Source organism: Daphnia magna, linkage group LG3, assembly GCF_020631705.1.
Source record: "Daphnia magna isolate NIES linkage group LG3, ASM2063170v1.1, whole genome shotgun sequence".
In the NCBI taxonomy this organism is placed as follows: domain Eukaryota; kingdom Metazoa; phylum Arthropoda; class Branchiopoda; order Diplostraca; family Daphniidae; genus Daphnia; species Daphnia magna.
Window position 1 is genome coordinate 10,704,276 of NC_059184.1, and position 72,089 is coordinate 10,776,364.

Below are 72,089 nucleotides of genomic sequence, written 5' to 3' on the forward strand. Positions count from 1 at the left end.
AGAGCAGATCGTTGCGTCTACGTAAAAAGAACAAAGGAAGAAATCAGCTATATTCTAGTACATGTTGATGACGCATGGACTAGCAGTACAAGAAAACAAACACTTGTAAATGTGAGAAATACTATCGGCGAAGAATATTTATTTAAAATTGTTCCTCCAACTAGATACATTGGAATTAACATAACGATGGACAGACCAAACAAAAGATATTTCTTGTCGCAAGAACATCAAGTTAATAAGATATTGACAAGATTTAACATAAAAGATATTTTTCCAAGAGCTATACCAGCTAACCCAAAAGTTAAACTCTCGGCGTATGCTCAAAATCAACAGAGCGAGGGAAAGCGAAATTTCAGTTTTCGTGAAGCAGTTGGCGCTCTATTGTATTTAGCCTTGCAAACACGACCAGACATCGCATATGCAGTTTGCCAAGTGGCAAGGTTTGGTCAAGATCCACAAAGCGAACATTGGAGAGCACTCGATCAGATCCTTGGATATTTAAAAGCCACAAAAGATTACGGAATTAGGATTGTAGGAGAGAAAGCGGGACTTCACGGATATACCGATGCTGATTTTGCAGGCGACGTCGACGATAGAAAATCCACATCAGGCAGCATCTTCTTTCTCAATGGTGGACCAGTCGCTTGGGCTAGTAAGAAACAACCATGCACTTCTCTCTCTACTACCGAAGCAGAGTATATTTCAGCGTGCCAAGGAACAAAGACAGCTGTATGGCTCGGCTATCTACTTGAAGATTTAACTGGAGAGGAAATAACAGAAGTGTCGATGTTTTGTGATAACGAAGGAGCAGTTAGATTGGTTTACAACCCGGAATTTCATCAAAGAACAAAACACATCAAACTCAAGTGGCACTGGATTAGAGAGCAAGTAAATGAAGATAAAATAGTTGTTAAATTTGTAGGTACTGATGATCAACTAGCAGATATTTTTACTAAGGCTCTGGCTGGTCAAAAATTCTTGAGTATGAGGAAAAGGATTGGAGTTGGAAAAGTATCTGATCTTCCGTGTTTGAGTTTTAGGGAAAGTGTTGAGGAAAATCTCAACCATGGAACACATTAAGTAAGAGGTTTTATTAATAGGTGTCGCTATTGATCAACTGTCATAGTTGTCGTCTGCAGATCTCTTCTAGTGTAGATCACTTCTCTTTCTTTTTCATCATCATCCTGGTAACAACTGCTCTCCTGTATCTGTGTCTCGTGTTAATCTGTTCTGATATTGTTCTATGTGTGAACATGAACCAATAAAAGTATGAGTAAGGATTAATATGTTATGTTGTGTATTATTTATTCTAACAATAAGTATATTTGATTCTGTTTACATGTAGAAGTGTAAACTCATAATATCACAGTGTATTCACATTGAATTCAAGAATATTTGATTCTGTTTACATGTAGAAGTGTAAACTCATAATATCACAGTGTATTCACATTGAATACAAGGATATTTGTTCCTGTTTACATATAGAAGGAAAAACTTATGGTATTACAGTGTATTCACATTAAATACAAGTATATTTGATTCTATTTACATGTAGAAGTGTAAACTCATAATATAACAGTATATTCCGCTGAATACAAGGTAACTTGATTCTGTTTACATGTAGAAGTATAAACTCATAATATCACAGTGTATTCACATTGAAAACAAGTATATTTTATTCTGTTTGGATGTAGAAGTGTTAACCCATAATATCGCAGTGTATTCACATTGAATACAAGTATATTTGATCCTGTTTACATATAGAAGTAAAAACTCATGGTATCACAGTGCATTCACATTGAATACAAGTATATTTGATTCTGGTTACATATAGAAGTAAAAACTCATGGTATCACAGTGCATTCACATTGAATACAAGTATATTTGATTGTATGTACATGTAGAAATGTAATCTCATAATATCACAGTGTTTTCACATGGAATACAAGTATATTTGATCTTGCATACATATAGAAGTAAAATTGAATGCAAGTATATTTGATTCTGTTTACATGTAGAAGTGTAAACTCATAATATCACAGTGTATTCACATTGAATACAAAGATATTTGATCCTGTTTACATTTAGAAGTAAAAACTCATGGTATCAAAGTGTATTCACATTGAATACAAGTATATTTGATTCTTTTTACTTGTAGAAGTGTAAACTCATAATTTCAGAGTGCATTCACATTGAATACAAGTATATTTGATCCTGTTTAGATATAGAAGTCAAAACTCATAAAATTACACTGTATTCACATTGAATACAATTATATTTGATTCTGTTTACATGTAGAAGTGTAAACTCATAATGTCACAGTGTATTCACATTGAATACAAGGATATTTGATCCTGTTTACATATAGAAGTGAAAACTCGTGAAATCACAGTGTATTCACATTGAATACAAGTATATCTGATTCTGTTTACATGTAGAAGTGTAAACTCATAATATTACAGTGTATTCACATTGAATACAAGGATATTTGATCCTGTTTACATTTAGAAGTAAAAACTCATGGTATCACAGTGTATTCACATTCAAATCAAGTATATTTGATTCTATCTACATGTAGAAGTGTAAGCTCAGAATATAACTGTGTATTCATATTCAATACAAGGATATTTGATCCTGTTTACATTTAGAAGTAAAAACTCATGGTATCACAGTGTATTCACATAGAATACAAGTATATTTTATTCTGTTTACATGGAGAAGTGTAAACTCATACTATCACAGTGTATTCATATTGAATACAAGAATATTTGATCCTGTTGACATATCGAAGTTAAAACTCATGGTATCACAGTGTATTAACATTGAATACAAGTATGTTTGATCCTCTTTACATATAGAAGTAAAAACTCATGTTATCACAGTGTATTCAAATTGAATAAAAGTACATTTGATTCTGTTTACATGTAGAAGTGTAAACTAATAATATCACTGTGTATTCACATTGATTACAAGTATATTTGATTCTATTTACATGTAGAAGTGTAAACTCATAATATCACAGTGTATTCACATTGAATACAAGTTTATTTGATTCTGTTTACTTATAGAAGTAAAAAGCCATTGTATCACAGTGTATTCACATTTAATAAAAGTATATTTGTTCCTGTTTACATATATTAATAAAAACTCATGGTATCACAGTGTGTTCACATTGAATACAAGTATATGTGATTCTGTTTACATGTTGAAGTGTATACTTATAATATCACAGTGTATTCACATTGAATACAAGTATACTTGATCCTGTTTACATATAGAAGTAAAAACGCATGGTATCACAGTGTATTCACATTGAATACAAGTATATTTGATTCTCTTTACATGTAGAAGTGTAAACTCATAATATCACAGTGTATTCACATTGAATACAAGTATATTTGATCCTGTTTACATAAAGAAGTAAAAACTCATGGGATCACAGTGAATTCACAATGAATACAAGTATATTTGATTCTGTTTACATCTAGAATTCTAAACTCATAATATCACAGGGTATCCACATTGAATACAAGGATATTTGATCCTGTTTACATAAAGAAGTAAAAACTCATGGGATCAGAGTGAATTCACATTGAATACAAGTATATTTGATTCTGTTTACATCTAGAATTGTAAACTCATAATATCACAGGGTATCCACATTGAATACAAGGATATTTGATCCTGTTTACATAAAGAAGTAAAAACTCATGGTATCACAGTGTATTCACATTGAATACAAGTATATTTGATTCTATTTACATTAAGAAGTGTAAACTCATAATATAACAGTATATTCACATTGAATACAAGTATATTTGATTCTGTTTACATTTAGAAGTGTAAACTCATAATATCACAGTATATTCACATTGAATACAAGTATATTTGAATCTGTTTACATGTAGAAGTATAAAATCATAATATCACAGTGCATCCAGAATGAATACAAGTATATTTGATTCGGTTTACATATAGAAGTAAAAACTCATAGTATCACAGTGTATTCACATTGAATACAAGTATATTTAATCCTGTTTACATATAAAAGTATAATCACATAATATCACAGTGTATTTACATTGAATACAAGTATATTTGATTCTGTTTACTTATAGAAGTAAAAACTCATTGTATCACAGTGTATTGACATTGAATACAAATATATTTGATCCTGTTTACATATAGAAGTAAAAACTCATGGTATCACAGTGTATTCACATTTAATAAAAGTATATTTGATCCTGTTTACATATATTAGTAAAAACTCATGGTATCACAGTGTGTTCACATTGAATACAAGTATATTTGATTCTGTTTACATGTAGAAGTGTAAACTCATAATATCACAGTGTATTCACATTGAATACAAGGATACTTGATTCTGTTTACATATAGAAGTAAAAACTCAATGATAACAGTGTATTCACATCGAATACAAGTATATTTGATTCTGTTTACATGTAGAAGTGTAAACTCATAAGATCACAATGCATTCACTTTGAATTCAAGTAAATTTGATCATGTTTAAATATACAAATAAAAACTCATGGTATCACAGTGTATTCACGTTGAATACTGTTGTGTTCCCGTCACAGTGTTGTCGAGCTGCCCGCCAGTCGGCGCAGAGTGCGTTCGAGGCGCCGGCATGTGAGGTCGACCGAGAGCAGTCTCGCTTACGCTTTCGTGTGTTAAGGACCTATGTCTCATGCGCGGCTTAAATACAATTTTGTTCGTATTTGCGAACTCATAGATACACAACATGGCGCAGTTGGACTTATCGTAACGCCCTTTACTTTCTCAGCGTTGTATTTTGTGGCTTATTTGGGGTATCGATGTATACACACCGTCAGTGCTCGCCCGCTCATCCCCTCTCCTCATCAGTGGCTTGGTGGCGGCCATCTTGGCGGTCCTTGTTCTCGATATCCATAGTTGTAACTGGTGAGTTACACTCATTTTCATCGGTTAGTGTGTCCCAGTGTCTTGCGTGCATATTTCGTGGCTCAATTTCCCTATTTGAGTGGGAAAATTTTATGTCCGTGGTGGTCGCAACGTCCGAGGGTTCACTATTGCCGTGGTTGGCTGTGCTTCATTGGTGAACACGTGCAGTACCGACTTTCTCCAATCAGTGAGCATCGAGGCGAGTGTTTATATATATATGACCAGCCACCAGCATAACCTGCGCTCATCCAGTCGTAAACGGTCATCATTCATCCCACCATAGGCGTCCCGCTCTGAACAACCGGTCAGCATGGCGACGGCGGATGACGCAATGGACGCCGCCGCCGCTGCGGCAGCAGCTGTAGCGGCCACAAATTCCCGCATGGACGCCATGGAGCAAAATCAAATCACGATGACCACCCAGCTGGCCGGCATCGCTCAGCAGCTCCAGGTGTTGCTCGCTGGCGCCGGGGGCGCTGGTGGAAGTGGTAGCAGCGGTGGCGCTGGTGGTAGCAGCAGCAGCGGGGGCGGTAGCGGCCTCAGCGGTGGCGTTGGCGGAAGCGGAAGCAGCGGTGGCGTGGGTACTGTTCCACACCCAGCGGCTGTAACTACATCTCAGCGACGCCGTATTGATCCCTCGTGCCTGGACAAATTGCCTGGCGACGCTTCCCTCTCCCAGCTTCGTTCGTGGACAAATCGATGGAATGATTTCAGCCAATTGAACCAGCTCAGCGTGTACCCGGTCAACGAGCAGATGGCCGCCTTTCGGATGGTCCTGGACCCAGCAATGCACCAGGTCGTCGAGGTGGCGCTCGGCATATCTCTGACGTCAGTGGTGACCCCGGCCGACGTCCTCGACCAGATAAAGGATTATATCCGGTCAAAATGCAACATAGCTCTGGACAGAGTGGCCTTTGAGGAATGCAAACAAGGTACGACGGAGACCTTTGATGAATTTTACATTCGGCTCAAGAACCTCGCGGAAGCTGCCAACCTATGTATCGCGTGCTTGGACGAGAGAATGGCAACGCGCATAATGGCAGGTATCCAGGACGCTGAAACAAAGCGACGTCTGTTGGCCATCAGCCCGTTTCCTACGTCCCAGCAGACCATCAACATATGCCGTAGCAAGGAGTTGGCACGGGCGAATGAGAGGTCTTTGAGTGGCCCAGCGTAAGTAGCCAAGATACAACTCAAGCACCAACGGCAGTTTCGGCAATCAGAAGTCAACAAGTGTGGATTGTGCGGCCGCCCGACCCAACATTCGGATGAACCGTGCCCGGCAATCGGGAAGCAGTGCAACAATTGTGGAAATGAGAACCATTTTGCCCCATGTTGTCCAATGAGGCCAAGATCGAGCGCTGGTCACCGTACGGGTGGAAGCGGCAGCAGTGGTGGCCCTGGTGGTAGCGGTAGCAGCGGTGGCACTGGCAGCAATCGTTCCCGCGTCAACATGAAGCGTGTGGTGGTTGGCAACGTAAGCAGTTGCCGACGTCGACGACCAGCACCTACCATTCCGATGCAAATTTGCGAGCCATCTGGCAAAGTGATAGCGACCATACAGGAAACGACGCCAGATAGTGGAGCAGAAGCTACCGTTGGTGGCATGGAGGTGCTGCGCCAGTTGGGACTATCGGAGCATGACCTCTCACACTGCCCGTTCGATCTTGTGATGGCTGACAAATCGACCCCTCTTCTTGTAGTGGGTGAAAAGGAATTTTGCGTCAAGTACGAAGGAGGGACGGCAGCCGTAACTATTTTATTCAGCCCGGATGTAGAGGGATTTCTCGTAGCCTGGCATGATTGCAAGGCTTTGGGAATCCTTCACGAAGATTATCCGAAACCAGTCCGGAAGACGGCTACGGGTATTTCAATTAAATCCCTTGCGTCAACCGTTAAACCTGAAAACCCTTGTGGTTTTATAGGCCCCATCCCGTCGCACCCCACCTTAGACGATGTCAAGCGGATCGAGGAGGCCATTGCAGACGGTTACGCCGACGTGTTCGACCAATCGGGTGTTCTAAAGTGCATGGAAGGCCCAGAAATGACAATTGAACTCAAGGACGACGCCGAGCCGTACCACGTCAACGGGGCCCGACCAATACCTTTCGCCGATCGACCGGAAGTGAAGCGCTTGCTGGATGAATACGTGGGCAAAGGTATTATGATGCCGGTAACCGAGGCCTCAGAATGGGCGGCCCCCTTATTAGTTACTCGTAAAGCGGACGGGTCTTTGCGTTTATGCGTGGATCACACCAAGCTGAATCGTCATGTCCGCCGACCAACGCACCCGACCCGCACGCCGCGGAACGCCGTCGCCGAAATCACTGGAGACGCCAGATTTTTCACAACTTTCCATGAAGCCAATGGGTATTTCCAGATTCCCCTTCACCCGTCATCCCAACATCTAACCATATTCATGACGCCATGGGGCAGATATAAATTCCTCAGGGCATCCATGGGGCTTTGCAGCTCCAGTGACGAGTATAACCGGCGCGCTGACGTCGCCTTCCAGAGCGTCCCTAATACCGTCAGGGTCGTCGACGACCTTCTCCGCTTTGATCCCGCGTTTCCGGAACACATCGCTGGAGTCTGCGCCGTGTTGTCGGCCGCTAGGAAGGCCGGCATCACCTTCAGCCGAAATAAATTCTGCTTTGCCAAGCAGCAACTCCAGTGGGTCGGATACCAGATACGGCCAGGTGGCATCACGGTTGATCCTGGTAAGCTGCGGGCAATTTCTGATTTTCCCCGCCCAACTAACATCACTGAACTCCGTTCCTTCATGGGTCTAGTTGAACAGCTCGCCGGGTTCTCCACTTCGGTCGCCGCAGCCAAGGCGCCTCTCCGCCACTTGTTGAGTGTCAGAACACCTTTCGAATGGACCAACGACCACGACACAGCTTTTGCCGCGGTCAAGCAGGCGCTGTTAGCGCCGCCCATCTTGGCCCAGTTTGATCCATCGCTGGAAACGTCTCTTCAGGTGGATGCATCGCGGAAACACGGCATGGGATACGCCCTCTTACAGCTACACGGGTCTATATGGAAACTGGTCGACGCCAACTCCCGATGGTGTACCGACACAGAGTCCCGCTACGCCATCGTGGAGCCGGAACTGGCTGCCGTCGAGTGGGCCATGAGGAAATGCAAATTATACCTACTCGGCCTGCCCATGTTTCGTCTGATCGTTGATCATCAGGCCCTTGTCACCATTCTAGATAAGTACACCCAAAGGAACGCCTCTCGCCTTTCATGTTTACAACAGAGTGGCGCAAGGGCCGCGATCATGCAATTCCGGACGCTCTATCCCGTGCACCTGTGCACGACCCCGGTTCAGACGATGAAGCCGACAACACAGACGTCCACTCCTTCGCGCAACGGATCATCGTACGACAAGTCAACATTATGCAGCGGGAAGACGAGGAACCAGAGCCCATCGAAGACCCCCCACACTTACCAGATCCTCTACTAGATGACCTCAGGGCCGTAGCTTCAACGGACACCGATTACTCAGCGCTCATCACCGCAATTTCTGAGGGTTTCACCACCAAGAGGGAGCGTACAGCCCAATGCGTCCGGCAATATTGGAATATCCGGACGGAACTGTCCGTGGAGGATGGCCTCGTCTTGTTCGGTCGGCGGATCGTTATCCCTAAACCAACCCGCCGCGACTTACTACGGAAATTGCATGCGGCTCATCAAGGTATAGTGCGCATGAAGCGTCGCGCTCGACAAACCGTATTCTGGCCTGGGATTTCAAACGACATCACCATGTTAGTGGAGAGCTGCGATTCATGCCAACAGCGACTTCCAGCCCAACAACAGGAGCCTCTAATGTGGGACCCCCTACCCTCGCGTGTATTCGAGGATGTTTCGGTCGACCTTTTCCAGTCTGGTCCTCTTCATTTCCTCGTCTATGCGGACCGCCTGTCCGGATGGCCAATCGTGCACCAGTGGCGCCATGATCCGTCTGCTCGCGAAGTGACCCAAGCAATAATCGAAAATTTTGTGGATCTGGGTGTTCCGGTTCGCCTGCGGTCGGATAACGGCCCACAATTCGACTCTAATCTCTTTCAGTCGAAGCTACGTCAGTGGGGTGTTCAATGGGGGAATTCAACGCCCCATTATCCACAGAGCAACGGACACGCGGAGGCGGCGGTCGCCGCCATGAAGGAGCTCGTGACAAAAATTTCAACTAGCGGCGATCTGTTTTCCGACGAATTCTCTCGCGGGATGCTTGAATTCCGGAACACCCCAAGGGAGAACGGCGTGTCGCCAGCAGAAATGGTCTTCGGCCATCAGTTGAGGTTCATCATTCCGGCTCATCGGACGTCATACGCCGCACGATGGCAGGCCGTCATGGAAGGGAGGGACCGCCAGGCAGAAATCGACGCATCCGTCAAGTTCCGGTACGACAAACACGCACGCCCTCTGGCCCCACTTCTTTTGGGCACCCACGTACGGATTTGGAACCCCAAGCTGAAGCTGTTGGACAAGGTGGGAGTCATTGTCAGCGTCGGGCGCTATCGCTCCTACCGCGTCAAATTCGCAAGCGGCCTTATGGCGGAACCGCCGTTTCTTACGCCCAATGATCGCCGCCACGCCAGCCAATGATGACAAAGCCGAGGACAAAGGCCATCGGGAGACAGGTGCCAGCACCGCGGATCGAGGTGGAAAGGAGAGTGACAGCGCATCCATCGCGCACGTCCCAGGAAAACCACCGACAGCGGCCAGCCCGCACCTCGGCGCAGCGGCCGAATTCCAAAGCGTAAAGTTACGTTTGATATGTAATTGTAATGCCCGACTTGCCCAAGTACCCTTCCCGCCTCATTACCATCCCCTGTATTAAGTGTGTTAAGCCGTTACTCACATTTTCTCAATGACATAACGTCTTGGGGAGAGTTGTTGTGTTCCCGTCACAGTGTTGTCGAGCTGCCCGCCAGTCGGCGCAGAGTGCGTTCGAGGCGCCGGCATGTGAGGTCGACCGAGGGCAGTCTCGCTTACGCTTTCGTGTGTTAAGGACCTACGTCTCATGCGCGGCTTAAATACAATTGTGTTCGTATTTGAGAACTCACAGATACACAACAAATACAAGTGTATTTGATTCTATTTACATGTAGAAGTGTAAACTCATAATATCACAGTGTATTCACATTGAATACAAGTATATTTGATTCTGTTTAAATGTAGAAGTGTAAACTCATAATATCACAGTGTATTCACATTGAATACAGGTATATTTGATCTTGTTTACATATAGAAGTAAAAACTCGTGGTATCACAGTGTATTCACATTGAAAACAAGTATATTTGATTCTGTTTAAATGTAGAAGCGTAAACTTATAATATCACAGTGTATTCACATTGAACACAAGTATATTTGATTTTATTTACATGTAGAAGTGAAAACAAATATTATCACAGTGCATTCAAATTGAATACAAGAATATTTGATTCTGTTTACAAGTAGAAGTGTAAACTCATAAAATCACAGTGTATTGACATTGAATACAAGAATATTTGATTCTGTTTGCATGTAGAAGTGTAACTCTTAATATCACAGTGTATTCACATTTAATACAAGTATACTTGATCCTGTTTACATATAGAAATAAAAACTCATGGTATCACAGTGTTTTCACATTAAATACAAGTATATTTGATTCTGTTTACAAGAAGAAATGTAAACTCTTAAAGTCGCAGTGTATTCACATTGAATACAAGTACATTTGATTCTATTTACATGTAAAAGTGTAAACTCATAATATCGCAGTGTATTCACATTGAATACCATGTATATTTAATTCTGTTCAGATGTAGAAGTGTTAACTCATAATATCGCAGTGTTTTCACATTGAATACAAGTATATTTGATCCTGTTAACATGTAAAAGTGTAAACTAATAATATTACTGTGTATTCACATGGAAAACAAGTATATTTGAATCTGTTTACATGTAGAAGTGAAAACTCATAATATCACAGTGTATTCACATTGAATTCAAGTATATTTGATCCTGTTTACATATAGAAGTAAAAACTCATGGGATCACAGTGAATTCACATTGAATACAGGTATATTTGATTCTGTTTACATGTAGAATTGTAAACTCATAATATCACAGTGTATCCACATTGAATACATGGATATTTGATCCTGTTTACATATAGAAGTAAAAACTCGTGGTATCACAGTGTATTCACATTGAATACAAGTATATTTGATTCTATTTACATGTAGAAGCGTAAACTCATAATATCACAGTGTATTCACATTGAACACAAGTATATTTGATTTTATTTACATGTAGAAGTGAAAACAAATATTATCACAGTGCATTCACATTGAATACAAGAATATTTGATTCTGTTTACAAGTAGAAGTGTAAACTCATAAAATAACAGTGTATTGACATTGAATACAAGAATATTTCATTCTGTTTGCATGTCGAAGTGTAACTCTTAATATCACAGTGTATTCACATTTAATACAAGTATACTTGATCCTGTTTACATATAGAAATAAAAACTCATGGTATCACAGTGTTTTCACATTGAATACAAGTATATTTGATTCTGTTTACAAGAAGAAATGTAAACTCTTAAAGTCGCAGTGTATTCACATTGAATACAAGTACATTTGATTCTATTTACATGTAAAAGTGTAAACTCATAATATCGCAGTGTATTCACATTGAATACCATGTATATTTAATTCTGTTCAGATGTAGAAGTGTTAACTCATAATATCGCAGTGTTTTCACATTGAATACAAGTATATTTGATCCTGTTAACATGTAAAAGTGTAAACTAATAATATTACTGTGTATTCACATGGAAAACAAGTATATTTGAATCTGTTTACATGTAGAAGTGAAAACTCATAATATCACAGTGTATTCACATTGAATTCAAGTATATTTGATCCTGTTTACATATAGAAGTAAAAACTCATGGGATCACAGTGAATTCACATTGAATACAGGTATATTTGATTCTGTTTACATGTAGAATTGTAAACTCATAATATCACAGTGTATCCACATTGAATACATGGATATTTGATCCTGTTTACATATAGAAGTAAAAACTCATGGTATCACAGTGTATTCACATTGAATACAAGTATATTTGATTCTATTTACATTTAGAAGTTTAAACTTATAATATAACAGTATATTCTCACTGAATACAAGTTTACTTGATTCTGTTTACATGTAGAGGTGTAAACTCATAATATTACAGTGTATTCACATTGAATACAAGTATATTTGATTCTGTTTACATGTAGAATTGTAAACTCATAATATCACAGTGTAAGCACGTTGAATACAAGTATATTTGATTCTATTTACATGTAGAAGTGTAAACTCATAATATCACAGTATATTCACATTGAATACAAGTATATTTGATTCTGTATTCATGTAGAAGTATAAAATCATAATATCACAGTGTATTCAGATTGAATACAAGTATATTTGATTCGGTTTACATATAGAAGTAAAAACTCATAGTATCACAGTGTATTCATATTGAATACAAGTATATTTAATCCTGTTTACATATTGAAGTATAATCACATAATATCACAGTGTATTCACATTGAATACAAGTATATTTGAATCTGTTTACATGTAGAAGTGAAAACTCATAATATAACAGTGTATTCACATTGAATACAAGTTTATTTGATCCTGTTTACATGTAGAAGTAAAAACTCATGGGATCACAGTGAATTCACATTGAATACAAGTATATTTGATTCTGTTTACATGTAGAATTGTAAACTCATAAAATCACAGTGTATCCACATTGAATACAAGGATATTTGATCCTGTTTACATATAGAAGTAAAACCTCATGATATCACAGTGTATTCAAATTGAATGCAAGTATATTTGATTCTATTTCCATTTAAAAGTGTAAACTCATAATATAACAGTATAGTCTCACTGAATACAAGTTTACGTGATTCTGTTTACATGTAGAAGTGTAAACTCATAATATTACAGTGTATTCACATTGAATATAAGTATATTTGATTCAGTTTACATGTAGAATTGTAAACTAATAATATCACAGTGTATTCACATTGAATACAAGTATATTTTATTCTGTTTAGATGTAGAAGTGTAAACTCATAATATCGCAGTGTATTCACATTTAATACAAGTATATTTGATCCATTTTACATGTAGAAGTGTAAACTCATAAAATTACAGTGTATTCACATTGAATACAAGTATATTTGATTCTGTTTACATGTAGAAGTAAAAACTCATGGTATCACAGTGAATTCACATTGAATACAAGTATATTTGATTCTGTTTACATGTAGAAGTGTAAACTCATGATATAACAGTGTATTCACATTGAATACAAGGATATTTGATCCTGTTTACATATAGAAGTAAAAACTCATGGTATCATAGTGTATTCAAATTGAATACAAGTATATTTGATTCTATTGACATGTAAAAGTGTCAACTCAAAATATAACTGTGTATTCATATTCAATACAAGGATATTTTATCCTGTTTACATTTAGAAGTAAAAACTCATGGTATCACAGTGTATTCACATAGAATACAAGTATATTTTATTCTGTTTACATGGAGAAGTGTAAACTCATAATATCACAGTGTATTCACCACACACATCATTCTGTTTACATGTAGAGGTAAAATTTCATAGTATCACCGTGTATTCACATTGAATAAAAGTATATTTGATTCTGTTTACATGTAGAAGTGAAAACTAATAATATCACAGTGTATTCACATTGAATACAAGGATATTTGATCCTGTTTACATATAGAAGTAAAAATTATGGTATCTCAGTGTATTCACATTAAATACAAGTATATTTGATTATATTTACATGTAGAAATGTAAACTCATAATACCACAGAGTATTCATAATGAATACAAGTATATTTGATTCTGTTTACATGTAGAAAGGTAAACTCATAATATCACTGTGTATTCACTTTGAATAAAAGGATATTTGATCCTGTTTAAATATAGAAGTAGAAATTCATAATATCAAAGTGTATTCACATTCAATACAAGTATATTTGATTATATTAACATGTAGAAGTGTAAAATCATAATATCACAGTGTATTCACATTGAATACAAGTATATTTGATTCTGTTTACATGTAGAAATGTAAACTCATCATATCACATTGTATTCACATTGAATACAACGATGTTTGATCCTGTTTACATATAGAATTAAAAACTCATAAAATCACAGTGTATTCACATTAAATACAAGTATATTTGATCCTGTTTACAAATTGAAGTAAAAACTCATGGTATCACAGTGTATTCACATTGAATATAAGTATATTTGATTCTGTTTACAAGTAGAAGTGTAAACTCATAATATCACAGTTATTCACTTTGAATACAAGGATATTTGAACCTGTTTCCATTTAGAAGTAAAAACTCATGATATCACAGTGTATTCACATTGAATACAAGTATTTTTGATTCTGTTTACATGTAGAAAGGTAAACTCATAACATCATTGTGTATTCACATTGAATATTACGATATTTGAACCTGTTTACATATAGAAGTAAAATCTCATAAAATCACAGTGTATTCACATTAAATACAAGTATATTTGATCCTGTTTACACATAGAAGTAAAAACTCGTGGTATCACAGTGTATTCCCATTGAATAGAAGTATATTTGATCTTTTTATACGTAGAAGTGTAAACTTATAATATCACAGTGTATTCACATTGAATACAAATATATTTGATCCTGTTTACATATAGAAGTAAAATCTCATGGTATCACAGTGTATTCACATTGAATATAAGTATATTTGATTCTGTTTACATGTAGAAGTGTAAACTCATAATATCACAGTGTATTTACTTTGAATACAAGGATATTTGAACCTGTTTACATTTAGAAGTAAAAAATCATGGTATCACAGTGTATTCACATTGAATAAAAGAATATTAATTCTGTTTACATGTAGAAGTGTAAACTCATAATATCACAGTGTATTCACATTGAATACAAGGATATTTGATCCTGTTTATATATAGAAGTAAAAACTCATGGTATCACAGTATATTCACATTGAATACAAGTATATTTGATTCTGTTAACATGTAGAAGTGTAAACTCATAATTTCACAGTGTTTTCACATTGAATACAAAGATATTTGATCCTGTTTACAGATAGAAGTAAAAACTCATGGTATCACAGTGTATTCACATTACATACAAGTATATTTGATTCTATTTACATGTAGAAGTGTAAACTCAAAATATCACAGTGTATTCACATTGAATACAAGTATATTTGATCCTGTTTAAACATAGAAGTAAAAATTCATAATATCACAGTGTATTCACATTCAATACAAGTATATTTGATTCAATTTACATGTAGAAGTGTTAACTAATAATATCACAGTGTATTCACATTGAATACAAGTATATTTGATTCTGTTTACGTGTAGAAAGGTAAACTCATAATATCACTGTATATTTATTTGAATACAAGGATATTTGATCCTGTTTACATATTATACCAGAAGTAAAAACTCATGGTATCACAGTTTATTCACATTAAATACAAGTATATTTGATTCTATTTACATGCAGAAGTGTAAACTCATAACATAACAGTGTATTCACATTGAATACAAGAGTATTTAATCCTGTTTACCAATAGAAGTAAAAACTCACGGGATCACAGTGTATTCACATTGAATACAAGTATATTTGATTCTGTTTACATGTTGAAGGTAAACTCATAATATCACAGTGTATTCATTTTCAATACAAGTATATTTGATCCTGTTTTCATATAGAAGTAAAAACTCGTGGTATCACAGTTTATTCACATTGAATACAAGTATATTTGATTCTGTTCACATGTAGAAGTGTAAACTCATAATATCACAGTAAATTCATATTGAATACAAGTATATTTAATTGTGTTCACATGTAGAAGTGTTAACTCATAATACCACAGTATATTCACATTGAATAGAAGTATATTTGATTCTGTTTACATGTAGAGTTGTAAAGTCATAATATCACAGTATATTCATCTTGAATACAAGTATATTTGATTCTGTTTAAATGTAGAAGTAAAAACTCATGATATCACACTGTATTCACATAGAATAAAAGTATATTTGATTCTGTTTACATGTAGAAGCGTAAATCCATAATATCACAGTGTATTCACATTGAATACAAGGAAATTTGATCCTGTTTACCTATAGAAGTAAAAACTCATGGTATCACAATGTATTTACATTGAATACAGGTATATTTGATTCTATTTACATGTAGAAGGGTAAACTCATAATATCACAGTGTATTCACATTGAATACAAGTATATTTGATTCTATTTACATGTAGAAGTGTAAACTAATAATATCACAGTGTATTCACATTGAATACAAGTATATTTGATTCTGTTTACATGTAGAAAGGTAAACTCATAATATCACTGTGTATTCACTTTGAATACAAGTATATTGGATTCCTTTTACAGTTAGAAGTGTAAACTTATAATTTCACAGTGTATTCAGATTAAATACAAGTATATTTGTTCCTGTTTAAATATAGAAGTAAAAACTCATAATACCACAGTGTATTCACATTCAATAAGGGTATATTTGATTCTATTTACATGTAGAAGTGTAAACTTATAATATCACAGTGTATTCACATTGAATACAAATATATTTGATTCTGTTTACCTGTAGAAGTGTAAACTCATAATACCACAGTGTATTAACATTGAAAACAAGTATATTTGATCCTCTTTACATATAGAAGTAAACACTTATGGTATCACAATGTATTCACATTGAATAAAAGTATATTTGATTCTTTTTACATATAGAAGTAAACAGTCATGGAATAACAGTGTATTCACATTGAATACAAGTATATTTGATTCTTTTTAATTGTAGAATTGTAAACTCATAATATCACAGTGTGTTCACATTGAATACAAGTATATTTGATCTTGTTTAAATATAGAAGTAAAAGCTCATAATATCACAGTGTATTCACATTCAATTCAAGTATATTTGATTCTATTTACATGTAGAAGTATAAACTAATAATACCACAGTGTATTCACATTAAATACAAGTATATTTGATTCTGTTTACATGTAGAAGTAAAAACTCATAATACCACAGTGTATTCACATTGAATACTTGTATATTTGATCCTTTTTACTTATAGAAGTAAAAACTCATGGTATCACAGTGTAAACACAATGAATAAAAGTATATTTGATTCTGTTTACATGTAGAAGTTTAAACTCATAATATCACAGTGTATTCATATTGAATACAAGTATATTTTATTCTGTTTACATGAAGAAGTGTAAACTCATAATATCACAGTGTATTGACATTGAAAACAAGTATATTTGATTCTGTTTACATATAGAAAGGTAAACTCATAATATCACAGTGTATTCACATTGAAAACAAGTATATTTGATTCTGTTTACATTTAGAAAGATAAACTCATAATATCACTGTGTATTCAATTTGAATACAAGGATATTTGATCCTGTTTACAGTAAGAAGTAAAACTCATAATATCACAGTGTATTCACATTGAATACAAGTATGTTTGATTCTCTTCACATGTAGAAAAGTAAACTCATAATATCACAGTGTATTCACATTGAATACAAGTATATTTGATCCTGATTACATATAGAAGTAAAAACTTATGGTATCACAGTGTATTCACTTTTAATACAAGCATGTTTGATTCTCATTACATGTAGAAGTGTAAACTCATAATATCACAGTGTCTAAACATTGAATACAAGTATATTTGATCATGTTTACATAAAGAAGTAAAAACGCATGGTATCACAGTGTATTCACATTCAATATAAGTATGTTTGATCCTGTTTACATATAGAAGTAAAAACTCGTGGTATCACAGTGTATTCACATTGAATACAAGTATATTTGATCGTTTTAACATATAGAAGTAAAAACTCATGGTATCACAGTATACTCACATGGAATACAAGTATCTTTGATTCTGTTTACATATAGAAGTAAAAACTCATGATATTACAGTGTATTCACATTGAATACAATTATATTTGATTCTGTTTACGTATACAAGTAAAAACTCATAATATCACAGTGTATTCATATTGAATACATGTATATTTGATTCTGTTTACATGTAGAAGTAAAAACTCATAATATCACAGTGTATTCACATGGAATACAAGTATATTGGATGCTGTTTACATGTGGAAGTGTAAACTCATTATATCACAGTGTATTTACATTGAATACAATTATAGTGGATCCTGTTTACGTATAGAATTAAAAACTCGTAGCATCACAGTGAATCCATATTGAATACTAGCATATTTGATACTGTTTACATATAGAAGTAAAAACTCATGGTATCACAGTGTATTTACATTAAATACAAGTATATTTGATTCTGTTTACATGTAGAAGTCTAAACTCATAATATCACAGTGTATTAACAATGAATACAAGTATATTTGATCCTGTTGACGTTTAGAAAAAAACTCATGGTATCACAGTGTATTCACATTGAATACAAGAATATTTGATTCTGTTTACATGTCGAAGTATAAACTCATAATATCACAGTGTATTCACATTGAAAAATAGTATATTTGACCCTGTTTACATATAGAAGTAAAAACTCCTGGTTTCACAGTGTATTCACATTGAATACAAGTATATTTGATTCTGTTTACATGTAGAAGTATAAACTCGTAATATCACAGTGTATTCACATTGAATACAAAGATATTTGATTTTTTTTACTTGTAGAAGTATAAATTCATTATATCACAGTGTATTCCCATTGAATAATAGTATTTTTGCTCCTGTATACATATAGAAGTAAAAACTCATGGTATCACTGTGTATTCACATTGAATACAAGTATATCTGATCCTTTTTAAATGTAGAAATAGAAACCCATATTATCACAGTGTATTCACATTGAAAACAAGTATATTTGATCCTGTTACATGTAGAAGTATAAACTCATAATATCACAGTGTATTCACATTGAATACAAGTATATTTGAACTTGTTTACATGTAGAAATTGAAACTTATATTATCACAGTCTATTCACATTGATTACAAGTATATTTGACCCTGTTTACATATAGAAGTAAAAACTCGTGGTATCATAGTGTTTTCATATTGAATACAAGTATATTTGATTCTGTTTACATGTAGAAGTATAAACTCATATTATCACAGTGTATTCACATTTACTACAAGTATATTTCATCCTGTTTACATGTAGAATTATAAACTCATGGTATCACAGTGTATTCACATTGAATACAAGTATATTTGATCCTGTTTAAATGTAGAAATAGAAATCAATATTATCACAGTGTATTCACATTGAATACAAGTATATTTGATCCTGTTTACATTTAGAAGTAAAATCTCATGGTATCACAGTGTATTCGCATTGAATAATAGTATATTTGATCCTGTTTACATATAGAAAACACTCATGGTATCACAGTGTATTCTTATTGAATACAAGTATATTTGATTATGTTTCTATGTAGAAGTATAAACTCATAATATCACAGTGTATTCACATTGAATACAAGTATTTTTTATTCTGTTTACATGTAGAAGTATAAACTCATAATATGATAGTGTATTTACGTTGAATACAAGAATATTTTATCCTGTTTACATATAAAAGTAAAAACTCGTTGTATCACTGGGTATTAAAATTGAATACAAGTATATTTGATTCTGTTTACATGTAGAAGAATAAACTCATAATATCATTTTGTATTCACATTTAATACAAGTATATTTGATTCCGTTTACATGTAGAAGTATAAACTCATATTATCACAGTGTATTCACATTGAAAACAAGTATATTTGATCCTGTTTACATATAGAAGTAAAAATTCATGGTATCACAGTGTATTCACATTGAATACAGGTATATTTGGGTTATCGATACGCACTGACTTTACACTGTAGGTAATTTTTGATGCTCTGTATTGTTTTACGGGCACGTTAAATCAAACTGACATTTAATTATTACAATCCTGTTACGTGGAAAAACGATTGACGTGACTGTAACAGGCGAATTCCCGTGTGTAATTAACGCCGCCAAACGTGTTCTTCCCTTGTCGTTACGTCGTTTGCGTTCCCCTGCCTCCGTTCTCGCCTATGGCACAATACCGATAGCGACAAAGCCTCTTCTAGCTATTTCGGAGTTGTAGGATTCGGAACATAGCCGGCTCTGCGTTCGTAAGCGGACGCACCATCCGTATCCCAAGACTCCAACAAGCAGAGTTTCACAGCCGGGCGGTGAAGTTTGGTAGCCGAACGAACGTGAACGATTGAGGAACGGACTACGCCATCTGGGCCGGAAAACACCTTGACGACACGAGCGATTGGCCATTCTCCACGGGTTGTATCTGGCTCGATAACGATCACGATGTCGCCAACGTTGAGATTCTTTTGTCCATGTAGCCATTTTCGTCGTTCCGTAAGGCTAGGAAGATACTATCTCATCTAACGTCTCCAGAAACAATCAGTTAGATACTGAGCAATGCGGTACTTCCTTTTGGTCGTCATATTGTTTTCGTCGAACAGATCAAAAGGTATGTACGGATTTTCGTGTCCCTGGAGAAGATAATTTGGCGTAATGGGTTCAGGATCCGCCGGGTTTACACTTACATACGTTAACGGGCGACCGTTGAGAAGTTTCTCCACCTGAATTAGCGTGGTGACTAAGGTATCGTCAGTCAGAGTTTGCTCGTTGAGTACGAATTTTAAGGCACGTTTTGACGATTGAACTAGACGTTCCCAGGTTCCACCAAAATGTGGCGCGGAAGGTGGGTTGAAACTCCAAGTCACCGTTCTTCGTTTTCGCCCATCTTGAATGGCTAGCTGTTCTATCCGATGGAGACACTCGTAAAATTCATGCACAGCTCCAACAAAATTCGTGCCATTATCGCTGTGATAATGTTTCGGAGTTGTACGGCGATCTTCGAAGCGACTGATGCAGTTGATGAAGGAGGAAGTGTCAAGAGAATATGACATTTCCAGGTGCACGGCTCTTGATGACATGCAAGTAAACAAACAGGCCCAGCGTTTTACCTTCCGTCTGAATATCGTTACGTTGTACGGGCCAAAGAAATCCACTCCGGTGTGTGTAAAGGCGGGGTAGAAAGGCTTCAGACGGTAACCGGGAAGAGCGGCCATCATTGGGCAAAGTGCCTTTGCGTAGTGTTGCTTTCAAACACTTGTTTATAATTCTTCTCATCGGTTTTCGTCCGCGTTGAACCCAGTAGAGTTTACGTAATTCGTGAAAGGTTCTCTCTGTAGTGGAGTGTACGAACTCGAGGTGGAAACTATAAATCAGCAATTCTGTGATTTTTTCGTCGGCTGGGAGTATGATCGGATGGCGAGCCTCCGGTGGGGCTGGAGCATTTTCAATACGTCCTCCGACTCGTAAAACTCCTTGATGGTCGACGAATGGCGTTAACGTGATTAGGCTTGAACAAGGGTCGAGCTGCTTTACCTTCTTTATATTTCTGTAATCTTCAGGAAAGTCAGACATCTGGGCGCGCCTAAATAATTCCGCTTCCGCATTCTTGACCTCGGTTTCCGATAGTTTGCCGAAATCACGATTGGTTTTTTCTTTCCGAGCGTTATTAATGAAACGTTTGACGTAGCCGACGACGCCGACTAAAAACGGATAGCGGGAGGTGTACGTGGTGAGCCGGTCAATGGAATCGGCTACGTGAAGTGTAGCACCAACCCATCTCGTACAGCGAACTTCGGGATCCTCTATTTCATCAATTCCCTGTTTTACATCGGGGAAGGCCGGCCAGTTTTGCGGTGATTGATAGAGGAAAGATGGTCCGGTAAAGAAACGATGCTCGATGGAAAATTCTGTAGATGTGACGCCGCGGCTGACGTCGTCTGCTGGGTTTCGAGTTGTAGGGACATAACGCCATTGACTACTTTCGGACAACTCCAATATTTCGCCTATTCGGTTTCCAACGTAAACATGAAATCGATAGTGTGGAGAGTAGAACCATCTCAAAACCGTTGTGGAGTCCGACCAGAATGTGGCTTGGTCGATTTTCAGTCGGAGTTCTGACTTGATTACTGATGCTAGACGGGCGAAGAGTAATGTTGCACACAGCTCAAGTCTGGGAATCGAAACGTATTTGATGGGTGCCACTCTTGCCTTGGCCATGACAAATGACACCTTTACGCCGTCGGGATTGTCAAATCGGAGATAAGCGATGGCACCAAATGCTGATTCGGATGCGTCAGCAAACAGATGAAGTCCCACACCTCACGCTTTTGGTAGCTCTGGGTTAAAACATCGTGAGACGGAGAGCGGTTTTAGCTTCGAGAGGGAGACGGCCCAATGTTGCCACTCATCGACGGTCGTCTGGTCTAGTTGATCGTCCCAGCCAACCAATTTTCTGCATACAGCTTGCAGGATAAGTTTTGCGTGTAGCAACTGCGGTGAAAGAAACCCAAATGGGTCGTAGACGCTTGACGTTTCTCGAAGTATTTCTCGTTTCGTCGCTCCATCAAGTTTTATGCTTGCGCTCACCACAAACAAATCGCTGCCGTAGTCGAGTGAGAGTCCCAGCGTCCGCTCTATGGGCATTCCGTGTAGGGGTTAATCGATGGATGAGACTGGATTGCCAGGCAACGACAACAGAACTTTTGGACATGATGAACCCCATTGGGCGAGCTCGAATCCTCCTCTAAGTAGAACGTCTGCCACCCTTTTTGCGTGCTGAATAGCTTCTTTGGCAGTTGGGAATAATGTCAACCAATTATCCACGTAAAAATGGTCGATTATTTGGTTGGTAACGTCGGCCGCATCAATCCCGCCGTCTTCGGCTGCTTGACGTAGAACGTGAGCACAAATTGTCGGAGAGCAAACTGCGCCGAAGGGTTGCAGGTTCATTTGGTAAACGGAGGGTGGTTCCTGTATACCCGGGTCACGATAGAAGAAGCGAAGTGCCGGCCCGTCTTTTGGCCGCACCCTTACTTGGTGGAACATTTTAACAATATCCGCGCTCAACGCTATCGGATGTTGTCGGAAACGTATCAGCACACCAATGAGGTTGGTTAGCAGGTCGGGTCCTTTCAGCAGGGCAGAGTTCAGCGACATTCCCTTGTACGCGGACCAATCAAAGACCAGGCGGCATTTTTCAGGTTTCTTCGGATTTATCACCGGATGGTGAGGCAGAAACCAGGTTCGGCCAGCTGGACGATAATTGACCTCCTCAGCTGAGAGTTTTCGGGCGTGACCAAGGCTGATATACTCGTTGATTGCTGCGTAGTACCGTTTACCAAGGTTTTCGTCGGCGATGAGTCTTCGTTCTAGCTTGAGAATTCAAGCTAGTGTAGACTGGCTGTTGTCGGGCAGGTTCGGCTCTTCGTTTTTCCAGAGAAGTCCCGACTCGTATCGATTGCCTAAGAATTTCGTCGTTTCATTTAGGATCTTGTTCGCGCGTACTTCTTCTTCGCTGATCGACACCTTGACTCCTGCTCGGGCTTCGTAAGTCTCGGTGAGCAGAAAGCGATCAATTGCATTCACAAGATCTTGGTCGGGTGGGGGCGCTAAATGAGAGCGAGTTGCACTGCAATTGTGCAACGGCAGCTGGGGAGATCTGTCCAGCTATACACCATCCAAAGGCTGTTCGTAGTCCTCGCGGGGCCCGCTGGTTCAACGGATCTCTTTTGATTTCCAGGACCTATTGCGGCGCCATATCACACGAGCCGATCAACACGTTAACGTCCAGGAATTTTGGGTGGGAACTTTCAATCCGGCTAGATGAGGCCAATCCTTAACCAACTTCTTTAGGTCAACGTTTTCGTTTCTGATTCTTAAAACGGGAACGGAGTAACAGTTCGGGATTTCGAAGGAACTGCTTTTGTCCAAAGAAGAGATTGTGAAAGACACCTTTGTTGTGTTTGCGGTTGGGTTGCGGCCGTGATACGTTCCGATTCTTGAAATTCCCTTCTCGCCTTGAAGTCCCAATTGGTTTGCAAGCGCGTTGGTTATCATTGAGATTTGGCTTCCAGGATCCAGCAATCCATAACCGGTCCAGGTTCGGCCATTAGCTTCAATTAACATAGGAACGATAGGCAGCAAGGTCGTTTCACTTTCGTAGCCGTAGGAGACCAAGCCGTTAAACGGGCTCTTTTGAGACGAGGATGACATTGGGCTCGATCGTGGCGTTTTCGGGTACATCCGCGGTGCTCCATGGAGAAGAGGGTGGTGAAGACGTTTACACTCGTCCGTTTCACATTCTTTTTCCTTCGTACACTCGGAACTTAGATGGCGGTCGTCAAGACACCGGTAACAGCATCTTTTTTCTTTGGCGATTTCTGATCGTTCCGTGGGATTTAAGGCTTTTAACTTCTCACAGAGGTGAAGGCGATGAGCACCGTCACAATGTGGGCAGGACCCAATTTTTACGGTCGTAGAAAAGACCATGGTCGATTTCTTCTGTTTTTCGTTCGACGACCTGTGGACGTTTTCTCGAGTTTTTGGATGACTGCCTTGCTGGGGTGTGGGATTGACGCCAACATGGACGAAGTATTCCGCCATCGTAACGTCAACGAGCCACGTGTCCAGGTCGAGTATCGTAGGCAATCTATCTTGAATTCGATAGCTCACTTCGGCCCATTTACTGCGTAAGGTGGGCGGCAATTTTCCAACCAATTGAGCCAAGGTTGTACTGCTGTGTAGTTCCAGTCCATATCCACCCAGTTGCAAAGTTGCGACGACTGGAGTGTGGACGAAAACTGCTTTAACGATTCGTAGACGCTATCTTTAAACGAAGGTAGCTTTAAGAGAGATGAAGAGCATGCGGTTGAAACGATTCTTGGATTTCCGAACTTCCGATGCAGCTCTTTCAATGCAAAGGAGTATAATCCAGGGTTGAGTAGAACTTCGCCAAGATTGTTCTGAATTTCGGTCGTCAAACTTGCACGTAGATAATGTTGACGTTCAGCATCGCTGAAACATGTGTGGTGAATTTGAACCTTGAATGACTGGATAAACATAGGCCAGTTTATCGGGTTGCCGTCAAACTTCGGTGGTTCAGCTTTCGGCGGTCTCGATGATGAACGAAATGTCGGAGGTGCATCATGACGATTTACAGCGAATATCCAGGCATCAGGAGAATACACCGTTGGTTGTGGAGCGTGAACTGGTCTTTGTGGCGGAAACGTTTGTTGCGTAACTCGGTTGTGGACGGGTAGTGACGACATCGTGGTTGTTGGAATCGGTGACGGACGAGCGCTCGAGGTGAATTGCTGAGCTATGCTTGGATTTGGCTGGTTGAATACGTTTGGTTGTACGTAGCTGGAGGCGTTGGCATTTAGCTTGGGAATCGACGAGGACGGCTTGTCGGACGTAGACGGCTGTTCAGACGCAGCCGGCTCGTATTGAGAGCATGGTTGCGTTGACGTTGCTGTCCCACACGGTATACGGAAATTTGGGATAAGCGTAGCAGGTGATTAGATGAGATGGCAGAAGGTTTCCAGACATCTGTTTTGTCAAACCTGGACGTTTTCATTTCGTCAATCTCATCGGCAACTGCTAATTCGTCTGCGAGCTGTTTGCGTAACAAGGAGCCAGTGTATCGTTGCTTCTCCAACTCCATTTGCAATTGTCGTTCCTTACGTGCTGCTTCAACCCGCCTTTCTTCTGCCTTTCTGGCGGTTTCCAACTGCTGCATACGTTCATCCTCTTCGGCTTGTTGTAAGGCTTCAGCTCTTTAGTTATTTATCTTTAGTTGCATTTCCTTTTCTAGCCGCTCTGCCTCTTGAAGTTTACGGCGTGTCGATGAGGCTGATGAATGGTTAGAAGTGCTACTGCGGGTGGAACCTGCAACTGATCTTGCGCGGGCCTGACAGGAATCTAGGTAGTTGGTCACGTCAGCTAACGCCTTCGAATGTTTGATGGAAATATCAATTCCCCAGCTGGTTTCTCTGTCCAGCTCTTCACCGTCGAACTTACAGACTTCCACTTGGCGAAAGTGAATTTTTTCAACGATGTCGTATACACGGACCAAGCCAACTCGATATACGTTGACTGTATCAACATCTTCTAGCATCCGGACGGCAAGGAGAGCTTGATTGAGCGACTTCGTGTGAATTCTCTTTGCCTGAGTACGGTAATGCTTTAGCTCAGCAGGATCGTTGGTCGTTTGCAATTCTTCCAATTCCTCCTCCGGTTCTTTTTATTGAATAGCTTCAAGGGGAAAGGCGTCGTTGGCCATGCTTGATTGACAACGGATGACGTACGGGAGCAATTTGCGGAATGGATACGTGATCTGTCACGCGGGGCTGATTTGCGGATGTAACACGTTACACGTGATTTAAGACACGAGCTTGTCGACGAGACGGGTACAAGCTTAGGTTTTCGACAATCAAGTTATTAGGACAGTACTTCGAGCGTAGACGACTCAGGGTGCTATAGGGCGAGCACGTGTGAACGTAAATCGTCTAATTAAGTTCTGTTCTAAAAGTAACGCTTGATTGTAGATCCTCTCACTGAGAGACAATGTCGGCATAAATATTCGTGCTGTGGCGTAAACGATGTGGACGATACAGAGCGATACGACGCCTACAATTTACGGATCAGTTCGTTGGGATTCACGATTCCTGGTCGATGCACCAAAATGTTATCGATACGCACTGACTTTACACTGTAGGTAATTTTCGATACTCTGTATTGTTTTACGGGCACGTTAAATCAAACTGACATTTAATTATTACAATCCTGTTACGTGGAAAAACGATTGACGTGACTGTAACAGGCGGATTCCCGTGTGTAATTAACGCCGCCAAACGTGTTCTTCCCTTGTCGTTACGTCGTTTGCGTTCCCCTGCCTCCGTTTTCGCCTATGGAACAATACCGATAGCGAGAAAGCCTCTTCTAGCTATTTCGGAGTTGTAGGATTCGGAACGATTGGATCCTGTTTACATATAGAAGTAAAAACTCGTGGTATCACAGTGTATTCACATTAAATACAAGTATATTTGATCCTATTTTCATATAGAAGTAAAAACTCGTGGTATCACAGTGTATTCACATTGAATACAAGTATATTTAATTCTGTTTACATGTAGAAGTATAAACTCATAATATCACAGTGTATTCACATTAAATACAAGTATATTTGATTCTGTTTACATGTAGAAGTATAAACTCATAATATCATAGTGTATTAACGTTGAATACTAGAATATTTGATGCTGTTTACATAAAGAAGTAAAAACTCGTTATATCACAGGGTATTAAAATTGAATACAAGTGTATTTGATTCTGTTTATATGTACAAGTATAAACTCATAATATCACAGTGTATTTACATTGAATACAAGTATATTTGATCCTGTTTAAATATAGAAGTAAAAACTCGTGGTATCACAGTGTATTCACATTGAATACAAGTATATTTGATCCTGTTTACAAATAGAAGTAAAAACTCGTGGTATTACAGTGTATTCACATTGAATACCAGTATATTTGATCATGTTTACATATAGAAGTAAAAACTCATAATATCATAGTGTATTCACGTTGAATACAAGAATATTTGATCCTGTTTACATATAGAAGTAAAAAGTCATGGAATCACAGTGTATTCACATTTAATACAAGTATATTTGATTCTGTTTACATATAGAAGTATAAACTCATAATATCACAGTGAATTCACATTGAATACAAGTAAATTTGATTTTTTTTACTCATAGAAGTATAAACTCATAATATCACAGTGTATTCACATTGAATTCAAGTATATTTGATCCTGTTTAAATATAGAGGTAAAAACTCGTGGTATCACAGTGTATTCACATTGAATACAAATATATTTGATTCTGTTTACATTTAGAAGTAAAAACTCATGGTATCCCAGTGTATTCACATTGAATACAAGTATATTTGATTTTGTTTACATATAGAAATAAAAAATTCATGGTATCACAGTGTATTCACATTGAATCCAGTATATGTGATTCTGTTTACATGTTGAAGTGTATACTCATAATATCACACGTTATTCACATTTAATACAAGTATATTTGATTCCCTTTACATGTAGAAGTATAAACTCATAATATCACAGTGTATTCACGTTGAATACAAGTATATTTGATCCTGCTTACATATAGGAATAAAAAATCGTGGTATCCCAATGTATTCACATTGAATAGAAGTATATTTGATTATGTTTAAATGCAGAAGTATAAACTCATAATATCACAGTGTATTCATATTAAATACAAGTATATTTGATCTTGTTTTCATATAGAAATAAAAAATTCATGGTATCACAGTGTATTCACATTGAATACAAGTATATTTGATCCTGTTTAAATATAGAAGTAAAAACTCGTGGTATCACAATGTATTCACATTGAATACAAGTATATTTTTTTCTGTTTACATGTAGAAGTATAAACTCATAATATCACAGTGTATTCACATTAAATACATGTATATTTGATTCTGTTTACATTTAGAAATATAAACTTATAATATCATAGTGTATTCACGTTGAATACAAGAATATTAGATCCTGTTTACATATAGAAGTAAAAACTCGTGGTATCACAGGGTATTGAAATTGAATACAAGTATATTTGATTCGATTTACATATAGAAGTATATACTCATAATATCATTATGTATTCACATTTAATAAAAGTATATTTGATTCCGTTTACATGTAGAAGTATAAACTCATAATATCACAGTGTATTCACATTGAATACAAGTATATTTGATCCTGTTAAAATAAAGAAGTAAAAAATCATGGTATCACAGTGTATTCACATCGAATACAAGTATATTTAATCCTGTTTACATATAGAAGTAAAAACTCATGGTATTACAGTGTATTCACATTGAATACAAGTATATTTGATTCTGTTTACATGTAGAAGTAAAAACTCATAACATCACAGTGTTTTCACATTGAATACAAGTATATTTGAAGTTGTTTAAATATAGAAGTAAACACTCATGGTATCACAGTGTATTCACCTCGACTACAAGTTTATTTGATTCTGTTTACATATAGAAGTAAAAACTCGTGGTATCACTGTGTATTCACATTGAATACAAGTATATTTTATTCTGTTTACATGTCGAAGTAGAAACTCATAATATCACAGTGTATTTACATTGAATACAAGTATATTTGATCTTGTTTAAATATGGAAGTAAAAACTCGTGGTATTACAGTGTATTCACATTTAATATAAGTATATTTGATCCTGTTTAAATATACAATTGTATACTCATAATATCACAGTGTATTCACATTGAATACAAGTATGTTTGATCCTGCTTACATAAAGAAGTAAAAACTCGTGGTATCACAGTGCATTCACATTGAATACAAGTATATTTGATCCTGTTTACATATAGAAGTAAAAACTCGTAGTATCACAGTGTATTCACATTAAATACAAGTATATTTGATCCTGTTTACATATAGAAGTAAAAACTCGTGGTATCACAGTGTATATACATTGAATACAAGTATATTTGATTCTGTTTACATGTAGAAGTATAAACTCATATTATCACAGTGAATTCACATTGAATACAAGTATATTTGATCCTGTTTACATATTGAAGTACAAACTCATGGTATCACAGGGTATTCAAATTGAATACAAGAATATTTGATTCTGTTTACATGTAGAAGTATAAACTCATAATATCATTTTTTATTTACATTTAATACAAGTATATTTGATTCCCTTTACATGTAGAAGTATAAACTCATAATATCACAGTGTATTCACATTGAATACAATTATATTTAATCCTGTTTAAATATAGAAGTAAAAACTCGTGGTATCACAGTGTATTCACATTGAATACAAGTATATTTGATCCTGTTTACATATAGAAATAAAAACTCATAATATCACAGTGTTTTCACAATGAATACAAGTATATTTGATCTTGTTTACATATAGAAGTAAAAACTCATGTTATCACAGTGTATTCACATTGAATACAACTTTATTTGATTCTGTTTACATTAAGAAGTATTAACTCATAATATCACAGTGTATTCACATTGAATACAAGTATATTTAATCCTGTTTACATATTGAAGTAAAAACTCGTGGTATCACTGTTGGGAATATACCTCGTTCCCAACATCCGATATCACGAGCTGGAAGACGGACGCGACTTCCATCACGTTTTAATTCATAGGATTTGGGTGGCCCTCGCTAGGAGTCCACCATGTTACAATTTATTTTGTGTAGCCCCGCCCCTCGGTCTACCAGCCGAAAAATGTACAGGGCAAAGGGCAGTCAGTTACTTAATATACATCACACCGTCAAGACAACAGCCAGTGCTTCCGTGTTTTCTTAATTTCTTCTTTACATTTTCATCTTTACTAAGGTAAGTTCAGTCACGGGCTGAACTAAATCTTACAATCACAGTGTACTCACATTGAATACAAGTATATTTGATTCTGTTTACATGTAGAAGTATAAACTCATATTATCACAGTGTATTCACATTGAATACAAGTATATTTGATCCTGTTTACATATAGAAGTAAAAACTCGTGGAATTACAGTGTATTCACATTTAATACAAGTATTTTTGATTCTGTTTACATGTAGAAGTATAAACCCATAATATTGTAGCGAATGGTTTCTATCTAGTTCAAGAAATACGAGAGTGGCGTGAGAGAGAGAGCTTCGACGCCCGTTCTCACCCTCCGTTATGGGTGTAACGGAGAGACTCGCCATCCGTCAGAAATGGTCATGTTACATCCTCCAATCGCTTTAGCCTTGAATGGACGGAAGAGTCGAACAATGAAAAACCCGGAGGGAGTTGAGTAAGCTAGCAGTCTTGTGTTAGTCGTGAGTTATTTTCATTCTCTTTGCTAAGTGTAGTTAGTTTTTCTGTCTTGGTGTTACCCTCTTCTATTGCATCTTGTGTACTTGTGAGTGTTGATCGAAAAGCCCCTAATAAATAGTGTTACCCCGTGATCGCTCGTGACAATATCACAGTGAATTCACATTGAATACAAGTATATTTGATTCTGTTTACATATAGAAGTATAAACTCATAATATCACAGTGTATTCACGTTGAATACAAGTATATTTGATTCTGTTTACATATAGAAGTAAAAACTCATGGTATCACAGTGTATTCACATTAAATACAAGTATATTTGATTCTGTTTACATGTAGAAGTATAAACCCATAATATCACAGTGAATTCACATTGAATACAAGTATATTTGATTCTGTTTACATATAGAAGTAAAAAGTCATGGTATCACAATGTATTCACATTGAATACAAGTATTTTTGATTCTGTTTACATGTAGAAGTATAAACTCATAATATTGTGTTAAAGGGAACCAACGATGAATTGCAGAGAGAACTGAACTGTGTATTTCGAACTGTTTAAGCGAACGAAGTCAAGACAACTGCCAGGGGAACCGCGTTTCCAATCGAGTATGTCCCTATTTAAGTGAGCGGACGTCTAGGGGACGCGGGAAGTATGGTACCGAGATGGTCACGTAGATAGTTTCCATTTGACCTTCGGGGGTAAAGGGTTAAAAGGAGAAACTAGGCACGCTTATGCGTGGGTCTACAGATGGTCAAGTAGAAAGTTCTACTTCACCTTAACAGAGTAAAAGCGGAAGGGTAAGGCTCGGCGGGGACGTTCCACGAGGAAGTCGTTAGCAGGTGAATGCCTTTTCCCTCCTCGTGACAGATCCCCCCCGTTTGAAGGCAATCGCCCTCGATTGGTACGTTCTAGTTTTCGTATAAGCGCGCAACAAGGGAGGTAATAAAGTACTACACTGGTGTCGATTTTAAAGTTCCACATCTTGGGCATGGATAAAGGTTTTCCAGCCGGATCGGATTTTCGGCCTCGTGGGTGGTAGTCGGTCGTTTCGTATATTCCCATGTTGTTCTTTAGATGATTATTCAACCATTGAGTGAGGCGTAGTGTGAATCCTGCTAGGCCACCTATGGCTGGTTTGTGAAAATGAAAGCTACTATCCATTCAAACGGATAAGTAGCGTTGCTGCAATTTTTTGAAAGAGGGGAGTATAGAAGTTTTAGTATTTGATTGTGTGTCATAGCGGCTGTTGATTGCAATTTTTCCAGTTGGAGCAAGTGTTTCCTCACCTGATTGAAATGAAAAGTATTTAATGAAGGGAATTGAACGACTGTTGCCGTTTTTTTGTTGTTTTGATTTTGTTGTTGAGATCCAATAAATCTTCCTGCGTTGTGACCCCGAATAGCCATTTAAGCATACTACCGGCTGCGTCTAGTACTCCTCTCTTCGGTCGTCCTGCTCCTGAAAGGGTTAGTGCACATGTCGTGAGCCTTGACTTGGAGTTGTTCACGGCCCTGCTCAATAATAGCACTTTTTTCTCTATTTTATCCGCCGCCATGAAGCTGGTTGTGTCTCTCCAAGCCGTATGTGCGTCCATTTTTTTTTAATTCGCTCCATCTTTTCTGTGTTTGGCAGCTAATGAGGACATTTCATCAAGGTGTTTTTCGACTATTACGATTGCTTCTTCTGCGTTTTGAAATAACACATCTGCCACGATAGTCCATGACGATTCACTGATTGAAATCCCAGGTTGATCCTTGAAGAGCACGGTGTCTCTTACCACGATTGCAGCAGAGCTGTCCATAATACCTAGTATTATGAGGGATAGAAAGTAAATTATTACGGCCATAAAAAAGTTAGGTCTTCGGCGTGTTCGCGGTGGTAGTTCGGTGGTCCTCTTCTGATTATTATCGTATAATTTCACGACATCTTGTTGGTTTTTCTGTTGAGTCGTGTTACTTGGTTGACTTGTTTCTGAATTAGAACAATCTTTTTCTTCAACCCCTTCCTTTTGTACTTGGGGCTGGGCCTGCGTCTCGGCCGACTGATGGCATGTGATTTATTGATGTGGCCTATTGTTTTTCTCTGCTTCTGTTTGGCTGTTAGTATCTTTTCGCCAGTTTTTGATTTCTTTGAAAGGTTTCATGCTGGCTACATGAACGATGTCGGACTTGGTTTTCTCGTCCACCAATTTCACTTCATAGTTTACCGGAGTTGTCTGGCGTACCACGATAAATGGGCCAACCCATTTATGGAGGAGTTTGTCTGACTTGGCTTTCTTTCTTATGGGTTTGTAGACTACACTTTGTCTCCTTTTTGAAATGTGCCCTCTCGATGGTTTGCGTCGTAATATCGTTTTGGTTTCTCCTGAACTTGACTCAGCCTTGTTCTCCAGTGGCGTTTTGTTCCAATCGCACTGTACTATTTCGTTTGTGTACGGCTGTATTGTTCCCAATGTTGATCCTTCCTCCAGCCATACCGGTAATAGGGACAAATTAACTACCGGTATGGTTTGCCATTTCTTCCCATTCCAGAGAATGGCGTGTCCTACTGACAATGTTTTCTTTGCTAATAAGCCGGCGGACGGAGTGAAAAGGGCAGTCGCTGGAAATGATGTGCATGGTTTGGTTGTCACTGGAATGACTGATAAGGCCGGAATCATGTGGCTGGTAGCCGCGACTACGCTACACTTGTGAAGATGGGAATTGTCTTGGGGATGTATTTCCTTGAAGGGTAATTCACCCAGAGTTACCAAGGTGGCATCTCCGGTGTAATCGATCTGTATTTTCCCGGATTGTTTTAAAAAGTCGTTTCCTAACAGTAAGTCGATGCCTTCGATTGCCATGATAACTGCCGTTCCTGCCGCCCATCTCCCTTTATGCGTGATGGTTATGAGTGCTGCCCCCAACGGAGAGGCCCTGGTTCCATTAGCTAATATTATCGCTGGTCCTAACCATTGTTCCAGGCAGAATGGGGTTTGTTTTAATAAGTCTGGTGATAAGACACTTACTGCTGCTCCTGTGTCAACGACCGCCAGTGTTAGAATATTCCCACACAAAACTGGTTCCCTTATTAGTTGGGACACCTCTGACAACAAGATAGGGAAAACCTTGTCAGTCCCGTTACTGGTCGATACTGTTTCCCAGTCGTTGTTTCGTAGTCCTGACTTCATTTTTGCGACGTGATTCTCTGTGCGATCCGAAAGGTTTCCATTATTTACTTGTACCAACGGCGAATCTGTCGTGGTTGTCTCGCCCCTGGATGCTTCCATTGAAATATGATTTACCGGCCATTGTCGGTCTTGCATCTCGCCTATGCCTGATTCCGTTTACATATGATTTACAGGCCATTGTTGGTCTTGCGTTCTTTCCTGCCAAACTCCGGGCGTCCGCCTGGATATTGCTGTGGGGGACACCGTTGTTGATTCTGGGGTTGAGTAGCACCCTTAAACAGCGAGAATGCCAGATTCTGGAAGCATCTGTAGTCCAAGTGTCCTACTTTGGAACAGTATCCGCAAATGTATCTTCCTTCGGTTGTTCTTCCATTCTTTCCTGCGTCGTCCCAGTTGTCCTGGCGCTGTCTCGACGGCGCTGAGTGGTTAGTCGGACATGAAGATAACTGTAGCTGCTTGATGGTGTGATTCAGTTGTTGGAGTATGCTCACGATTTCTGGTGTCATCGCCGCTGGTTGTGGGTTAATACCCGCGTTAGTGAGTGTTGGCTCTTTGGAGACTGCTAGTAGGGACTGTGGCCAGACTTTCTGGTTGGCCAACATAGTGGCTTCCATGTGTAATTTTGCGAGATCCAGGAAATCTGCTGTAGAAGCTGGTTTTTGGGGGTAGATTTTTTGTAGCAAGGAAGGTTTCAGTCCCCGGTATAGGTATTCTAGCTCATGCTCTTGCGACATGTTTGGATTTACTAGTCGGCACATAGTGGCTTCACGTTGAATACAAGTATATTTGTTCCTGTTTACATATAGAAGTATAAACTCAATATATCACAGTATATTCACATTGATTACAAGTATAATTGATCCTGTTTACATATAGAAGTAAAAACTCATGGTATCACAGTGTATTCACATTGAATACAAGTATATTTGATCCTGTTTACATAAAGAAGTAAAAACTCATAATATCACAGTGTATTCACATTGAATTCAAGTATATTTGATTCTGTTTCCTTATAAAAGTAAAAACTCATGGTATCACATTGTATTCACATTGAATACAAGTATATTTGATCCTGTTTACATATAGGAGTAAAAACTAATAATGTAACAGTGTATTGACATTGAATAAAAGTATATTGGATCCTGTTTACATATACAAGTAAAAACTCATGGTATCACAGTGTATTCACATTGAATACAAGTATTTTGGATTCTGATTACTTATAGAAGTAAAAACTCGTGGTATCATAGTGTATTCACATTGAATACAAGTATATTTGATCCTGTTTACATGTAGAAGTAAAAACTCATGGTATCACAATGTATTCACATTGAATACAAGTATATTTGATTCTGTTTACATATAGAAGTATAAACTCATTGTCACCTACGGTGCTGCCCTCACGGGCAGGATCGTGGGTGGCAAGGGCCCTCTAAATTTATGTTAAAGTGAAGAACCCTTGTCCCCCTTTTTTGATCAGCATCCATTTAGTAGTAAAGTAAGAAAGTAAACCCAACTGTCCCTCTGTTACCACGTCGGTAAAAATTGTCTCCTCCACCGCATTTACAAAGAAATAAAGTGTTCTTTTCCATCCGTCATCTTTTCCATCTTTTTCATTTATCCTGTCATCCCTCATTTTCTGCTACGACGTTACATGCACGTTAACGTACGTAACAAATGGTGCCGAAACCCGGGATTTTACGAACACGTGCATTTCTCTTGTTATCCATAGTAAAACTTTTTAGATTCAGTAAAATTGTCGGGTATTCCCCTTTGTAAGACTTTGACACACGTCCACGCCATCCTGAAGGCAAAATCCGGTGTACCACGCCTTTACGTATCTGACTGTATCATCGCTGTATCTACGTGAATAATCGACATCCGTTTACGTGTGACTACTTCCTTGTCTTTGAACGTTTCTTCGTCATGAGTGAAGCCGTAGCAAAAGCCGAGAGTATTGAGTCGGGCGGCAATATCACTATAGAAGACGAAATGAAGCCAGAAGCAATGAAGAATGAAGGCCCCCTCCTCCCAGACAACGATCTCAAGCAGAAACGTGGGAGAAGAAAGGCGGCCCACACGAAGTTAACGAACCAGCTCAGAAAAGCAGTGGCAGATCACAAGATGGGAGCCATCAGACTCAAGAAGTTGCAAGTTGCAGCATGGCAAGACGAATTAATTCGTATCTACAAAGACGTCAAAGATCTTCACCACAAGTATATAGAAAGCTTGCCCGATATTACTGATCCACAACGTCAAGCCTGTGAAAAATGGGAGGTTCAATTCGACACCGACCACGTGGAAATCCTCAACTTCGCCATTAGGTATGCCATGTCGTCTCGTCACTCAGCCAGCTCTATTGGTACGACAGCTTCAGACGTCACAATTAGCACCACGCTATCACAGAAGAGGTCTACCCGTTCAGCGTCAAATGTTTCCCTTGGTCAACCCAGCCAGCGTGATTTGTGCATCCAGAAACAGATGTTGGAACTGGAAGTCAAGATGGAGCGTGCAAGAATCCAGATGGAAGCGAGCACCACTTCGGCTAGGGAAACGTTAAGCAAGGCGCTAAAAGGCATGGGTCAGCACCTAAACAAACTCGTTGACAACGCGGAAAAGACGTCATCGGAAATCACCGCTAACACCAACTTGGTGAAAGATTCACGTCAGAGTCTACGTGAACTGGATCAGAAGATCAAAGAGGTTAACCTGGATCTAAATGCTCAAATTGAAGGTCTAAAAACGACGATGGAAGTCAACAAGTTCCATCTGAGAACGATACAAGAGCAAGTTCTGGACCAAGAGACACGCCTTCCAAAACGATCACAGACATCCACTGCTACACAACACATACCTGATCGGGCGTCCTTAAAGTCAATTGAGGCCACAGTAATGCACCGTAGATACTTGTCTAATCGTTATGTTCCAGCCGGTACCTCTGCACAGGATCCAACTCAAAGACCCTTGACCATCATGCCTTCAACCTGCAATCCATGCCCACCCCCTGGGGACGATACGTCTTCGGACACGACCCCTGAACCTCTACCTGCCGCTGGCCCTTCCAACCATCCTCATGGCGGCTGCTGTAGTCGTCCACGTACTCCGAACTTCACGATCCAGCCGTTCGATGGTAATCCGAAGAACTACGCCCGGTTTAAGGCTAAATTTCGAGCCTTATACGAACACGAATACAAAGGTTCTCCTGTCCTACTGTGCATGTTGGAAGAGCTGCTGTCGAAGGAGGTCCGGAATGAGATCGGCGAGTGCCTCGCCGATGAGGCTATGTACTCCGTGGGGTGGGAATGACTCGATGCAGTTTTCGGCCGCACCAGGTCATCAAACATAACTCGACGACCTGCTGCAGATTCCACCTTTGAAGAGCCAAGATGCGGCGAGCCTCAAGATTTTTGCCAACCGGTTGCACGGAGCAGTGGTTACGCTTTCACAATCAAGATACGCGCATGAACTGCAGAGCCGTACTACCCTGATGGCCATAGAGGCGAAACTGACGACCTACCTAAAGGAAAAATGGAACGAAAGGAGAAAAAAGGCAGGTGCAGAGTTGAACGTTCTGGACCTGGACGACTGGGTAACCGTAAAATCCATGAGCAAGCAACATGGAAAAAACCTATTTGAGTCCTTGCCTACGTCGACGTCCAAAGTACCGTTTGATGAGAAGAAGCCTGTCAAGAAACAGAACACTGCTCACACGTCGACCATTGGACACGTTTCGACAGAAGAGGGCTCTAAATCAACGGCGTTGTCACCTCCGGAGGCTCCTCCTAAGGGAAAACAACTGAAGATGGAGGAGAAAGCGACCGAAAAGACTGACAAATGGAGGTGCCTAGCTTGTAACGGCAGGGCTCACAACTTGGCCAGCTGTAGCCTGTTCATGTCTTTCACGCCAACGAAAAGGGCTGAAGTCGTATTTAAGTCCGGTAGGTGTCTACTATGCCTAACCGGCAAACATGCACGCAAGGAGTGTCCCAGGAACATCAAATGTACCATGGGTCGATGCACTAGATCAAGACACCATCCCTTGCTTCACGGGTCTGAGTTCATCCCACTGAGGAAACTATCGGATCCAACGTCTCCATCAGCGTCTACATCGACTGCATTCCTCGGGACACTAACCCAGAAGGAACCGGTAAAGCGATGTGTAAGTTTCAAGATTGTACCCGTTCGTATTAGCGTCGGTACAAGATGGGTCGACACTTTCGGATTCCTGGATACTGGAAGTGACACCACCCTGATCAGGAGAGACTTAGTAAAAAGGTTGGGACTCGTTGGTCAGCCTAAACGAATCAACGTTGTCTCTTATGATGGAGCCACATCAAACGTCCAAGCTGCCGTTGTGGATTTCTCCCTCTCGTCCGTCGACGGAACAAGCCGGTTTGAAGTTAAACACGCCTACGTCGTCGACAATTTGAAGGTGACGCCAAATCCTCCAATCAACCCTCGTCAAATGGAGTCCTGGACACACCTACGCGGTCTTGATGTCCCGAACATACAACCCGAAGACGTTGGAGTATTAATTGGAATTGACGTGGCAGAAGCCCACGATCATGTAGATTCCATCAAGCCGCCGGCTGGAACAATTGGGCCTATCGCCTTCAAAACACCGTTTGGTTGGTGCCTGGGTGGTCAAACGGGCCCGCCACAAGATGGGCGTCCATTCATCGCCCATATATTAGCAGAGGAACGTCCCGAAGACCTCAACGAGTTAGTCAAGAAATTCTGGCAGCTGGAGGCGAAAGACGTAGACATGGAGCAGCCTGTTCTCTCCGAAGACGATCTACGTGGGCAACGTATCCTCGAGTCAACAGTGAAGAATGTTGGTAACCGATATCAAGTCGGCCTTATGTGGAAAACCGACAACGTAAACCTTCCGGACAATCGGGCAACTGCATTGAAGAGACTTTATTCTCTGGAGAGGCGATTTCAACGAGATGTAGACTTCGCTCAGAAGTATGATGCAGTTGTAAAGGAGTACATCGGCTTGGATCACGCCAAACTCCTCACGACCGAAGAGTTGCGGAAGGAGTCAAGTAGAACATGGTATTTACCACACCACGGCGTCGTAAGCCCATCCAGCTCTACGACTAAAATTCGAGTTGTATTCGACGGAGCCGCCGAGTATGGAGGAACGTCGATCAACCAGAACCTGTTACGTGGACCCAATCTTCTCGTTAGCCTACTCGGTGTCCTACTACGCTTCCGAAGGAACCTGGTACCAGTTGGCGCAGATATCGAGAAGATGTTTCACCAAGTGAAGGTCCCAGTTGAGGACCAGGCGGCCTATCGGTTTGTCTATCGAACGCCTGGCAGAAATCAAGCACCGTTAACGTACCAAATGACAGTCCACGTCTTTTGATCGGTATCTTCCCCAACGACGTGTATTTTCGCCCTAAATCGGACTGCAGACGATCATCGCGACCAGTATCCGGAGGCAGCAGAGAGCATTCGAAGAAACTTTTACGTTGACAACTACCTCGATTCCTTTGATTCCGAAGACGGGGCAGTAAAACGGGCCCGCCAGATGAAGAAACTCTTACAACTAGGCGGTTTTAATCTAACGAAGTGGACGTCCTCATCAAGGAAGGTTATATCGGCTCTACATGAGTTCGGTTTGGCTTCACCAACACTTGACCTAGATTTGGAGAAGTTGCCCATCGAGCGAACACTTGGAGTGATGTGGAACGGAGAAACGGATTTGCTGACGTTCAAGATACGGAAGCAGCCTAGCCATGACGTTCTCACCAAAAGGAATTTCCTCAGTATAATCTCCAGTGTCTACGACCCGTTGGGACTCGTCGCTCCTGTTGTTTTCTTAATGAAGTCACTTCTGCAAGATATATGGACGTACGAGAAAAGGATCGGCTGGGATGACCCTATCCCCGAAGAATTAGGCCAACGCTTTCACTACTGGTACGAGCATCTGGATAACCTGGAGTTGTTAATAGTACCAAGATGTTTCCGGCATCAAAGTGGACGCTGGACGCAGCAGCACCTGCATGTATTTACGGATGCAAGCACAAAAGGATTTAGGCTGTGGCGTACTTCCGTTTCATCTTCGAGGACCAGTCGATCAACGTATCCTTCATCATGGCTAAAACCCACGTAACACCAGTAAAAGGACTCACGATCCCAAGATTAGAGTTGCAGGCTGCTGTAGAAGGCTTAAATATCGCCCTAGTAATCTGTCGGGAGCTCGAAATCGACTTACGTGAAGTTACCTTTCACACCGACTCTCAAACCGTCTTACGTTGGATCCATTCTCGCACTTGCCGATTTGAAACCTTCGTGAACAATCGGATTGGCAGGATTCTCCGGAATACGAATCGAAGACAATGGTGTCACGTTTCCGGAATTAACAATCCAGCGGACCTGTGCAGTCGTGGCATTGACCCAAAGAACGTCGACAAGTTGGTGAAATTCCACGTGGGACCATCGTTCCTGAAACTCGATCCGTCGGAGTGGGATATTTGGGAAGAGATCGCAGAGCCGGAGGAAAGGGACGTTAACGTAATTCGAGTCTTCACAGTCAAAACGGAGGACGAAAATCACCCGATTGATGACTGTGTAAGAAGGTATTCCAGATTACTCAAGATCCAAAGAGTTATCGCTTGGTGCAGAAGGTTCGCGACCAACGCCAGAGCTAAGATGGGAATTTACAAGCCAACCGTGGGAGAGTTGACGGCCGAAGAAATGGTGACGGCCCTCACGCTTTGTGTCAAACTTACCCAAGGACTGGCATTTGCGGAAGAAATCTACGCCTTGAAAAAGAGCTTGGAGTGGCCTCTGAAGTCAAAACTACGCACGTTCAGCCCTTTCCTGTATGAAACAGGACAACTACGTGTAGGCGGACGTATACTTCAGGCTCCAGTTGATTATTCCACAAAGCATCCCATCCTGCTTCCAGCCGATCAACTCCTGACGCAGCGGAATGTATGGGATCATCACACACGGAATTTCAACATTAAATCTAAAAGATTGCTGACGGATTTACGTACACGTTACTGGATAATTTCTGGACGTAACGTCATCAAATCGGTTGTCAACACTTGCTGGCCTTGCAAGCGGAGATCATCGAAACCCATTCCGCCACTCATGGCATCGTTACCAGTTCACAGGCTTACTCCCTATCTTCCACCTTTCACATATACGGGAATCGATTACTTCGGCCCTCTAACGGTACGAGTCGGTGGAAGAGGATGCAGACACGAGAAACGTTGGGTATGCCTGTTTACGTGCCTAACAACTAGAGCCGTTCATCTAGAAGTCTCCGACGGCCTCAGTCTCGAAGAATTCATGCTATGTTTCACTCGGTTCATGAGTTTACGTGGAAAGCCGAACGTTGTTTACAGTGACAACGGAACTAATCTCGACGCTGGGGAACAAGAACTCCGCCAAGCTCTAACGGAGTTAGTCAAACAACACCGGGAGTTGCAGTCGAAGATGGCATGCCAACAAATAGAGTGGCATTTTTCTCCTCCTCGCGGACCCCATTTCGGTGGAGTTTGGGAGAGGCTCGTGCAATCGTGCAAGCGTGCCATGAAAGTCAGCGTCGGAAATCGCTTAGTCACCGAACGGGTCCTAAGAACGGTGATCGCAGAAGTAGCAGCCCTTTTGAACGCTCGGCCACTAACGCACCTCAGCATGGATCCAGCAGATCCCGACCCGCTAACACCAAATCATTTTCTCCACGGAAGAGCCCGTCCATACATTCCGGTAAAGCTGGGAGATGCAGATAACCTGGACGTCACAGCAAAACAATTCCTCCAAAGCCAGGCAATCATACAACATTTTGGGAACAGATGGCTACGGGAGTATGTTCCGCATCCCACGGAAAGGAGGAAATGGACGGAAAATCGGCCAAACGTTGCCGTCAGAGACCTAGTACTCGTCATTGAGCCGAATACTCTACGTGGACAGTGGCCTTTGGGAAAAGGGATAGAGGTTCTCCCCAGTGAATCTGATAACGTTGTACGAGTGGTAAAAGTGCAAATCAGCAACCACAAAAACCCCTGTATTCGTCCAGTGATTAAGCTTTGTGTTATGGCTACGGCCAAAGAGGAGGACGTTTACGTAGAAAGTGAAAAAATAAGGTCATCTGAGTAAAAATCGAGGTCGTTAGGTCGAATGTAATGTAAATAGTCAATCCTTGTATAAAAATAAAAAAAGGGTTATAAATTGTAAATGGTAAAATTGTAAAATGTCAAATAAACGGTTGTTATGGCCGGTGACATTTAACAGCTGCTTTAAAGGTTTACGAGCAGATGGGGATTCTGCATTTGTTTTAACTGTTTTAAAAACTTTAAGTTGTTACATCGTAAATTGAGAGTAGTACATTTGTAATGTTACCCAAGACAAATTTTGGAATAGCTGATTTAAGTAATCTCCAGTTTTGTAGGGGATGAAAATTCTGTCCGTTTTTGAAACCCTTCACTATATCTGATTCTTCAAAATGAATGTCGCACATTCTCGCTGTTTCTTTCAGTTCAGGTATGATCGATTTCCATCGAGAAAACATATTCTTTGGTACAGAAAAAAACACAAATTTTTCTGCTGCCGTCTTCATATACATTTCCACAAATAGCACAGGTGAATTTCTTTCCTAATTTTGCTTTCAAATGAGACATTCACAAAAAAAGGACGAGTAAACAAACACAACGACTAAGGAAACCCAAACTTTAAGACAACGAAGGGCTGGAAAAAACCTCCCAAACGTTTGCCTAGTTCAGCAACGCTACGCGTGGTGGCAGTTGCTGCACTGTTACCGTTTTCTGGCACGTAAGCACTTTCCCTCTCCCCCTCTCACACCCACCGGGTGATCTCACTTTGGAACAACCCCTCAAAAAGCAATGACAAGGCCTTACGGCCAAATCCAACAGGGTGGTTCTACCATCTACTCTTATGCAATGATACAAGTATATTTGATCCGGTTTCCATATAGAAGTAAAAAGTCATGGTATCACAGTGTATTCACATTGAATACAAGTATATTTGAACGCATAACGCTGCATTTTTAGACGCAGGCGCAGGATCCGCGGGTTGTCGAGTTTGTCTAAGTTGTAATCGTTTAGGATCGGGATGAGCGGCCGATGATCCGTGAATAGGAGGAATGATGGGAGGCCTTCCAAAAATTGCCGGCACTTCTGCATAGCCCATGCTGCGCCCAGGCACTCCAGTTCGATCATGGCGTAGCGTGTCTCCGCGTCTGATAGAAAACGTGACCCGGACTGGACCACGTTCCATTTCCCATCTGGACCTTGCTGACGGAGGATGAAACCGAGACCTCTCAGGCGGGAGGCATCGACATGAAGGGCCGTGGGTAGCGCTGGGTCGTAAAAAGACAGCTCGGCGGAAGACGACAGTTCTGAGCGGGCAGCGTTGAAGTTGGCTTCCTTTTTTAGGAGGGGGGGCAAGGGGAGCGAGTGCTGCCGCTAAATTGTCGGAGAAATTGCCCATCTGCTGGCATAGACCGTGGAATGCTCTCATTTCCGTTATGTTGGTGGGGTTAGGAAACCGACTTATGGCTGATAAGAGTTCCGGGTTGGGCCGGAAGCCGGTGCTGCTCAGGATATAGCCGCCAAACAGAACGGACGGCTGCGCAAATTTGATTTTACTGGTGTTGATGGCGATTTGAATGTCGGCAGCGCGCTGGAACACTTGTTTGACGAGAGAAACGTGTTCCTCGTACGTTTCGGAGAATATGAGGATGTCTTCGATTATCCGACGGCAATTGGGGATATCATCGAATACAGCTGAAACGCGTCGGCTGTAGTCGTCGCCGGCGTGGCAAACTCCGAAAGGCAACCGGCGGTACATATAGCGGCCGAATGGGGTAGAGAAGGTGGTCATCGCCGCTGACTCGTCGTCTAACGGCACCTGGTGGTATCCCTTTAACGCGTCGATGACAGTGAAAAATCGCATCCCGGATGGAATCGAGCGGACAGCCTGAAACGGGGTGGCCGTTTCGAATTTTGACCGGACGATGAAGGCGTTAAGAGGGGTAAAATCAACGCACACGCGTATGCCGCCGTCCTTTTTCGGAGCAATGACTATAGGGTGGACCCATGCCGTCAACTCGATGACTCTTCGGATGATTTGTTGCTCTTCGAGCGAATCCAGCTCTGTTTTGAGTTTTGGGAGCAATGGGATGGAGACTGGCCGCGATCCTCTCATCGCGGATGGTATGGCTCCGTCGGCTATCTGGAAGTGGCACGGTGGGCCTACCATGGGACGACATATACCGTCAAAGATGAGGGGATGAGCAGCCATTAAGGATTTGAGCCTATTAGCTTTCTCCAAATCCGTAGGATGGGTTGTGATTTGCTGAACGCGCCAATGGGGGTAATCCAGGGGAAGGATGCCGAGTTTTTTTTGCGTGTCTTTTGATAGAACCGGTTGCTGGAGATTTTCAAGGACGTGAATGGTGGTAAGTACTGGTGTTCCTCCGTTGACGGGTCCTACGGTGATAGTTGCCTGAAAGGTGCCATATGACGTAATGGCATCACCAGTCGCCGTTACTGCGCGCGTAGTGATAGGGCAAAGTGGTGTCGCGGTGAACCGCGATTGGTGGAGTGCACGTGGCACGGCATCGATTGAAGCGGCTGTGTCGGGCAGGAAAAATACTGCTGTAGGCGTGTCGCTGTCTGCGGGTGAGACGCTGGCTTCAATAAGTTCTCCTGGTAAAACGGATCCGATGACAATGCTTCCAGCTGTTTCGGGTTTCGAAGATTTTCTTGAGCAGACTTTCTGAAAGTGGCCCATTATGCCACAGCTGCCACATTTTTTCCCATTAGCTGGGCACTAAGACTTTGGGTGGAACGATTCGGCTCCGCAGTTCCAACATCCGTGCGGTGGGGCACCTGCTGGTGGGCCGCGCCGGAAGTTGCGTTGGTGAGCTGGGTGTGTGGAACGAGATGCGGACTTTGTGTCGGTTTTGGTGGTGTTGTTTTTTATTTGCTGGATCGATGGTGAATCGTTCTGCCGCAGGTTAGCTGCCTGCATCAGTGTTGCTTCGGCCGTGCGCAGTGTTGCTAAAGCTTGGTTGAGGGATAGCGTAGCACCTTCCTGCAATAATTTGCGCCGAACTTCATCGCTGTGGACGCCATAAACGATTTGGCCTAGCAAACGGGTATCCTGGCATTTGTTAAAACAATCCGCGTTGAATTCAGATTTTTGCGCAAGATCACGCAACTCGCAAACCCAACTGTCCACGGATTCTTTATCACGTTGGATACGAAGGGCAAATTGATGACACCAAACGTGGCAATTACTCCCAGCGTTACACCGTTCACGAAGCTTATCGATAATAATAACGGGCTTCCCAAGTTCGATGTCAGACAGGCCCATCGTGCAGATGGCCTGTAACGTGGGCTTTGATAAGCAGGACAGGAGGATATTTGCCTTGTAGGACACGCGCTCCGTTTGAGGAAGGGCTATATTGATGGTAGATAAGGCCAAAAATATATTCCACTGCCACAGCCAAAGCTCAAAGGAGTCTTTATATTCGTCAAAATCGAACGGTGGCGGGGAGCCGTAGGGCTTGAATGGCTTTGGGGGCATGGTGGATGACGAAGCACTGATGCGCACCACACAAAGAATGGCCGTAGGCGGGAACGCGCAAATACGAAAACAGAACAAACAAAAACAAAATGGCGTATAGAAAATGTGTTGCGAGTTATGGCTGAGTTCGAGTGAGAAGAGTTCACGTCCACATTTCAGGTAAGAGTACGCAGTGTAAATGGCAAAACGCGAGGTAGTGCCGTGCGGCTACAGCTAAGTTAGAGTGGCAGGCTGGTAGTGCCGTGTGCAACCACGTGGTGGAAGTCGGCAGGTAGAGTGTGCACGAGGACTTCACAAGGCGATATAAACAATGTTTAGTCGACTTACGAAGGAAACAGTCACGGGAGGAGGGGTGGTGATGATTACCAACTGCGCCATTGAAAGAAGTCGGGATCAAATCTGTGTAATCACGAGAGAACAAGACATGAGCAAGACCGTATCATACGCCTGAGATCTGCACACTGCCACCACCTCGGGCCCCCGGGGGAAGACATCATTGCCAGGTCATTCCAACAAGTATATTTGATTCTATTTACATGTAGAATCGTAAAATCATAATATTACAGTGTATTCACATTGAATACAAGTATATTTGATCCTGTTTAAATAAAGAAGTAAAAATTTATGGTATCACAGTGTACTCACATTGCATAAAAGTATATTTGATTATGTTTACATGTAGAAGTGTAAACTCATAATATGACATTGTATTCACATTGATTACAAGGTTATTTGATTCTGTTTAAATGTAAAAGTGTAAACTCATAATATCACAGTGTATTTACATTGAATAAAAGTATATTTCATCCTGTTTACATCTAGGAGTATAAACTCATTATATCAAAGTGTATTCAAATTTAATACAAGAATATTTGATCCTGTTAACATTTAGAAAGAAAAAATCATGGTATCACAGTGTATTCACATTGAATACAAGTATATTTGATTCTGTTAACATGTAGAATTATAAACTCATAATATCACCGTGTATTCACATTGAATAAAAGTATATTTGATTCTGTTCACATATAGAAGTATAAACTCATAATATCACAGTGTATTCACATTGAATACAAGTATATTTGATTCTATTTACATGTAGAATCAAAAAATCATAATATTACAGTGTATTCACATTGAACACAAGTATATTTGATCCTGTTTAAATATAGAAGTAAAAACTCACGATATCACAGTGTATTCATATTGCATACAAGTATATTTGATTCTGTTTACATGTAGAAGTGTAAACTCATAATATGACATTGTATTCACATTGAATACAAGGTTAATTGATTTTGTTTACATGTAAAAGTATAAACTCATAATATCACAGTGTATTTACTTTGAATAAAAGTATATTTCATTCTGTATACATATTGGAGTATAAACTCATTATATCAAAGTGTATTCACATTGAATACAAGAATATTTTATCCTGTTAACATATAGAAAAAAAAATCATGGTATTACAGTGTATTCACATTGAATACAAGTATATTTGATTCTGTTTACATATAGAAGAAAAAACTCATGGTATCACAGTGTATTCACATTTAATACAAGTTTATTTGAGTCTATTTACATGTAGAAGTGTAAACTCATAATATCACAGTGTATTCACATTGAATACAAGTATGTTTGATCCTGTTTACATTTAGAAGTAAAAACTCGTGGTATCACAGTGTATTCACATTGAATAAAAGTATATTTGATTCTGTTTACTTATAGAAGTAAAAACTCATGATATCACAGTGTATTCACTTTGAATACAAGTATATTTGATTCTTTTTCCATGTAGAAGTGTAAACTCATAATATCACAGTGTATTCACATTGAATACAAGGATATTTGATCCTGTTTACCTATTGAAGTAAAAGCTCATGGTATCACAGTGTATTCACATTGAATACAAGTATATTTGATTCTATTTATATGTAGAATCGTAAAATCATAATATTACAGTTTATTCACATTGAATACAAATATATTTGATCCGGTTTAAATAAAGAAGTAAAAATTTATGGTATCATAGTGTACTCACATTGCATAAAAGTTTATTTGATTCTGTTTACATGTAGAAGTGAAACGCATAATATGATATTGTATTCACATTGAATACAAGGTTATTTGATTCTGTTAACATGTAAAAGTGTAAACTTATAATATCACAGTGTATTTACATTGAGTAAAAGTATATTTCATTCTGTTTACAAATAGGAGTATAAACTCATTATATCAAACTGTATTCACATTGAATCCAAGAATATTTGATCCTGTTTACATATAGAAGTAAAAAATCATGGTATCACAGTGCATTCACATTGAATACAAGTATATTTGATTCTGTTAACATGTAGAAGTAAAAAATCATGGTATCACAGTGCATTCACATTGAATACAAGTATATTTGATTCTGTTAACATGTAGAAGTATAAACTCATAATTTCACCTTGTATTCACATTGAATACAAGTATATTTGATTCTGTCCACATATAGAAGTATAAACTCATAATATAACAGGGTATTCACATTAAATACAGGTATATTTGATCCTGTTTACATATAGAAGTAAAAACTCATGGTATCACAGTGTAATCACACTGAATACAAGTATATTTGATCATGTTTACATATTGAAGTAAAAACTCATGGTATCACAGTGTATTCACATCGAATACAAGTAAATTTGATTCTGCTTACATATAGAAGCATATAGAAGTAAAAACTCATGGTATCACAGTGTATTCACATTGAATAAAAGTATATTTGATTCTGTTTACATGTAGAAGTGTAAACTCATAATATTACAGTGTATTTACAATGAACACAAGTATATTTGATCCTGTTTACATATAGAAGTAAAAACTCACGGTATCACAGTGTATTTATATTGAATACAAGTATATTTGATTCTGTTAAAATGTAGAAGTGTAAACTCATAATATCACAGTGTATTCACATTGAATGCAAGGATATTTTATCCTGTTTAATATAGAAGTAAAAACTCATGGTTTCACAGTGTATTCACATTGAATACAATATATTTGATTCTATTTACATGTAGAATCGTTAACTCATAATATTACAGTGTATTCACATTGAATACAAGTATATTTGATTCTGTTTAGATGTAAAAGTTTAAACTCATAATATCACAGTGTTTTCACATTGAATACAAGTATGTTTCATCCTGTTTACATAAAGAAATAAAAACTCATGGTATCACAGTGTATTCACTGTAAGATTTAGTTAAGCCCGTGACTGAACTTACGTTAGTAAAGATGAAAATGTAAAGATGAAATAAGAAAAACACGGGAGCACTAGCTGTTGTCTTGACGGTGTGAGGTATATTCAGTAACTAACTGCCCCTTGCCCTGTACATTTTCCGGCCGGTAGGCCGAGGGGCGGGGCTACACAAAATAAATTGTAACATGGTGGCCTCCTAGCGAGGACCACCCAATTCATATGAAATAAAACGTGATGGAAGTTTTGTCCGTCTTCCAGCTCGTGTTGTTGGATGTTGGGAACGAGGTATATTCCCAACACACTCCCCACCAGAACCCGTTGTCCACGGCTCTTCCTGCTCGACTGGATCTGCGGCGGTCATGGGTGGAGTTGCTTCTTCTGGTTCCAATTCCAGCTCTGGTGTAGGTGGAATTTCGACTTCGTCCGGCTGATCCTCACGTAGCGCTAAGGGGTGTAACGATTGAATGGCGCGGTTGATAAGGTTCCGTTCGGCGTCTTGACCGTAACCGAACGGATCAACCCGTCTCTGCTAGTGATTAGCTCCTTCACTACTCCTATCGTCCACATAAGGCGCTTGGTGTTGTCATCGTGAATGATGACAACTTCTCCTACCCGGATCTTGCGGCCGGGTCCTCCTTTACAGTGGAACTTGTCGATTTGGAGAAAGTAGTCCGTCACAAATCGTTCACAGATATCGCTGACATACTCCCTACGTTGATGATCCATTTCCAGCAGTTTCAAATTGGTTGCGTCGGGAGCCACGAGGTTTTCGGCTGGCTCCGGCGGAGTACAGTTCGAACGCCTATTGTTGAGAAACTGGTTCGGGGTGATGGGGAGCGGTTCGTCGCTCCCTTCTGCCACGTAGGTGAGTGGTCGTGCATTCACCACGCTCTCGGTTTCAATGAGACTAACCTCTTGCTCGTCGTATTCCAAACATGCACGACCATTGGAGCGCCTCAACAAATCCTTCATCGTCCGCACCATGCGCTCCCAGAACCCTCCCCACCATGGGGCTAGGCTGGTCGAGAAAATCCATACGGTTTTCCGCATTGCCAGAAGGTCGTGGATCGCTGGGTCGGATCTTAAGACTTTCAAATGTTTCGAGACGCATCTAAATGTTTGGGCATTGTCCGAATACATGATGGAGACGCTACCCCTCCTGGCGGAAAATCTTCGAAATGCGAGGAGGAAGTCGCGTGCGGACATCGTTTTTGTTAGCTCCAGATGAACGGCCCTCGTTACAGCACAAGTAAATAGGCAGGCATAGCTCTTTGGCCGTTTAATTGTGCCTTTCTTTTTGGCTAAGGATTCGTCCAATTGGAGATTTTCTTTGTTTTCCTCCGTTGGTTCTGTGGTTGGAGGTTCTTCAATGGGCTCCATCACTGGAGGCTTTACCGTAGGCTCCAAAGCAAAACCATCCGTTGACGAGGGATCCGTGGTGGATGTAGGATCCGTTTGCTTGCGTTTCTTACGCAATGTTGGGTGTTTGTAATACAGCGGCCCTGCGAAATCAACACCCGTGATTTCGAAGGCTTTCGCTTGTTTCAGTCGATTAATCGGTAGAGGTGCAGCTATTTCTCTGAATGGCGGTGAAGATAGGCGTTGGCACTTGACGCAGGCGTGCCAGACTTATTTGGTCTGTTGGCGTCCTTTGATGATCCAAAAACGTTCTCTTAGATCTGATAGGGTGGTTTTAACTCCAGCGTGTTTTAGCAAGACGTGTCGATCATGGATGATTAGTTTGACGACTGGATGTTGAGTGGGAAGCAAGATGGCGGGTTCAATCTCCCTGTCTCTTAGCGCTAGCTCTGCTCTTCCTGTTATTCTAATCAACTTCTGTCTTGCGTCCCACACGGGTCGGAGTGCGGCAATTTTCTCCTTATGGTGCGGTTGCCGCCCTTCTTTCAGATCCTGAAACGTCTTGGGAAAAGCTTCTTTTTGGAGCTGCCAATAAATAAGTAGCTCCACCTTCGTCAGTTCCTCTACTTTTTGATGTTCTACCATTATCTGTTTTCCGCCTCCTGTCTTGATTGGAGTCTTCATTTGTGTGGCGTTTGTGGGGCGGTTTTTGGAGGCGAATCTCAGTATCCAAGCAGTTCTTCTGAGTAGTCGATTCCAAGACGGAATTCGATCCAGATGCCATTCCACTGAAGTGGCTGGCTCCACGAAAGCTACCGACATGGTGACGGTTTTCGATTTTGCTTCCGCTTCGATTCTTTCATGAACACTGGGTTCTTCTACCTCGGGCGTTGAATCCGGCCATTTGGTTTCGTCTTCTTTCAGCCATGATGGTCCGTTCCACCATAGCTCGGAGTGTACCAGCGTTACGGCTGGCGCTCCCCGCGAGGCGAGATCCACAGGATTTTGGGCGCCTGGACAGTGCTGCCACCAATTTGGGCCAGAAAATTTCTTAATAGCTTCGACTTGGTTCCTGACGAATGGTTTCCACCTGTTGGTGTCTCCTTGGATCCAGCCAAGTGCCACTAGAGAGTCAGCCCAGAATATTGTTCGCCACGATTCGATGTGGAGAAAGTTCTTGAGTTTTTCTCCCAATCGTGCCGCCAGAAGTAAACTTAATAGCTCCAATCTTGGTAAGGTGACCTTTTTCTTTGGGAGATGCGCCACTTTTGTCTTGCTAGCAAGAAAATGGATGGCTGTGTCGCCGTTTTTGGTTTGTAATCTTGCGTAGGCAACGGCTCCATAAGCGGCCTCTGATGCGTCGCCGAAGACGTGAATTTTTGCATTTTGTATGACCCTTTTCGAGTAGCCTATCCAACGTGGGATTTTTAAGTTGGCAAACTCGTTCAACCCAGTCATGGCTGCTATCCATTTCTTACGTATTTCAGGAGGCGCTTCCACATCCCAGTCAATTTCGGCTTCCCAAAGTTTCTGGTAGATTATTTTCAGCAGGAGCGTTGTGGGTGCTAAAAACCCAATGGGATCGAATACTCTGGCCGATAATCTTAAAATATTTCTTTTGGTCACTAGTTCTCCCAATTCCGTCGCAGCTTCGATGATAGGTGCGGGATCGAATTGGAAGGTGTCGGATTCGGTATCCCATCGAATCCCTAGGACCTTATGCTGACCTTCTTCCAGTTTCTGAGTAAAAATTTTCACTATGGGGTTGATGAGCCATTTTCACTGAGAAATTTGCGAAATGTTTTGTCATTGGTGACCCAACTTCGCATGTTGAGTTTTGCCTCCTAGAAGATGGATTTTGTCTCCTGTATCCTGGTTTTGGCTGTTGAGATGTTGTCGGCGCCTCCAAGGTAGTCGTCAACATAAATTTGCTCCTTGAGCTGTCTTACTGTGGTGGAGTAGATTGATTCCATGCCGTCTAGGTGCTTGTTTAGGGTAGCTCGCAGCAAAAATGGGCTGGAGCTGAGCCCAAATGGGACTCGTTTCCACTTGTTTGCCACTAGAGGTGAATTTGGCGTTTTTGGCTCCGTGATCCACAGGAATCTGACAGCTTCGGCGTCTTCAGGATGCAGGGCGATGTTTAAAAAAGCTTTTTCGATGTCTGCTTTCCATGCGATTTTGTTCAAACGGAATCGCATTAAGACGGCTAGCAGATCGGAGTTTAGGTTCGGGCCGGTTTCCAAGACATCGTTGAGGCTTGGGCCATACTTCGATTTTGCCACCCTGTCGAATACTGGTCGAATCTTCGTGGATTTTTTGTCCTGTCGGAAGACAGGATGGCGTGGCAGATAAGTGTGGATTCCTTCGTAGTTCTGGTCTGCCTCCTCTACGAGTTTTGGACGCGAAGCTGGTCTATTTCTTTATGGTAGGCTGATAGAAGCTCTGGTGTTCTTTTGAGTCTTTTCAATAGATTCTCCAGTCTTCCTTTTGCCATAAGGAAATTCTTTTCTAGCCTCCATTTGTCCGTTTTCCACGGGATTGGGGTGCAGTATCGCCCATCTTTTTCACGGGTGATTTTGTCGCCAAAGGAGCTGAGAGCATCGTCTGGCTCCACTGCATCACAATCGTCTAAAATGGCAAAGTGTTCCAGCTTCCAGAACAGAGAAAAGTCAAAATCCGTTTGCCGCTTCAATTCTTCTTTTACGATTTTCCGTTTTTCCTTTTTGGTTTTGGTGGTATGGTTGAGCTCCTGGCTGGAAATTTCTTCCATAGGCCTCGGCTGGGCGGGCGAAAATTCTTTGGCCTCCTTGCCGGCTTCCATTACGTCCATATCTTCGGAGGGATTCGTAAAATAAAATTCTGAATCGAGACATCTGGCTGCGTACGATCATACTGTCTGATGATTGGAAAAGCTACTGCATTGTAGCATTTGCTGGATTGTCGCCTTTTCTTTTTTCGATCTTTTTTCCTTCAAAGGTCCAGCTATCATGCGACCTAGTTTTGTGTTGTATGCTCGAAGCCCGCACGGACTTTGGATAGCCGGTTCGTTAGGAATGATCTCAAACATTTGGTCGACTCCGATTAAAATGCCGACTTCTTTTTCTTGGCTGTCGGTTTCAAACCTGTCGTTAGCCATTTTTTCGTCTTCCTACCACAGGTGTCTTGTGAATGCCGTGTGGGAGTAGGGTCCAGTGTCTCCGATGTAGTCCGTTTCCAGGGCTGTTATTTTGACGAGAGGGGCTCCTTTCCAGGTGCCCCGAACTGTCAATTCCACTGCGTTGATTTGCTCTTCTGGATTGGGTTTTCTTTGTTTGAAGACTCTCGTCCCGATATTTTCCACGGCCACTATCTTCAAATTCAGCGATTTCGAAATAGATCTGGTGACCCAGGATCTATGGCTGCCATCATCAATGAATAATATTGCCCTGGTTTCTTTACCATTAGGGCCTACCACCATCACCGTTGCCGTTTTCACCACGAGATCACCGTAGGTGTTTGCACTGGAGACAGATGCCATGACGTTCGTTGGGGCATTGTTTCCGGTGTGTGCAAATCTTGTCACCTTTTTATCACAGAGGGCGGTGTGGTGTGTCGCCTGGCAGTGTTTGCATAAGTAGTTGGTGGGGCAGTTCGAAGTTTCGTGATTAGGGCTGAAACATCTGACGCACCTTTTCTGCCTGGCGATGATTGCCTTTTTGTTCTTGAGGTTTACTGGACAAACCGTGGGGTAGTGTTTTTCCCCACAGAAAATGCACGGTCTTGTGCATTGTCGGACAATGAAGTTGTCTTGTCGTCCTGGTGGTGTATTTGATGGCTGTGTGCTTTGTTTTGAATATCTTCTGGTTTGTGGAGCTAGTTGGGATCTAGCTCTAATCGCCAGTTGAGAGGCTGTAGCAGCTGGTGGCTGTTTCGCCGGCGTGGTTGTTGTCGTCTGCTGTGGTGTTTTTACCGTTTCCGATTTCCATCGGCTATACCTTTCAGCAGCGTCGACTTGATCCCTGATGAAATTCAGCAGGGCTGTGATGCCGGTGATGTCGTTTGCATCGGAACTCGACCATTCTTTCTGCAATTCTGCAGGAAGCAATTTCATTAGTTTTGTGCTAAGGAGTCCTCCAAAGGTGTCTTTTTGTACCCCGAGTGTCTCCAAGGCATTTATGTGCGACTGGACGGTGAGCTGAAGTCTTCGAAGAGCCGATACTAACTTACTTGGTCGGTTGCTTTGATAAATTTCTGGTAACGTTGCTTGAGGAGTTCGGTTTCCTTTGCAAGGTCGTTATCCAGTTCTGCCGTCATGGAGAGGTTTTTGTACTGCTTGATTTTGTCCATCGTCCTAGTAAGGTGGCCTTTCAGGCCTGCGCGTGTTGCCGATTCCCCTCGTGACATTTTTATTTTGGTTGCTGGAACGACCTAAGGCAAAAAGAGAAAAGGGGGGCTTGGACTTTCCTGCTCCTGTCACCGAAATTTCTTCAGTTGATGTCGGGTTTTTCCGACCTTTTCCGTTGCTTGATTCTTAGTAGTAACAGCTGGGTCCTACTATTGGATTTCCCTTAAAGAAGTGGGCGAAAAATTGAATTGAAAGCTTTTAGCTTTCGTGTTGCCACCAGTTGCGAGAAAAAACACAGATTTTTTTCTTTTTCTTCAACGGTTTTAGAGTAGGTTAAAAAACGAAAATATGGAAATTCCTTTTTTGCGGCATCAACCAGAGTTGCCGAATTTTTAGAAACCCTTTGTTTTTTTTTCCTACAGTTTTACCAGAGTAAAAGAATACTATATATATAATAGAATACTATATATATATATACTAGAGTAATAGAATACTATGTATAATATATATAGTATTCTATTACTCTGGTAAAACTGTAGGAAAAAAAACAAAGGGTTTCTAAGAATTCGGCAACTTCGGTTGATGCCGCAAAAAAGGGATTTCCATAATTTCGTTTTTTAACCACCTGTAGAATCGTTGGATAAAAAGAAAAAAATCTGAAAATTAGGCTGCAGGTAGAACTAACGTAGTTCTTTTTTTTAAGCCCTTTTGCGTCTTCGTAGCCCTAGTTGTTTGTTAAAAAAAAAAGCCAAAGTGACCTCATTTGCATAAGGTCCTCTCGGCTTTCTAAAGACTTTTTCATCGAATTTTCACCCACCCTTCCCATTAAAATAAAATTCTGGAAAAATTTAGGGACGTTCTCACTATTTATGAGAACGTACACACAAAAAATTGTACCATTTGGGTGAAGATTGTGGCACTGAGAGAACCGCAAAAACAGCGTTTATGCATATGGTTCTCTCAGGCTTCCAAAAACTTCTGGTAGGTACTGTAGAAGTAAAAATTCATTGTATCGCAGTGTATTCACATTGAATACCAGTATGTTTGATCCTGTTTAAAAAGAGAAGTAAAAACTCATAGTATCACAGTGTATTCACATTGAATAAAAGTATATTTGATTCTGTTTACATGTAGAAGTGCAAACTCATAATATCACAGTGTATTCACAATGACTACAAGGATATTTGATCCTGTTTACATATTGAAGTAAAAACTCATGGTATCACAGTGTATTCACATTGAATACAAGTATATTTGATTCTATTTACATGTAGAATCGTAAAATCATAATATTACAGTGTATTCACATTGAATACAAGTATATTTGATTCTTTTTAGATGTAGAAGTGTAAACTCATAATATCAAAGTGTATTAACATTGAATTCAAGGTTATTTGATTCTGTTTACATGTAGAAGTGTAAACTCATAGTATCACAATTTAATCGCATTGAATACAAGTATATTTGATCCTGTTAACTTATAGAAGTAAAAACTCATGATATCACAGTGTATTCACATTGAATACAAGTATATTTGATTCTATTTCCAGGTAGAAGTGTCAACTAATAACATCACAGTGTATTCACATTGAATACAAGTATATTTGATTCTGTTTGCACGTTGAAGGGTAAACTAATTATGCACAGTGTTTTCACATTGAATACATGGATATTTGATCCTGTTTACATATAGAAGTAAAAACCCATGGTATCACAGTGTATTCACATTGAATACAAGTATATTTTATCCAGTTTACATATAGATGTAAAAACCCATAGGATCACAGTGTGTTCACATTAAATACAAGTATATTTCATTCTGTTTACATGTAGAAGTATAAACTCATAATATAACAGTGTATTCAATTGAATACAAGTATATTTGATGCTTTTTACATATAGAAGTAAAAACTCATGGTATTACAGTGTATTCACATTGAATACAAGTATATTAGATTCTATTTACATGTAGAAATGTAAACCCATAATATCACTGTGTATTTACATTGAATACAAGTATATTTAATTCTGTTTACATATAGAAGTGTAAACTCATAATATCACAGTGTATTCACATTGAATACAAGTATATTCGATCCTCTTTACATATTGTAAGTTATTAATATTTTAACTTACTTTTTCATTGTCGTTTCTAGTAAAGTTTATTTCAGTAGCACAAAAAATTGGGGAACAACTCTTTAGGAACTGAATTGTAAAAAATGACTCTCGCTATTTTCTATAGAACAAAAGTTTTTATACGGGTTTCATGAAGGTCGAACTACAAGAAAATTAAGTTGAAACGTTTGAAGGGTAAATCAGTCTGTAAAACGTCTAAGGAAGAAATTACATAGAAAAGAGGGGCGTATAGAAAATTAATGTTACGTAAGAATAAAGGGTAGGAAAAATAATGAAAATAATGAAGAATAAATTGTTTTGGTTCTTTACATAGCTATCCGGTTCCAAAACATTGCGTCTCGCAATCAATCAAGGTCAAATTTGGAACGGAATAGAAAGTGAGACAAAACAAGAAAACAACATTAATTAATTCAACAGAACAGCTGCTTCTCGATGCGCTTGTCTTAGTGCGTCCCGGTGGAATTTGTTCCGTGGAGGCTCTCTTTGTAGAAAAGGGGCTGATGGGACAAAAAGTTCCGAGGCGGGTTGTTGAACAGAGGCGGGTAAGTTTACAATAGTAATGGGCGGGGATGGATTTCAGGGGTTTAATAACGCGGGGTGGCCTACTTCTATATCATTATCAGATGTTTTGGTGAAGCAAGTGAAAGGGTTACAAGTACTTAGAAAAGAACAACAAGGTATGTATCTTGCAATAAGGGAACCTACTCCACAAAAATGAAAGAAAAAGAATCCAATAAATCCCATCCCTAGAAGACTACAAATGCTACTTGACCAACTAAGAATCTTAGACGACAGGGAAACGTTCTTTTCTTTTTGGAGTGAGGAAAGAAGAGTGCTCATGTGAAAAGGATTTCCAAGGTCGATGCTATGTTCTTCTTTAGCAGCAGCTATTATCTCGGCGATTGCAGCTGCGGTGCTCATCGGGTGGGGGGTTAGCGCGGGGTGTAAACTTAGTGCGAGTAGCTTATCAATTTCATACGGCAAAGTGTTGATCAAACTATGTCCTTGGATTATTACACCGGGGACGATTGGATGCCAAGAACTGTTTTTGTAAAAATGTGCTCGGCCGTTGATGTTGACGAAATTTTTGTGCCAGTAACAGGGGGTGTAAGGCGTCAGTTCCCATCCTTCAGTGTCTAAAGTGTAGTCGCCGAGTTTGGGTTGAGGACCACAGCTTGTGATTTCAGTGGTGATCGTTGAATTTTTCGGGGAGCATTGATAGACGCTGATCGATTCACCAGTGGCTATCAATTTGCTACATGTGGGTAAATTAAGGTAACTGGCAGCAAGCCATCCACTGTGTTGTGCGGTGGCGATAGCAGTTTTGTGTGCCAGCACTCGATTTTCACATTGCAGAGCTCGAATTTCTCGAGCCACTCCATTTATTCCATCGGTAGTTCGGTCTCGTGCGTATTGAGAATGTGCTGCTCCGCTGATTTCAGCCCGGATAATGTCAGCAATTTTTTCGATGTCTTCTTCCAGTGGTTTACTCGGATGAGCGTTGGTATCAGTTAAAGAATGTAAACGTAAAATAACTTTGTCCATTCCGATTACTTGTTTGTAACTTTTTTCGGATGAATTACAATATTCTTTGTTAGTTGTATTGTAAACAAAGTCAAGTTATTGTTCGACGTCACGAATTCTTTCTATTTCACTGTTGTTAGTCAGGTAACGTTGAGCGATACCTGTTTCCACAAGCCTTAGTTTGCACTGTTGAACTTCTCTTAACGATTCTTTCCAGACAATGGTCACTAGGTTGTGAGAAACGGATCCGTTGATACCTCCCGGTATATCGCCAATGGGTGAACTTATCGTACAGTTAGCGCACTCAGTTTCTAAAGTAACTTCTTCTAATCGACAGTTGATCAGCTGATCACCTGTGACTTGAAGCCAGCTACCCTGCACGTTTGGAATACGTTCGAACGACACTTATTGTTTCCTAAGTAGTCCATGCTTTTGCCATGGCACAATCGGGAATCACGCATTTTTTCACATTCATGTGCATTGACTTCTATTGGCACTCTTGATTGACTTGGAGTTTGCCAACCCCAGAAGTCAGTATAGATGTGTTTCTTTTCCAGCCATATGGTACACAAATGGCCAACAAAACGGGTAATTTGGGGAAGAGTAGAATAGACATCATAATATACTGGAATAGCGGGAAGGGGGCCTATTTGATAATCACAGTCATCGCTAGTGAATTTTAGGAACCCTGTTGGCTGAGCAGCCGTACAATTACAAATAGTGATGTTAAGAGCATGGAGGCGACAGAAAAACGGTATGATGAGGAGGGGTAGAAGACATAATCTATGAGAAAAGTAATTTAAAAATCAATTTCAGGGATCCATTCTATGAATTATTAAGATTACTAATACAAAGTTTTTAGAATTTAAACACGGTTTAAAGCTAGTTAAAGTGATTCGAACGTAATTAACAAACAAAAAAAATTACATCAATACAATTTCATAATTTTACAACTGGTTTTAAAAGATTTCAAGGACGTAACCCGAGGCGACGCTCTGGTTGTATGGGTAAGGTTGACGTCTCTGGAATCGGTTTGGAAGGTAAGGAAATTGTTGGTGAACTTATCATTAAATTTGGAGTAGGAGGAATTGTGGGTGGGGGTCTCATCAAATTTTGAGTAGGAGTTTCTTTTTCACAAGGAATTTGTTCTAACTCAGATTGAAGGTTTGTTTCTAGGGGTAGAGGAAAAGTTTCGAGTTCATCTACGGTTTCTTGTATGAATTTTTCGGCTTGTTTCTCAATTCTTACATAAAAAAAGTCGACACCTGGTTCGTCTTTCCAGATCATTGATTCAAATAGGGGTTTTATTCGATTCACATGTACAAGCTGAGTTTGTTTTCCTACGTCTTGTTGTATTTCCACAGTACTATTGTTGCTTACTTTCAAAATTATAAAAGGGCCTATAAAACGTGGAATTGGTTTTTAGTTTTTTACTAATTCCCGCCAAGGGCGTTCGCATGTCCAGTAAAACTTTATCTCCTACGTTAAATTTTTGCTCTTTTACGCGTTTATCGTACTGGGCTTTTTGTTGTTCACGAGCTTGGGAAAGATTGATTTTGACAAGCTGAAAGGCTTCGTGTAAGCGTTTCATAATTTGACTTTTATAGTCTGAGGGAGTAACTATTACTGGGGGAAGAGGACGGAGGAATTGATCAATCGGCATGACTGGATCACGACCATGATTTAGAAAATATGGAGTCTCAAGTGTTGACGAGTGGACAGAATTATTATAAGCGAAAACAACGGGGCCTAAAATATCCTCCCACCGCTCGAATCCATTCTCCAAATATTTCCTTATCATTTCAACAACAGTTTTGTTGAATCGCTCTGTTTGTCCATTAGTCTGAGGGTGATACGCAGTTGTTTTCATGCGTTTAATGTTTAAAGCTCTACAAAGCGCAGAAAATAATTCAGAAGTAAAATTACTGCCTCGATCTGTAATTATTACTTTCGGGGGACCATGATGTAAAATAATTCGTTCTACTAAGGCTTTACTAGTACTGAGGGCGGTACAGTTGGTAAGAGGAATGACTTCTATCCATTTAGAAAAGTAATCCGTGATTACTAATATATAATTGTTTCCTTGAAGTGAATGCGGTTTGATTGGACCTAGGAAATCTAAGCCCAATACTTTAAAAGGTCTTGTAGCGAGGTCTAACGGGTTGAGATAGGCTTTCGTACTGTGCACTCGACGTCCCAGCGCACAAGGTTCACAAGAAGTGCAATATTCCTTAACATCCCGTAACATGGTAGGCCAATAGTATTTGTCCCTTAGACGAAAGAATGTTCGCCTAGTTGCCATATGTCCTGACAATGGGGAATCATTGTATTCTTGTAAAAGTTGCTTTCTCAGAGAAAGTGGAACAACCACTTGACACTGTTCAAAGTTTCTTCTTTTCACTGACGTAGGTTCGTAGTGTTTACATAAAAGACCATTTTCTACAAAGAAATAATCTATTTCACCGACCCAAGAAGGCATCGGGCCATCTTCTTTTTTCCAAGGTTCATTTTGTTCCAAAAACGTAACGATTGCTTTGCACAGAGAATCTTTCTGTTGTTCTTGACACATTACGTTGTTGTCTGCAGGAATGGCAGATATTAGATTCATCGGTATTCTAGAAAGAAAATCAGCATTTTCGTGTACTCGACCTGGTCGGTACTTAACACTGAACTTCATATTAGATAACAAGATCGCCCATCTACCTAGTCGCCCTGTTTCGTCTTTAAAAGTCTGCAACCACTGAAGAGGCCTGTGATCACTTACAATAACAAAAGGTTGATCTTGTAAGTAATGTCGGAAACGTTTTATCCCAAACACTACTGCTGCAGCCTCTTTTTCTATTGTCGAATACTTGATTTCCCCTTTATTAAGATGTTTGCTTGCATAGGCTATAGGTTGGTCCTTTCCGTCTTTCATCTGAGAAAGGACGGCTCCTAAGCCATAGTTACTTGCATCCGTTTAAATCAGAAATTCCTTTGAAAAATCCGGATATATCAAGATAGGTTCTGATATCAAACATTGTCGCAAGTACTCAAAAACTGAAATTCCATCTGTTTTCCAAGTTACACTATCAGTAGGTTTTCCTTTGGTCTGTGATAACAAGGGGTGGGGGACGGTAGAGAAATTTTTTACAAATCGTCTGTAGTAACTGGCTAGTCCCAAAAAAGATTGTAATTCTTTTACTGTATCAGGTCTTTTGTAATTAACAAGGATTTCAATTTTAGCAGGGTCTGGTTTTATTCCTTCAGCCGTGATTACGTGTCCAAGATAGGAAACGGATTGCGCTAAAAATTCACATTTTGACAATTTCATTTTTAGGTGCGCGTTTTCTAAGAGGGAAAAAACAGTCTTCAAATTGCTAAAATGCTCTTCAATTGTTCTTGAAAAAATTATTATGTCGTCAAGATAAACGAGACAAATTTTTCCAATAACTCTTCGTAAAACTGAATTCATCAGTCTTTGAAACGTTCCCGGGGCGTTGGTTAAACCAAACGCCAAACGATTCCATTCGTACAAATTGTCATCGACTATGAAGGCTGTTTTTTCTTTGGATTCCTCCTCGAGCTCAATTTGCCAATATCCGGAGGCAAGATCTAATGTGGAAAAATACCTCTGTCCCACAAGTAAATCTAAAACGTCGTCAATACGAGGTAAAGGGAAAGAATCTTTTTTTGTAATTGCATTTAATTTTCTAAAATCTACACTCAAACGGACATCCCCTGTTTTCTTACTTACTAATACTATCGGGGCTGCCCACGGGGACATCGAATAACGAATTATTTTATTTTGCATCAGTTCATCAATGATATTTTTAGCTATCTCTTTTTGTTTTGGAGACGTGCGATATGCCCTTTGACGAATAGGACCTTGTCCTTGTGTGTCAATGACATGTTTTACTAAAGTAGTATGGCCTAACTCACTTGTTTTAAAAGCAAAACTGTTATAATTATTTATTATTAATCTACGGAAATGCTCTTTTTTTTCCTCATCTATGTCTGGAAGAGCCGACTCAACGGCTGCTGTGTTGATTGGACCTCAAGCTACGCTAATTGAAGCCATTGTTTCAACTGGCTTTCTTGAAGGTCTGGAAATATGAAGGGTTCCTTACACTGTAAGGCGAGGTAGAAATATGGTTTTATCTGTTCCATTAACAGCCACCACACGGAGCGAACGATTTGGTGTCGTAGAGATGTAGGGTTCCAAGCTAAGCCCGGAGGGAATATTACAGCATCTAACAAAATGACAAGTATTGAGAGGGTTGAAAGGGTGAGTTTCCTCTTCTCTAGTCTCTAGGAGACTAGTGGAATTTGGAGGAATTCTCAAAGATTTGCTAATCACAAAGGGATTTTCTGTTTCCTGGAAGTGATCAATTTCCGGGACTCGGTAGATGGACTGTTGTTTTCCGTTATAGATAAACTGATGTTTCCAAAGTGCATCGCGCCCTAGAACGCAATCTTCAACAATTCCATTTACGACTATGAATTTCTGCCTAAGTGCTTGGCGTGGCGTTTCTTCTGCCTGCCACAAAAAGTTAACGGTAATTGTGCCTTCCGTGACGAGGCGCCTGTCATTTATGCTGAAAAGATCCACATCTACCTCTTTAGTGAAATTAATTAATTCCTTTCCTTCTTTAAGCTTATATGAAAAATTTGCTGCTAATAACGCTTCTCTCGGCTCCAGTGTCAAACAGCGCTTTTACAACAGAATTTCCGATTTTTATTCTTATCCTAGGAACTGTAGATTTTACTGCTAAACTATTTATATGATGTCGGGGCTTTTTCTTAGTTCCACCGAGGGGTCCAACGCTTACATCGGTAGTTTTTAGTTTCGCCTTTCTTCAAACAAAGGAAGTTTTTTCCCATTTCCGTCATAACCCTCTGGAGGAGTGGGTTTCAAATTTTTTATCTGGGGACAAAAGTTTGCTCGGTGTCCAATTTCTTTACAACGAAAACATTTATCATTAGCTTGACTCTCCCTTGCTTTACAATTGTTTATTGAGTGATAGCCCCAATCGTTGTGAAAATCACAAAAATATAAATCCTCTGTTTTATTGATTGGAGGGTTTAACTGTGGTGAGCGCTGTGAAAAACTCACGTTTCTCCTGGTGGATAATTGTCTTTGCATTTTCTCCATGTTTTCTTCTAAATGTTTTTGGTGAGTGTTTGATTCCACCTGGGAACTAAGGCGATCTAAAGCGTCCTTTACTTTAGTAAATTCTCTATTAGGTTCGACGTATTTGGCCTGAAAAGCATTTAGTCTGGATCTAACTTGGGCTTCTTCTACTGCCATGGCCGTCATTTCAGCTTTTTCTATGAGTTTTTCAAAAGTTGCGAATTCTTTATACTTAAGTCTGGTCTGGACGTCGAAAGACAGCCCTTCCAGAAATCTGTCCATCATAATTTGTTCTCTGGAAAAAGCTGTTGCTTTATCTATCGTGTATTTTATAGGATACGCTAAGTGGAAGGCCTTGCGTATACGATTCGCATAACGTCTCATATTTTCTTCGGGTTCCCGTTGCATATTATGAAATTCAACGCTTTGTTTAGATCTGGTCTCTGTAGAGTGGAAAAGTTTAATTAAACGCTCCTTTACTCTGTCGTAAATTTTCGCGCTAATTGGGTTTTCAAGTTTAAAGTTATCAAACTCATCAGCTGCTTCACCATACAATTTGGAGCGTAGTAAGATAATTTTCCTTGACTCCTCAAAATCGCCTAAAACCAGTACTGATTCTAGATGTGCAAGCCAGTCATCAAAGCGACCGGAGCGTTCACGGTCTACGTAAATTCCGACGTTACTAAATAACGTCATTGCTTGGCTTTGTTGTAACTTTTTATTTTTATCGATGGCGTTAGAAATAAAATTGTTTGTGTTTCCTATACTGTTTACTTTTGACGGACACATTACTAAGGGATTCATTTTAGGAATGGAGCTGGTAACTGAGTACTTTGGAGTGGTTCCGTTATTACTTTGCTTATTGTACATGCTTGGAATTTTTACACTTTGTCCACTTAACGCAAGTGGTTGTGTATGTAAAGGGGTTGAGGTAAGATATGAAGGCTGAGAGCTAGTTCTAAAAACAGGCTGTCCATTAGGCTTCGTTTTCTGAGAGGAATTAATGCAACGTTTAGTATTCGTTAGAACGTGTTGCACAATACAATCAGCTGCTTTAGAAGCATCCTCATAATCCATTCCGGATTCCATCAAACGGCTCAATTCTTTTACGTATATTTTAATGGGCATGCCTTGGTTTGTTTCTTCTGAAGGTTTATTTTGCATGATTTTGTTTGACTGCTCAACGATCGACGCTGGAGTAAAGGAGACTTTCCGACTTTGTAGTCCTTGATACGGTAAATAGTTACACGGAGTGGACGCTAACTGTGATTGAGGAATTTGAGTATTCATACTTGACTGTGAATGAGTAACCGCCGGACAAGTGATTGTTGTGGTACTAGGGGTCGATTTAGGACAATCTAAAGGAATCTGATCACCTTGCGTGTGGATTTCCGCTCTTACAATTTTGATGGGTACGCTGTTTTTAGAACTTTCCTCCTCAGTTTCGAGTGTTACTAAAGATTGGGGCACTAACTCTGATTCTGACCTACTTTGTTGTTCTCCCGAGTGCACTGATTCATACTCTGAATCAGTACTTTCGTAGTATGTTTTTAGACCACAGTGCTTAAAGAGTTCAATTGGTGTCAAAATTGTGGGTTCGGTTAAGAGTAATGCTCTTAAGGCTGTTCCTACTTCTTTGTTTGTTAACTCTAATTTTTTTTCACTTCGAAGTAAATACTGCAATTCAAAAATAAGATCGTCAACAGGAATTTCCGTTATTCTCGTATTTCCGTATTGCTGATAAAACCATGCCCGATCTTGGTTCTCTTCATTTACTAGTTCTAGGTTTTGGAAATCTATAGAGATATCTTCTGTGTTTTCTACCCTATCTGTTGTTTTTTCAAGGTCCGTAATTGCCCGAGCCTGTTCTAGAAGTTGATTATATGATAGCAATTCTCTTGTCTCCTCGCCTATCAGGGGTTCGACTACGGTTTCGTCTTGTGATGATACTTGCATATTAAGTACTTCGTTCCACTGATCATCATTTCTCAATTCTTTAATTTCATTGGAATCAAGAAGATCAATATCTGATTGATGTGGGCTATCACTATCTAGTTCGACACCTAGATTTTCGTTATTTCTCAAAATTGACGTCGACCCGCCTCCTGATCTTAAAGGAGTGAACCTTTCACGTACTGATCGAACAAATCTTTGTATTAGTGGTCCTTTTCTTACAGATCTTCTTTCTAAAGTGGTTTCTAAACCGCTATCCTCATTTGCCCTCATCTTTTATAACGAACTAATTCCTAACAAAGCATGTTCTTTTATAACTATGAAAAGTTATCAAAAAATTCAACCAAATTGGAAGCCAAAAAACGAAGAGAAGGTAATAAGTAACACTTATTACCACAAAATTTAAAACAAACAATAAAACAAAAAAACAAAACAAAAACACACGCTATTCAACTTAACACGAAAGCCGAGTTCGACTCCGCTTCCACCAAATGTAAGTTATTAATATTTTAACTTACTTTTTCATTGTCGTTTCTAGTAAAGTTTATTTCAGTAGCACAAAAAATTGGGGAACAACTCTTTTAGGAACTGATTTGTGAAAAGTGACTCTCGCTATTTTCTATAGAACAAAAGTTTTTATACGGGTTTCATGAAGGTCGAACTACAAGAAAATTAAGTTGAAACGATTGAAGGGTAAATCAGTCTGTAAAACGTCTAAGGAAGAAATTACATAGAAAAGAGGGGCGTATAGAAAATTAATGTTACGTAAGAATAAAGGGTAGGAAAAATAATGAAAATAATAAAGAATAAATTGTTTTGGTTCTTTACAATGTAAACTGCATGGAATATACTTGTATTCAATGTGAATACACTGTTATACCATGAGTTTTTACTTCTATATGTAAACAGCATCAAATATACTTGTATTCAATGTGAATACACTGTTATACCATGAGTTTTTACTTCTATATGTAAACTGCATGGAATATACTTGTATTCAATGTGAATACACTGTTATACCATGAGTTTTTACTTCTATATGTAAACTGCATGGAATATACTTGTATTCAATGTGAATACACTGTTATACCATGAGTTTTTACTTCTATATGTAAACTGCATGGAATATACTTGTATTCAATGTGAATACACTGTTATACCATGGGTTTTTACTTCTATATGTAAACAGCATCAAATATACTTGTATTCAATGTGAATACACTGTTTACCATGGTTTTTACTTCTATATGTAAACTGCATGGAATATACTTGTATTCAATGTGAATACACTGTTATACCATGAGTTTTTACTTCTATATGTAAACAGCATCAAATATACTTGTATTCAATGTGAATACACTGTTATACCATGAGTTTTTACTTCTATATGTAAACTGCATGGAATATACTTGTATTCAATGTGAATACACTGTTATACCATGAGTTTTTACTTCTATATGTAAACTGCATCGAATATACTTGTATTCAATGTGAATACACTGTTATACCATGAGTTTTTACTTCTATATGTAAACTGCATCGAATATACTTGTATTCAATGTGAATACACTGTTATACCATGAGTTTTTACTTCTATATGTAAACTGCATGGAATATACTTGTATTCAATGTGAATACACTGTTATACCATGAGTTTTTAGTTCTATATGTAAACAGCATCAAATATACTTGTATTCAATGTGAATACACTGTTATACCATGAGTTTTTACTTCTATATGTAAACTGCATGGAATATACTTGTATTCAATGTGAATACACTGTTATACCATGAGTTTTTAGTTCTATATGTAAACAGCATCAAATATACTTGTATTCAATGTGAATACACTGTTATACCATGAGTTTTTACTTCTATATGTAAACTGCATGGAATATACTTGTATTCAATGTGAATACACTGTTATACCATGAGTTTTTACTTCTATATGTAAACTGCATGGAATATACTTGTATTCAATGTGAATACACTGTTATACCATGAGTTTTTACTTCTATATGTAAACAGCATCAAATATACTTGTATTCAATGTGAATACACTGTTATACCATGAGTTTTTACTTCTATATGTAAACAGCATCAAATATACTTGTATTCAATGTGAATACACTGTTATACCATGAGTTTTTACTTCTATATGTAAACTGCATGGAATATACTTGTATTCAATGTGAATACACTGTTATACCATGAGTTTTTACTTCTATATGTAAACTGCATCAAATATACTTGTATTCAATGTGAATACACTGTTATACCATGAGTTTTTACTTCTATGTATAAACTGCATCAAATATACTTGTATTCAATGTGAATACACTGTTATACCATGAGTTTTTACTTCTATATGTAAACAGCATCAAATATACTTGTATTCAATGTGAATACACTGTTATACCATGAGTTTTTACTTCTATATGTAAACTGCATGGAATATACTTGTATTCAATGTGAATACACTGTTATACCATGAGTTTTTAGTTCTATATGTAAACAGCATCAAATATACTTGTATTCAATGTGAATACACTGTTATACCATGAGTTTTTACTTCTATATGTAAACTGCATGGAATATACTTGTATTCAATGTGAATACACTGTTATACCATGAGTTTTTACTTCTATATGTAAACAGCATCAAATATACTTGTATTCAATGTGAATACACTGTTATACCATAAGTTTTTACTTCTATATGTAAACTGCATGGAATATACTTGTATTCAATGTGAATACACTGTTATACCATGAGTTTTTACTTCTATATGTAAACAGCATCAAATATACTTGTATTCAATGTGAATACACTGTTATACCATGAGTTTTTACTTCTATATGTAAACAGCATCAAATATACTTGTATTCAATGTGAATACACTGTTATACCATGAGTTTTTAGTTCTATATGTAAACAGCATCAAATATACTTGTATTCAATGTGAATACACTGTTATACCATGAGTTTTTACTTCTATATGTAAACTGCATGGAATATACTTGTATTCAATGTGAATACACTGTTATACCATGAGTTTTTAGTTCTATATGTAAACAGCATCAAATATACTTGTATTCAATGTGAATACACTGTTATACCATGAGTTTTTACTTCTATATGTAAACTGCATGGAATATACTTGTATTCAATGTGAATACACTGTTATACCATGAGTTTTTACTTCTATATGTAAACTGCATGGAATATACTTGTATTCAATGTGAATACACTGTTATACCATGAGTTTTTAGTTCTATATGTAAACAGCATCAAATATACTTGTATTCAATGTGAATACACTGTTATACCATGAGTTTTTACTTCTATATGTAAACTGCATGGAATATACTTGTATTCAATGTGAATACACTGTTATACCATGAGTTTTTACTTCTATATGTAAACAGCATCAAATATACTTGTATTCAATGTGAATACACTGTTATACCATGAGTTTTTACTTCTATATGTAAACAGCATCAAATATACTTGTATTCAATGTGAATACACTGTTATACCATGAGTTTTTACTTCTATATGTAAACTGCATGAAATATACTTGTATTCAATGTGAATACACTGTTATACCATGAGTTTTTACTTCTATATGTAAACTGCATGGAATATACTTGTATTCAATGTGAATACACTGTTATACCATGAGTTTTTAGTTCTATATGTAAACACTGCATCAAATATACTTGTATTCAATGTGAATACACTGTTATACCATGAGTTTTTACTTCTATATGTAAACTGCATGGAATATACTTGTTATTCAATGTGAATACACTGTTATACCATGAGTTTTTACTTCTATATGTAAACTGCATCGAATATACTTGTATTCAATGTGAATACACTGTTATACCATGATGTTTTTACTTCTATATGTAAACTGCATGGAATATACTTGTATTCAATGTGAATACACTGTTATACCATGAGTTTTTACTTCTATATGTAAACTGCATGGAATATACTTGTATTCAATGTGAATACACTGTTATACCATGAGTTTTTACTTCTATATGTAAACAGCATCAAATATACTTGTATTCAATGTGAATACACTGTTATACCATGAGTTTTTACTTCTATATGTAAACAGCATCAAATATACTTGTATTCAATGTGAATACACTGTTATACCATGAGTTTTTACTTCTATATATAGCTGCATGGAATATACTTGTATTCAATGTGAATACACTGTTATACCATGAGTTTTTACTTCTATATGTAAACAGCATCAAATATACTTGTATTCAATGTGAATACACTGTTATACCATGAGTTTTTACTTCTATATGTAAACTGCATGGAATATACTTGTATTCAATGTGAATACACTGTTATACCATGAGTTTTTACTTCTATATGTAAACTGCATCAAATATACTTGTATTCAATGTTGAATACACTGTTATACCATGAGTTTTTACTTCTATATGTAAACTGCATCAAATATACTTGTATTCAATGTGAATACACTGTTATACCATGAGTTTTTACTTCTATATGTAAACTGCATCGAATATACTTGTATTCAATGTGAATACACTGTTATACCATGAGTTTTTACTTCTATATGTAAACTGCATGGAATATACTTGTATTCAATGTGAATACACTGTTATACCATGAGTTTTTAGTTCTATATGTAAACAGCATCAAATATACTTGTATTCAATGTGAATACACTGTTATACCATGAGTTTTTACTTCTATATGTAAACTTGCATGGAATATACTTGTATTCAATGTGAATACACTGTTATACCATGAGTTTTTACTTCTATATGTAAACAGCATCAAATATACTTGTATTCAATGTGAATACACTGTTATACCATGAGTTTTTACTTCTATATGTAAACTGCATGGAATATACTTGTATTCAATGTGAATACACTGTTATACCATGAGTTTTTACTTCTATATGTAAACTGCATGGAATATACTTGTATTCAATGTGAATACACTGTTATACCATGAGTTTTTACTTCTATATGTAAACAGCATCAAATATACTTGTATTCAATGTGAATACACTGTTATACCATGAGTTTTTACTTCTATATGTAAACAGCATCAAATATACTTGTATTCAATGTGAATACACTGTTATACCATGAGTTTTTACTTCTATATGTAAACTGCATGGAATATACTTGTATTCAATGTGAATACACTGTTATACCATGAGTTTTTAGTTCTATATGTAAACAGCATCAAATATACTTGTATTCAATGTGAATACACTGTTATACCATGAGTTTTTACTTCTATATGTAAACTGCATGGAATATACTTGTATTCAATGTGAATACACTGTTATACCATGAGTTTTTACTTCTATATGTAAACAGCATCAAATATACTTGTATTCAATGTGAATACACTGTTATACCATGAGTTTTTACTTCTATATGTAAACTGCATGGAATATACTTGTATTCAATGTGAATACACTGTTATACCATGAGTTTTTACTTCTATATGTAAAGCTTCTGGAATATACTTGTATTCAATGTGAATACACTGTTATACCATGAGTTTTTACTTCTATATGTAAACAGCATCAAATATACTTGTATTCAATGTGAATACACTGTTATACCATGAGTTTTTACTTCTATATGTAAACAGCATCAAATATACTTGTATTCAATGTGAATACACTGTTATACCATGAGTTTTTACTTCTATATGTAAACTGCATGGAATATACTTGTATTCAATGTGAATACACTGTTATACCATGAGTTTTTACTTCTATATGTAAACTGCATCAAATATACTTGTATTCAATGTGAATACACTGTTATACCATGAGTTTTTACTTCTATATGTAAACTGCATCAAATATACTTGTATTCAATGTGAATACACTGTTTATACCATGTAGTTTTTACTTCTATATGTAAACAGCATCAAATATACTTGTATTCAATGTGAATACACTGTTATACCATGAGTTTTTACTTCTATATGTAAACTGCATGGAATATACTTGTATTCAATGTGAATACACTGTTATACCATGAGTTTTTAGTTCTATATGTAAACAGCATCAAATATACTTGTATTCAATGTGAATACACTGTTATACCATGAGTTTTTACTTCTATATGTAAACTGCATGGAATATACTTGTATTCAATGTGAATACACTGTTATACCATGAGTTTTTAGTTCTATATGTAAACAGCATCAAATATACTTGTATTCAATGTGAATACACTGTTATACCATGAGTTTTTACTTCTATATGTAAACTGCATGGAATATACTTGTATTCAATGTGAATACACTGTTATACCATGAGTTTTTACTTCTATATGTAAACAGCATCAAATATACTTGTATTCAATGTGAATACACTGTTATACCATGAGTTTTTACTTCTATATGTAAACTGCATCAAATATACTTGTATTCAATGTGAATACACTGTTATACCATGAGTTTTTAGTTCTATATGTAAACAGCATCAAATATACTTGTATTCAATGTGAATACACTGTTATACCATGAGTTTTTACTTCTATATGTAAACTGCATGGAATATACTTGTATTCAATGTGAATACACTGTTATACCATGAGTTTTTAGTTCTATATGTAAACAGCATCAAATATACTTGTATTCAATGTGAATACACTGTTATACCATGAGTTTTTACTTCTATATGTAAACTGCATGGAATATACTTGTATTCAATGTGAATACACTGTT

The 72,089-nt window shown here is 39.0% G+C and overlaps 3 protein-coding genes and 1 pseudogene across 3 annotated transcripts; 1 reads left to right on the forward strand and 3 right to left on the reverse strand.

Annotated features, from left to right (window-relative positions):
• The first annotated feature begins 6,283 nt into the window (after nt 1–6,283).
• LOC123470672 (uncharacterized protein K02A2.6-like) lies at nt 6,284–9,552 on the forward strand. Its single transcript, XM_045171223.1, has 2 exons — nt 6,284–8,117; nt 8,204–9,552. The coding sequence occupies exons 1-2, from the start codon at nt 6,284–6,286 to the stop codon at nt 9,550–9,552; spliced, it is 3,183 nt and encodes a 1,060-aa protein (XP_045027158.1).
• Nucleotides 9,553–25,392: 15,840 nt separating this feature from the next.
• Nucleotides 25,393–31,988, reverse strand: LOC116935370 (annotated as a pseudogene).
• A 17,375-nt stretch (nt 31,989–49,363) lies between these two features.
• LOC123470673 lies at nt 49,364–54,604 on the reverse strand. The gene is made up of 6 exons (XM_045171224.1): nt 54,485–54,604; nt 54,253–54,440; nt 52,228–52,397; nt 51,605–51,843; nt 50,587–51,526; nt 49,364–50,421 (listed from the first exon to the last, which is right to left on the reverse strand). Exons 1-6 carry the CDS (start codon nt 54,602–54,604, stop codon nt 49,364–49,366), a joined length of 2,715 nt encoding a protein of 904 aa, XP_045027159.1.
• An 8,522-nt stretch (nt 54,605–63,126) lies between these two features.
• LOC123470550 lies at nt 63,127–64,149 on the reverse strand (the record flags this gene model as incomplete). Its single annotated transcript, XM_045170883.1, has 1 exon — nt 63,127–64,149. A coding segment is annotated over exon 1 (945 nt), but the record flags the coding sequence as incomplete, so codon positions are not given.
• Between the last annotated feature and the right edge of the window lie 7,940 nt (nt 64,150–72,089).

Bases quoted from the DNA above. Each gene is read 5' to 3' on its own strand.
- LOC123470672 (XM_045171223.1), top strand. From the start codon at position 6,284: ATGAGGCCAAGATCGAGCGCTGGTCACCGTACGGGTGGAAGCGGCAGC. The intron at 8,118-8,203 runs GTCTGATCGTTG...TGTTTACAACAG, and splicing joins ACTCGGCCTGCCCATGTTTC to AGTGGCGCAAGGGCCGCGAT.
- LOC123470673 (XM_045171224.1), bottom strand. From the start codon at position 54,604: ATGGACAAAATCAAGCAGTACAAAAACCTCTCCATGACGGCAGAACTG. The intron at 52,398-54,252 runs GTATAGCCGATG...TGCATCCTGAAG, and splicing joins CAAGTCGACGCTGCTGAAAG to ACGCCGAAGCTGTCAGATTC. The intron at 51,844-52,227 runs GTAAGACAGCTC...TTGGGTTTTTAG, and splicing joins AATCAATCTACTCCACCACA to CACCCACAACGCTCCTGCTG.